At 44.9% G+C, this 72,089-nt stretch overlaps 3 protein-coding genes and 1 long non-coding RNA gene across 7 annotated transcripts in view; 1 reads left to right on the forward strand and 3 right to left on the reverse strand.

Moving 5' to 3' along the window:
- Positions 1-5,596: 5,596 nt before the first annotated feature.
- Positions 5,597-26,300, reverse strand: LOC147030870 (small ribosomal subunit protein eS6). Its single transcript, XM_085875394.1, has 5 exons — positions 26,246-26,300; positions 25,879-26,010; positions 6,263-6,473; positions 6,027-6,173; positions 5,597-5,925 (listed from the first exon to the last, which is right to left on the reverse strand). Exons 1-5 carry the CDS (start codon positions 26,249-26,251, stop codon positions 5,672-5,674), a joined length of 750 nt encoding a protein of 249 aa, XP_085731520.1. The 5' UTR covers positions 26,252-26,300; the 3' UTR covers positions 5,597-5,671.
- On the forward strand, positions 26,010-31,487 carry LOC147030871 (uncharacterized). The gene is made up of 3 exons (XR_015056552.1): positions 26,010-26,169; positions 29,911-30,011; positions 30,947-31,487. It is a non-coding gene; the product is annotated as an uncharacterized LOC147030871 (long non-coding RNA).
- A 4,382-nt stretch (positions 31,488-35,869) lies between these two features.
- Positions 35,870-50,885, reverse strand: LOC147030872 (betaine--homocysteine S-methyltransferase 1-like). Of its 2 annotated transcripts, none has more exons than XM_085875395.1 (8): positions 50,801-50,885; positions 50,458-50,625; positions 39,537-39,649; positions 38,158-38,349; positions 37,810-37,957; positions 37,351-37,533; positions 37,002-37,230; positions 35,870-36,257 (listed from the first exon to the last, which is right to left on the reverse strand). In XM_085875395.1, the coding sequence occupies exons 1-8, from the start codon at positions 50,868-50,870 to the stop codon at positions 36,077-36,079; spliced, it is 1,284 nt and encodes a 427-aa protein (XP_085731521.1). In that variant the 5' UTR covers positions 50,871-50,885; the 3' UTR covers positions 35,870-36,076. The 2 variants fall into 2 exon arrangements, with proteins under 2 accessions (XP_085731521.1, XP_085731522.1); XM_085875396.1 differs by having other exon boundaries at positions 50,458-50,590; positions 50,687-50,809.
- Positions 50,886-62,536: 11,651 nt separating this feature from the next.
- SIN3A (SIN3 transcription regulator family member A) overlaps positions 62,537-72,089 on the reverse strand; it is an 89,196-nt gene continuing 79,643 nt past the window's right edge. For all 3 annotated transcript variants that reach the window (XM_085875399.1, XM_085875397.1, XM_085875398.1), the window contains exon 21: positions 62,537-63,265. In XM_085875399.1, coding sequence (XP_085731525.1) covers positions 63,035-63,265 — 231 coding nt within the window. In that variant the 3' untranslated portion in view covers positions 62,537-63,034. The remainder of the gene's footprint in view (positions 63,266-72,089) is intronic.

Consider the following 72,089-nt stretch of genomic DNA (forward strand, 5'->3'; position numbering starts at 1 on the left):
GTCCAACATACAAGAGTTGAGGAAGAGAGTGAGGGCTGAACCAAGGACGATGGTGGAAGCTGAAGGAGGAAGACTGTTGCGTGGAATTCAGGGAGGAGGCGAGACAGGTGTTGGATGGTGGTAAAGATGGGTGGGATGATTGGGCAACTACAGCAGAAGTGGTGAGCGAGATAGCTCGGAATGTACTTGGTCTGACATCTGGACAGAGGAAGGAAGATAAGGAGACTTGGTGGTAGAAAGAGGAAGTACAGGAAAGTATAAGGAAGAAGGGGTTGGCGAAAAAGAAGTGGGATAGTCAGAGAGATGAAGAAAGTAAGCAGGAGTTCAAGGAGTGGCGGCGAAAGGCAAAGAGAGAGGTGACAAAGGCTAAGAAAGGCATATGACGAGTTGTATGAGAAGTTGGATACAAAGGAAGGGGAAAAGGATTTCTCCCGATTGGCAAGACAGAGGGACCGAGCTGGGAACGATGTGCTGCAGGTTAGGGTGATAAAGGACGCAAATGGGAATGTGCTGACGAGCGAGGAGAGTGTGTTGAGAAGGTGGATGGAGTACTTTGAGGAGCTGATGAATGAAGAAAATGAGAGAGACAGAGACACAGAGACACAGAGACACAGAGAGAGAGACACAGAGAGAGAGAGAGAGAGAGAGAGAGAGAGAGAGAGAGAGAGAGAGAGAGAGAGAGAGAGAGAGAAGGTTGGAAGAGGTGGAGATAGTGAATCAGGAAGTGGGGTGGATCAGTCAGGATGAAGTGAGGACTGCTATGAAGAGGATGAAAAGTGGAAAGGCGGTTGGCCCAGATGACATACCAGTGGAGGCATGGAAGCGTTTCGGAGAGATGGCAGTGGGGTTGTTCACCAGATTGTTTAACAAAATCTTGGAAAGTGAGAGGATGCCGGAGGAATGGAGATCAAGTGTACTGGTCCCGATTTTCAAGAACAAGGGTGATGCGCAGAGCTGTGGAAATTACAGAGGGATAAAGTTGTTTAGCCACACCATGAAGTTGTGGGAAAGAGTAATGGAAGCAAAGTTGAGAAGAGAGGTTGCGATTTGTGAGCAGCAATATGGGTTTATGCCAGGAAAGAGCACCATTGATGTGATGTTTGCTTTGAGAATGTTGATGGAGAAGTATAGGGAAGGCCAGAAGGAGTTACATTGTTTGAGGAAGTCGGGAGTGGTGGAGAAGTATGTGAGGATCGTGCAGGATATGTATGAGGACAGTGTGACAGCGGTGAGGTGTGCGATAGGAATGACGGACCGGTTTAAGGTTAAAGTGGGATTGCAGCAAGGATTGACTCTGAGCCCTTTCCTGTTTGCAATGGTGATGGACAGGTTGACGGATGAGATCAGACTGGAGTCTCCATGGACTATGATGTTCGCGGATGACATCATGATCTGTCGAGAGAGTAGTGACCAGGCTGAGGCGAGCCTCGAGAGGTGGAGGTACGCACTGGAGAAAAGAATGATAGTCAGTCGGAGTAAGACGGAGTACATGTGCGTAAATGAGAGGGAGGGTGGTGGTATGGTGCGGTTGCAAGGAGCTGAGGTCGGGAAGGTGGATGGGTTTAAATACCTGGGATCAACTGTCCAAAGTAACGGAGAGTGTGGTCGAGAAGTGAAAAAGAGAGTGCAGGCAGGATGGAGTGGGTGGAGAAGAGTTGCAGGAGTGATTTGTGACAGAAGGGTAGCTGCAAGAGTGAAGGGGAAAGTATATAAGACGTCATGAGACCAGCTGTATTGTATTGGTTTGGAGGCGGTGGCACCAACAAAAAGACAGGAAGCGGAGCTGGAGGTGGCAGAGTTAAAGATGCTGCGATTCTCGTTGGGAGTGACGAGGATGGAGAGGATAAGGAATGAGTATATTAGAGGGACAGCGCAGGTAGGACGGTTTGGAGACAAAGTGAGAAAGGCGAGATTGAGATGGTTTGGACATGTGCACAGGAGGGAAGCGGAGTATATCGGGAGAAGGATGCTGAGGATGGAGCCGTCAGGCAGGAGAAGAGGAAGGCCAAGGAAGAGGTTCATGGATGCGGTGAGGGCGGACATGCGGGCGGTTGGAGTGTCAATGGAAGATGTGGAGGATTGAGCGAAATGGAGACTGTTGATCCGCTGTGGCTACCCCTAACGGGAGCAGCCGAAAGAAGAAGAAGAATTTTTTTAGCCCCATCTCTCAATGAAGAATAAAGGGATTAATTATATGCAGATCTTCATAATCTAATCAATTTGTCCATTCGGTCGAGCAAGTTTCATCTGAATAAGATCCTGCTCTATATCGTTTTCACCCCATCTCTCAATGGGGAAGAATCGCTTAAAATTGGATCTGGATTCAGATCTACACCAAAATCTAATCATTTCGTCGTCACACACCCAAACTGCCCTCCAAATTTCATCTGAATCTATCAACTTTGAGGTATCCTGTTCGTGCAGTCAATCGTAGAAAAATCGTGCAAATTATGATACAAGCATCAAATTTGGCATTTCTGTTCTGCAGGGCTTTCTGATCAAATCTGCCTGATAGGCCATTTGAAAATCCAATTTTTTTAAAATTTGAAAAAAAAAAACACTTCAAAAAATTTGAAGTCACAGCTGACTGAAATTCTTGAAGCGCAAGTAAACATCCCAGACGGAGAACCAAGGGGGAGATGCAGTCATCATTGATGGCTCAGCACTTATCAATGCCCTACCTCTACAAACTTCAAAGATATTTGATGACTATGCAAAAGAAGACATCACCCCAAAGGTGGAATCCTCTGGTGTCAGGTACGAGAGGGTGGATGTAGTGTTTGATGTGTACAAGAAGTCAAGTCTGAAGTCCGAGGCAAGGTCAAAAAGGGGGCAAGGTTGAAAAGGGGGCAAGGAATCACAAGAAGAGTGACAGGAACCAGTAAGACCCCAAGTAGTTGGAGAAGCTTTCTTCGAGATGACAGCAACAAGACTGAGCTGTTTCACTTCCTTGCGGAAAAGATGCGTGAAGCACAGACAACAAGCACAGTCATTGTCACAAAAGGAGAAGATGCCATTAGCAACACAAGGAAGTCACTGGATGCTGTGTCTCCATGTTGTCATGAAGAAGCTGACACTCAAATATTTGTACACGCCAGGGATGCAACGACGGATGGTAGCAAGTCCATTATCATTAAGGCTAATGACACGGACGTACTAGTCATAGCAATATCTGTACTGCCATCCTTACAGGAACTAGGTCTTGAGAACATGTGGATTGCCTTTGCCCAAGGAGCCAAGGCACGATGGATTCCAGTCCATGAGGTAGTTTCTGCAATAGGGCCTGAGAAAGTTCGAGGGATCCCATACTTCCATGCGTTCACTGGATGTGACGTCGTGCCTGCCTTCCACGGTAAAGGGAAGAAAACTGCATGGCAGACTTGGAACGTCTTTGATGATGTTTCTGAAACATTCACCAATCTCAGCCAGCATCCAACATTGATTCGTGATCTTGACTTTTTTATTTTTTTTCAAATTTTTCAAAATTTGGATTTTCAAATGGCCAATCAGGCAGATTTGATTAGAATCCCCTGGAGAACAAATGTGCCAAATTTGATGCTTGTATCATCATTTGCACGATTCTTCTCAAAATTGCTGTTATCTTCCCCACTATGTACACAAATAGACACAGGGCTGAAAACATAACCTCTTTCAGTGGCAGACATAAAAATGGGATGTCACTTGTCCTTGAAATTACATTTGCATCGAGATTTCTTTCCTGAAAACCTCGGCGTGGTGAGCGACGAGCAGAGGGAAAACTTCCATCAAGACATTCAGGTCATAGAAAATTGCTCCCAATATTTCTGGAACAAAAGTATACTGGATGTTGTATCACAACAATCCCATCAAAGTTTACAAAAGAAAATCATACTGAACATTAAGTTATACATTTCATTTTTTTCCATAAGTCTGTGCTGTATACATTTAACCAAATGTAACGTTTATGGGAATTATACTGAAAAGTAAAAAGTTAACTGGCCTGTGCGATTGGATAAATTATGCTGAAATGAAGTTGTATTTCAATAACTAGACAAGCCTGGTGTTGGCTCAGTGGTTAGGGTGGCGGCTTGGGATCCTAGGGTCCTGAGTTCAAGCCCGTCGGCTGCTGAATTAATACACGAGGGGGTTGACTCAGCCTGTCATCCTTCCGAGGTTGGCGAAATGAGTACCAGTTCCAGTGTGTGTACTGGTAGAGGGGAACTACATCAGCGACACAGTCGCGCTTCAAGAAATGATAGCTAACCCGGCAGCTAAGCTGCCATACGACCACCAATAACTAGACGTGCAAGAAGAAAACCAGAGATTTGGAATCAGTGTGCAAAACTGGTCTTGAAAGCGTTTACATCTGCAAAAAGTTTGATTTTGTCAACCAGTGTAATTAGATCATGACCTTAAACAGGTGAAGGTCACAAAATCAACCCCACACACTTATTCCCACTAATGATGCAAAATTTCATTCCAAAAGTCCCTGACATTAGCAAGAAAAAAAAACCCTCAATGGTTTCATACTCACAGCTTTCAGTACCATTAAAAATGGGGACACTAATTCAAGGAAAACCCTACAATGGCTATAAGCCTTCTATTCTACAAGGAAGGCTTAATGAACTAGTTTTATAATGGTTGAGCCTAAACAAGGCCACTAATGTAAAATGTGCGCCTTGGAATTCCATTAAGCTGAAGAATATCAACCAGGTAAGAACCATCACATGACCACACAAGATTACAGGTAGTTAATCATGTCCTTCGACTTGAGTAAACATCCAAATTTCATTTTTTGATCAACATCCCAAGATTTGAAAATAAACCAATGTCACCCGCAGGGTGACCCGTATCTTGCCAAAAGGTGACCACGTGTGACTTCTTTAAGGTCACACTGAGGTGAACAGAGCTGCTATCCACCAGGAGCGACTCCTTGAGGAATATCTGCCTACGAGAGATTCCGATGAGAATCGTTCTACAGAGTAACCATGAAAAATATGCGTTTGCCTCATAACGTCACCAAATGACGTCATAATGTCTCAAGCTTGACATATCTAGAAAGCACTCAGAGGTGTTCAATTTGAGGTACTACACGATATGGTTCCTAAAACTTGAAAATTTGACCTTGGGGTCAAATATGTTTGACCTCAGGCGCTATCCATGAAGGTCAAGGCCAATCGCCACCAAAAACAAATCAGCTGAGCGCCAGACCATATACTACATTCCCATAAAGTTTGGAGATGATTCGATGAAAATTACTTTAAAAATAAGGGTTTCGTCGACCTCCATGTTTTACCACAAAGTGACCTTGACCTTTATGTGTGCTGAAGGGTATTGTAATAATACTACGATATGTGTACCCACAAGAGTTCCCGATGAGAATTGTGCTCTACAGAGTGATATAAAGGTGAAAAAATCCAGATTACAGACAAAAAAAAACAAAAAAATAAAAAAAAAAACTTACCAAGTAACAGATCTTACAAAAACTTCGTTTTGGCAAGATAATGACACTCAAACCATCAAGGATCAAGACATTGGATCTAAGTAACCAGGTAAGCAGCTGAAGAGGGTGGTAGTGATTTTCTTTGATGAACTTTTTCCAAATATAAAAACAACATTGACATTTATGTGAATTTTAATGAGCAAATGCAATCGGGCAGGACATGCTGCCAGGTACAACATAAAATAACATTCACTTTCCACTCGTCTCAGACTTTGATTTCGAGGCACGGAGAGATGACAGTCGGCGGCGCTTTGCAATTTGCTCGTGACGCTTCTCCCTCGCTTCCTTCATGCGTTTGGCAAGCAAGCGTGCGTATTCTGCCTTCTCCTCCTTGCTCTTAAGGAAGCGGCGTTTCTTGAGTGCGATGCGGCGACGTTTGTGCTGCAGTACCTGAGGAGTGACCAGTCGCTGGATCTTGGGTGCTTTGGAGCGAGGCTTCTTACCTGCAAGGCAAGAATATATGCTCAGAACGACTTTCTACGTCACAAACAAAACGACGACACCGGTGGAGTGCGAGACGCCGCAACACCCACCACCTGCTCACCTTCACGGATGATGGGTCGTCGGACCACATATTGACGCACATCATCTTCCTTCGACAGGTTGAACAGTTTGCGAATCTTGCTCGCTCGTTTCGGGCCAAGGCGCCGTGGGACAGTGGTGTCGGTCAGGCCCGGGATGTCATGCTCACCTTGACGAGGACAAAATAAAACTAACCACACCAAGATGTACAGTTAAAGATAAATAGAAAAAGAAACACTGCAATACAACAACACCTACCCTTGCGTACAATAACCAAGTTGAGGACACTGAGATTGGCATCGACGATGCACCCACGAACAGACTTGCGCCTACGTTCACCCTTGCGCCGTGGCCGATAGCAGGAATGACCCTTGCTGAGGAGGAGGCGGACACGACCATTGGTCAACACCCCCTGCTTCATAGGGAACCCCTGCTTGTCATTTCCTCCGCTGATCCGCACAATGTATCCCTAAAAAGTGCACAACAGATCGTATGATTATTTGCACAACCAACTACATGGAAATAGTCATCTATAGAAACTAGAACGGCATTCTTCCACACCTCGACGTCGACCAATATGCCTCTGCCCGCATTACATCATTATAATACTTGCACTCGGTTCGATTTAAATCCCTTCCGCTGTTCAAGCATCACATTCTACCCGACATGAACTCTGGCCTCTTGATGCTGAAATAGAATCAGTTCCATCTATAAAATCATACATACTTGCTCCAAGTTTGACCTTCTATCCCCTCAGCTGGTGTTGGGTTATCATGGTAACGAAAACTGATCACGGACGGACAACCCGTACATATAATTTATGCCTTTGGCAACTTCGGCGGAGGGATAAGAAAAACAAAACACGAAGCAGTGAGTGAAACCTCGGTCAACCAAGGTGATAATGTCCGAATTACGTACTGTTTGAATGTCAACTGCATCGTGACTATGTCTATAAATTACATACCATTACAATGTACCTCTGAAACCTTTACTGCTGAGACTTCTGGACGCCTTTCGGAAAAAAAACTACGATGGAATATACCCTTTAGCTCTTTTGAGACCCTTTTCGTCCTCTTCACCCTTTAGTTTTGACCTTTAAGCTCCATTACAACACACCAATTAGACATTTTGAACCCTTTGACCACTCAGACCTCGACAGGCGTTAGAAATGTAAGCCTTTAGACCCATTAGAGATATTGTTGTGGGCCGGGGTTCGGTGGCGATAAACGACCACTAGATGGAGCAGTAGAGCAGTCTCCCACTGAACACCCAGAATTTAGGTTGTGACCCTTGGATAACTCCAAAGGTCACGGGTCCCTTAGCGGACCGCGGTCCCCGATATTTCGACGGCGTGGGGTAGGGTTAATTGCCTAATTTCAATTTTCCTAAGTACCCACGTCGCCCAACTACCGGGGAAAACCACACCCTCGACCGACTTTGTCCGAACCGAGTCGCTATCACCGACTCGGATCCAGCGTAACCGAGCGGAAGCTTCCAAAGCCGCACCGGACCAAATGAACAATTTACGGCACGAACGGCCTCACTAATTCTCAATACGCACCATGCTAGGCCAATGGGAGAAAGCACAGAAAACGAGCTAATGCATTGAACAATTGGGGGTTTATTTATAATGGGGCAGGGGGAGCACAAAAAGAGCAGAGTTATCCGAATAAAAGAAATGCAAGCGATGTACAGTTAAGCAAAAGGCACTTAACAGTTTCTACTTACAGGACGGCACCACACACACACACACACACACACACACACACACACACACACACACACACACACACACACACACACACACACACACACACACACACACACCTTGTCCACCAAGTTATATCTGAATCCATCCACAACTTTGAGCTATCTTGCACAGAAAGACAAAAACCTTCGCCCACCTTCGGTGGCAGCAGTAATTGGGGTGCTCCCCACACCCTGAACCCCGGGACTATTGATTTCGAACCACCGAAAACCTTCCTGTGTATAATCACACACTTTCAACTCATTCTGTCTCGGTGTTCAGCATGATCAGCAAAAAAAATGCACAAATATTTCTCAAATTAGATGCAGTGTGGTGCTGGCAGAATGCCCATCAACTGCATGGGTAGTTTTTAGCATTATTTGCTGAAAAAGTGGTCTGTATATTTACTCCTGGCTCTGGGGGGTGTTTGTGTACATGACTCTTTTGGAGTGTTACCCTAATTTATTTAGGGTAACAGACCTAACGTAATAGACCTAACGCCGAGCTCTGAGAGAGCTCGGCATTGTTGTTCTGCTTGTGAAGACAAAACCTTTAGAACTCTGCTCTTTTACATACAGGATCCGGATCTCCTTAAATACTAAACACCTGTACACATCCTCGCATTGAGGGTGCCTTTTGAGAGCGTCTATCATGAACTTTTAAATATATTCGGACATTTGCTTTAAAGTTTCGAAAAGTTCACGTTACTATTGAAAGATTATTCCATTTAATGTGGTTATTTCGTAAATACACTATTTTCTCGTCATGAATGACGATCGTCCAGGACGGGTCTGCTATTGGCTCCGTCAAGGCACGTGACGAAATATCGGAAGTTGTTGTTGTTGCTTTTTTTTTCTTCTTCTTCTTGTTCTTCTTCTGGTGAAGACAAAACCTTTAGGACGCAGCTCTTGGACACATTTGTCCTTGTTGTTCTATATGCCAAGACCTTCAAAAAAAGTTTGGGTAACACCTCCAGATCAAGTACGTTTTCTCTGTGGCGTCCATCTTGGATTTGCAGTTGGCTTCCAGCAAACCATAATTGAACCAAAATACCCGTATTGGGTTTAGATGGAATAAATCATTATTAAGCATCCACAAATTATTAATTTTGATTTACTTCAATTACTTATGCATTGCTCAACACATTTTAGCATGATTTATTCTCTTAAAAACTTGGTTCACAGTAGAAAATGAGCATATTTTACGTAATTTCAGTGAAAAATAGCTTTCACCTTGAAAGTAGCTCAAAGTTTGATGGTCTCTTATTAAGTTCTCTGAGCAATTCAATTTTCATATTCTCACAATGGGGCTATGTGTGATGACCAGAGCTCATTGTAAACCAGTCACCCCTACCCCCAAATGGCCACTTTTGCGGTATTTCATCAAATGATGATATCTCCTTAATTAAATGCCATGGAAAGTGGATTTTTTAATACTAAATATTGGTTATTGACCCCCAATGAATTCATTGGTAACATTTTTGTATTTTTTTAGCTGATCTAATTAGCATAATCCCAAGATTTTCCTCAAAATGACTGACAAAATAATGAAAAGTAGACACGATTTAACATTGAAGCTTCAATTAATGGTGTAAAACAGTGATGTGCACAAGCTTCAATCCTACAGGGACTATATTGAGACACTCATCCTAATTAGATGTAAGGGAACTTGGGGCACAACCACATACAACCACAACCACGGGGCAAGGTCAAGTACCAAAAGATTTCCATATTTTATTTCTAGCCATCACACCATGTTTAGAATGATATGGGCTTTTCCTCGATAAAGGTAATACTGTGATGACAATGCTATTAGGGTCCATTTGACCTTGACCCCATTGTTTGAGGCCAACCACCATGTAACCAAAAGATTCCATATGTTATTTCCCATTTATTTACAACACATCTATCTATAATTCCAGCAATCTCTGTGTGCCTGTGTGCGCGTCTGTGTGACCGCTGTTTCTCGACAACCGCTGGTCCGATCTAATTGAAACTTGCCAGGTATATTTCTGGGAACCTGAGGATGTGCCTTTTCAAGGTTTGATATTAATCGGACGAGTGCTTCCCAAGTTATGGCCATTTACTTACCAAACCAATGATAGACACGTTGCTGCGTGGGCGTGGCCGATGGGAAAGGGAAGCTCAGCTGTGTTTGCCATTACTGGTTACAACGTACGGGCTTCCAGATCCATTACGGGTTACAACGTACGGACTTCCGGATAATGATGACTTCGTGTATTCTAATAATTTCTCGATTTCTTATGCGCATTTATAGATAAACACAATGCCCCAAGTTATGATAGTTTTCATATTAGACGGTGTATAAATTTCGGGAACATCAGAGTGCTGGTATGCTCCGAACCAGGAAGTAATTTTTTTTTCTCTCTTCTCTTTTTGTTTTTCCTTGCCACGACATTGCGAAAAGGTAAAATACTTTGGCGCTAATTGAATAATTGGGTATTAAAACTAAATTGCGAATAATCTTAACTGCGAATAATATTCAAACTTCCGGGCCATGCACGTACGGGCACTCGAGAGCGAAGAAATGGCCTGCGTAGTTGTTGTTTGTTGCTCGCGGTTTGAATATTTATTTATTTTTATTTTTATATATTTATTTTTTACGGGCACGTACGAGTCAATAATTCCAGCAGTGTGTGTGTGTGTGTGTGTGTGTGTGTGTGTGTGTGTGTGTATGTGTGTGTGTGTGTGTGTGTGTGTGTGTGTGTGTGTGTGTGTGTGTGTGTGTGTGTGTGTGTGTATATGTGACCGCAGTTTTTCGACGACCGCCGGTCCGATCGGATTGAAACTTGCCAGAAATATTGCCAGGGCCCCGCGGATGTGCCTTTTCAAGGTTTGATATCAATTGGATTAGCGGTTCCCAAGTTACGGCCATTTATCTGTCGACCAATGACAAGACACGGTGCTATGACATCACGAATGATGTCACAATTAATGTTTTTTTTTTTGCACGATTGACTGGCCGATCTGATTGAAACTTGCCAGGAATATTGCTGGGGACCCGCGGATGTGCCTTTTCAAGGTTTGATATCGTTCTTCATCCATTTCAGCTGTTTTTTCCTGTCGTGCCTGAGTATGTTTTTGGAAGTCTTAAGGAATTCACCTCTTCGCAACATGCTTCCCAACGAAATAAATCTCATTTTGGTAGTATGCTTTGCAAACAATTTTTTTTTAAACTATTTTAAAATAAAACAATTCAAACATGGAATAACTAATGACACTACTTTCAGGTCTCTTACAAATCCTACCCTGTCGCCTCAACGTGGTGTAGGAGTGGCAATGGTCAATGGCAGCGAATGTCATAGCTCGCAAAGACAGGGAGGAAAACTTGATTTTAATTTGCATTTTAAATAACTCTGTGTGTGGAAGTATCACAGCAGTTGTTACTTCAATGCAAGCGATAATTTGTGGATTGCATGTGAACATTCCATATGGGCATGCAGTACTTCCGGATAGTGATGACTAACTGTATTCTAATAATGTCTCGATTTCTTATGCGCATTTAAAAATAAACACAATGCCCCAATCCAGTCGTCATTTACGAGAACGAAGGAACGGCCTGTGTGGTTGTTTTAATTTTTTTGCACATACGGCCACGCACATACAGCCATGCACGTAAGGGCACACGAGAGCGAAGGAACGGCCTGTGTGGTTGTTGTTTCTGGCACACGGTTTAAAAGTTTTTTTTTTTTACGGGCCCGCCCTAGTATATGTAACTGAGCCATCAGACCATTTTTTTTTAGAAAGATAAGGACATTTTTTTTCTTATAAAGGGAACACTGTTGAGGGTCTATTTGACCTTTAATCCTTCACTCAAGGTCAAATATCAGGTGACCAAATGATTTCCCATATGTGATTTCCTATTAGTGTATAATACATACCTAAGCTCTCAGACCATTTTAAAGTAAATTACAGGAATATGAAAGTCTATGATGTCATTTTTGGGGATACCGAAGTGAGGTAAACTATGATGTCACAGTGAGGTTAACTATGATGTCACTTCCTGTTGGCAACTGGATTTTCAAGAAAAAGAAGAGAAAGCAATGCTGCAAACAAAAGGTAAGATTTTAATGGATCACCTTTGATATTAAGTAAATATAATGGTCAAAAGTTGTAAATGAAATATCAAAGAATAATTGTATCTCATAAAACGAAATATTTTAATGAATAATTGTGAAATCTAGATCAAAATATTTAAATTTCAAAGCAAAATGGGGGAATCCCCCAATTCTATCTATAAATAGACAAATTGTCTGTCATAAAATTTGATCAAGAACACATAGAAATATAAATTAAATGTCAAATCATACATTTTTAAGGGTAGGGAATTGAATGGCTTTGGTTTCAAAGACCTTGACTTATGCTTTCAGGGTCAACTATTAGTATTCAGATATTAACGAGGAAATTTGTAAAATATAATAAAACCTGATCAAGAACACACAGAAATATGAATTAAATGTCAAATCATCACATTTTTAAGGGTAAGGAATTGAATGGATTTGGTTTCCAATACCTTGACCTTGGCCTATGTTTTCACAAGGTCAACTATTATTATGCACATATTAAATGTATCAGCTTGTCAAATCATATCTGGGATACATATGAATATGAAGAAAATGATAAATTATACATTATCAGAAGTTGGGGAAGAATGGAAACTATCATCACACGTTTTCTGCCAAAACAATAAAACAAAAACAGACCCCCATTAACATGAACACATGTAACATGGGGCACAACCATACATGTAAATGGATGGGGCACAACCACATACCAGTGTGCGATTGTGCCCCAGGCCTGTGACACAACCACACACTGGTATGTGGTTGTGCCTCATCCAGAATGTGCAGAATAGTTTACATGTATTTTCCTGTTATGTCCCTGAGGAGACGGGGGGGGGGGGGGGTCATATAAAATTGCCAAAATTAAAACTCGCATCGATTCCAAATAGGTAGTTGTCCAATTTACTTTAAGTGTGTGGTTGTGCCTCCAATTCCCTTAGTATGTACAACATGTAGTACTAATAATATCCTATTTTTTTCAGGGTTGTGTAGAGTTGGATAAAGTGCCAATGATGGAGTCTGTAACTCTTGTAAAGTCATCTCAAGACCTCTGTTATGATGCAACAAAATGTATTATCTGCCAAAAAGTAGGCAATAAGACAGCAAGCACAAGCAATGGCTGTTAAAGGATACGGGAAGCCAGCGGCATACACAATGACCGTGTTTCCAAAAGACTGAAGCTTGTTGAAGGAGATGGGTTTTGTTATCATGTGACGAATGAATGTTACAAGAAGTACACTATGAAGACAGTTCTTTACAGAATAACTAAGAAGAATCTAGTTCAAGGCCAAGACTCATCTTTTTCTTAGCAGAACAAAACTGAAGGTGGAAGCTCTCGCTCCCAGGCAGTTCGCCACCGACCTAATGCAGATACTACAGCAACAGGATTGCGAGTTGTGAACTGCATTATCTGTGATAACAAATCCTACAAACAACTGTACACAAAATATTGTATCAGTGAATCCAACCGTGCTACGTCTTTTCTTGCTGCAACTAACTTCTTCCAAGATGCCGTCTTCGACCGAACTTGTGATCTTCAAGATCCACATTCTGTGTTTGGAGCAGATCTGTATTATCACAATGAGTGCATGACTAAGTACATGTATAAGTATGAGTCACGATCAAAGGACTAACAGCTTGTTTGACTATTTTTGACTAAATTACATAAAATATGGTAATTTTCTACTGTGAACCAAGTTTTAAGAGAATAAATCATGCTAAAATGTGTTAACAATGCATAAGTAATTGAAGTAAATCAAAATTAATAATTTATGGGCGTTTACTAATAATTTATTCCATCTAAACCCAATATGGGCATTTTGGTTTAATTAATTATAGTTTGCTGGTAGCCAACTGCGAATCCAAGATGGACCCTACAGAAAAAAAAAATGTACTTGATCTGGAGGAGTTACCCAAACTTTTTTTGAAGGTCTTGGCATATAGAACAAAAAAAAAAATAGGGTGATGCTCTAAAAGAGTCATGTACACAAACACCCCCCCCCCCCCCCAGAGCCTATACTAATTGCATGAATGATATGGATGTCTGTGTGATATTGTGACGAATCTGGAAGCCTTTTGCAAACAAACAGCCAGAGTAGCTTAGTTATTTCAATAAGTATGAGTTTATAGTTAGAATCCCTCCTTCTGTCGAATGGGAATTTCGTGTGTGTGCTGTGAGTTATTTTATAGTCAGGTTTATTACATCTACAACTAGAGGGGGAGCACTCGGTGGAGTGCAAAACCTCCGCCGCCAATACTGCTGGGTCACTTAAGTGAACCTGATATACTATTCATTGTAGGTCAAAACGGATCAGACTCGACTGAACCACGATTGAATAAACTAAACTAGATCGACGTGCATGGAGAAATGCCCCCCCCCCCAAAAAAAAAAAAAAAAAAAAAAAACATTTTTTTGAAAAAACAGTTGCAAAATTTCTTTTTTTCTCTAACAATTTTTTTAGGAGGGGGGGGGGGTTAGAAATCACTTCAAACATGGAGAAATGCAAAAAAAAAAATTCAAATATTTTTCAAATAAAATCGGAATTTTTTTGAAAAAAAGTTGCAAAATTTTCTAAGTTTTTTTTTTGAACAAAATGGACCAAGTCCAAAATCTAATGGCATGATACTTGGACCATACCTAATCCCCCCCCCCCCAAGTTTTGTCGAAATCCGTCCAGGAGTTTTTTTCCGTAATACTGTTCACAAACAAACAAACAAACAAACAAACAGACAGGGGTGAAAACAGTAACCTCCATCCATCTTTGATGGTGGAGGTTAACAAACAACAGCACGGTCCCTGACTCAACTCGGTCACTATTGCCCACGTGTTTTTGGCTGAAGGCATGGGCGGAGCCTCCATCGCCTCAGATCCGACTCCACCCCAGAAAGGTGGGAGTTGCCCTGCCTACCGTGGGCCTGTCCAATGAGGAACGGCCACTGAATCGCGCGATTGAACCGTCCAATCAGGAGGCAAGTGGCGAGGAAAGAAATCGCTCCCACCTCAAGAGAGTAGAGGAGTGATCGTGGCGACTGCCTAGTGCCTGGAGTGATCGTGGCGATTGCTTAGAGTCTGCAGTCTTGGTGGCGATTGCTTAGAGTCTGCAGTCGTGGTGGCTTGGTTTCGTTTGTGGGCCATGGACTTCGGGTTGTGGGTTCAAGTCCCACCATGGTGGTTTGGAGTCGGTGTGACCGCACGAGGCGGGAAGGTACCCCGGCCAGGCTCTGGTCCCCTCGCTCGCCTTTCCCTCCTGGGCTGAGGACGGAAAATAGACCCATGAGGTCCATTGTGTGCGTGTGTGCGTGTGTGCGTGTGTGCGTGTGTGCGTGTGTGCATGTGTGCATGTGTGCGTGTGTGCGTAGGTAGGACAAATTGATTAAATTTTGGTAAAGATCTGAATCCAGATCCGAGAATTGTTTTTTTTCTTTATTTTTTTTAAAAGTGATTCTTCCCTGTCGAGAGATGGAACCAAAACCAATATACAGCACGATATCTGAAAAAAGTTATGAACGGAGTTGGACAAAACATGATTGGTGAGTTGGGTAGGTTGACAAGAACAAGCCAATTAGATTCTGGTGAAGATTCGGATACGGGTGGAGGTATGCGCTCCACCGAGTGCACTTCTAATTACGATTTGTAATACTGGTTTCCATCACCGATGCTATACAACATCCATTTACATGGAGCAGATTGGTCGATTCTTCCACTTGTATGATGCCATTTTACATTGACATCGTACAAGTGGAAGAATCATAACCATACTGTTTGTATGCTTCTTTGACTTCCATACACTCCTACAACACGAGATGGAATGTTTAAAACTGTTGGTTATACTCAGGGTATTGGTTTTAGGGGGTTTAAGAAAACCCCCCCATGGTTTAGGGTGGTGGGAGGATGCCAATCCTCTCCATGTAAATGTGTGTCGTATGGCATCACATGGTGTAAACCAGGAATGACAAATCATAACCAGAAGAGCACTAGGTGGAGCGCATACCTCCGTCCAGACTCGGATCTTCACCAAAATCTAATCAGTTCGTCCTCGTCACACACCCTTCCTGCCCACAAAATTTCATCCAAATCAGTCGATAACTTTTTGATAAATTATGTAAACAGGCACAGACAGATAAGGGTGAAAACATAACCTCCGCCGTCCTTTGGTGGGCGGACGTAATAAAATACGCCATAAATGAAAAAGTTGGGGAACTGACCCATCCACAAAGACGGGGTCTTTTGTCAGTTATGGAAACAGAGGAACGAGATAGAAAATGCAAATTATACAAGCATAATATGTTCTACAGTAATCGTGCGTCGATATCGTACATTGACAGGTTGTTTTACAAGCAATCGGAAAGTTCCACCTTCAGAAGGACTGTAAAAGCATGGTTGGTGACAATTGTACAGTGTGGCAAATACGAGGAAATAAGGAAATATCACACAAGCGTATACAATGGCTGGATACTCGTCCATACGTACAGTTAAGGGGCATAGCGACCCCCCCTTGGAGGGTTGACATTTTTACACTTTGTTTGATTGGGAGTGATCAGGGAAATTAAAAAAAAATTTGGCTCAGGTGCCAGCGATAACTCGACCACTGTTCGTGAAAGATGATGTGGGATCTTTTAACGTCCACCAAGTGATGTAGGCAGACGGGACGTCCAGTTTGTCGTCGATCAAGAGATGGCACACAGCATTGATGAATCGCCCTGCCTGTGGAACACCAGGATGAGAGTTTATAGCTGGGTGGGATTCTCACCCAGGCGAGACAGCTTAGGTGTCAGTGTGCGTACCTCCAGGCTACTCCATACGGTGGATTGCAGCCAGACAAGTTTTCGCAGGAGCCGTATTCAGCAGGTCAGATATTGTGGAAGGAAGTCCAACCGCTCCAAAAAGGGGACGTTAAGTACATTCAAGTCCGTTAAAGGCCGACGTGGGCACCTGAAATGAAACGGTGAAACGACCAAACCTGGAAGAAGGTTCCCATCACAGGTGAGTCCAAGTTTGAACAGTTTGTCAATAACCAACGGCAGTTTATTCAAAGGTAGACGGGAGCATTCCAGCCGTCAGTGTACAACAGCTCGAGTAGGCCATCAGCCATGGCTCAGAAAATGCCTGAAATTCAAGTTTCGTTCCACTCATCAGGGGAGAGGGGGGGGGGGGTAGACAAAACCCTGATAATGATAGTTTATATCCAAATACATCTTCTTCTTCTTTCGGCGAGCTCCCGTGAGGGGTCGCCACAGCGGATCAACCGTTACCATTTCGCTCTATCCTCTACATCTTTCATTGACACTCCAACCACCCGCATGTCCGCCCTCACCGTATCCATGAACCTCTTCTTTGGGCCTTCCTCTTCTCCTCCTGCCTGGCGGCTCCATCTTCCACTGATGACATTCATCATCACCCCTTCAATTTCCAACTTCACACTCATCACTCGGTCAGACAATCTCCTCACCTCCAATACCCTCTTGACATAATCTTCCTTCAGGATGACCCCGACACCATTTCTCCTCCCATCCACACCATGGGAGAACAGTTTGAAACCACCTCCAATGCTCCGAGCCTTACTCCCCATCCACTTGGTCTCTTGTACACACAGTATGTCCACCTTTCTTCTCTCCATCATATCAGCCAACTCTCGCCCTTTGCCAGTCATCGTCCCAACATTCAGAGTTCCAACTCTCACCTGCACACTTCTACCCTTCCCCCTCTCCCACTGCCTCCGGACTCGCCTTCCCCGTCTCCTTCTCCTCCTTCGCCCAGCAGTAGCACAATTTCCACTGGTACCCTGCTGACCACCGGTACCGGTGGCGGTCGTTGGTAACCCGGGCCTCGACCGATCCGGTATGGAAATTCGTTTTGTTGTCCGCATAATGATTTGGCATAGGTTTTTACGCCGGATTCCCTTCCTGACGCAACCCTGGTCGCCTCTTAAGGCCCAGTCACACCTTGACGTTTTAGCCAGCAATGGCAACGTATTAAAATGTATGTAAAACCCTGGCTTACGTTGAACTTTTGATGTTTTTTTTAAAGATTCGGACGTATTCATAACGACTTGTCTTATGCATAACGTATTAGTAACGGACACAGACGTTTCGTCGTGTTATAGATAACTTATACCAACGAATGCTGAACCTGTTGTCGGCCTTCACAACCTATGCCCAACGATAGTCTAACTTATGCATAGCGCGCTGCAGGCATCGCCAACGATGACGTGGCGTAGGTTATGAAAAGGCTGCCACACAACGATTAAAATCACAACCGCCGCAGAAATGGAAGTGTCAACATCGCAGTCACACCTTTGCGATCTTGCCAGCGATTTTGTTCCAGACTCCCGGTATTTTTTTTCTTCGGTATGACGGTGTTCAGTGTACAGTGCGGTTATGATTTAAATCGTTGAGCGGCAGCCTATTAATTATATTATAACCGCACGAGAGATCGAAGTGTCAAAATCACCATCATATCGAAGGAAGGAAGAAAAAAACAAACAAACAAAAAAAAAAACAGGGAGTCTGGAACACTGACGCTAACCATTACCTTGACGTGTTTCGACTTATGAGCACCTTACAAGTAACGTGTGTTGATGTGTGTCGACGATCGCATGACATGCCTACAACTTATGGCCAGTGTTATGCGGAACGTGTGAGTCATACGCTGGCATAAGTCTTAAAATTTCAAGCATGGAAAATTTGAGGACAACCAAAAAGTACAACGTTTAAAGCCAGCGTACAACGACGTATGGCAGCGTTTTTCAGCGTGCTCTCAATGTTATCAACACTTACCCATAACGTATTCGACGTGCACAAGCGTTTTAGACAAATTTTCCAAAAATCGGCATAAGCTGGCTAAAACGTCAAGGGGTGACTGGGCCTTTACGACACACAGGGATATGGTACACCTATTCTAACTGGGGCATACATCGGGCGCAGTACAGCTGGTACTCATTTCGCCGACCTCGGAAGGATGGCAGGCTGAGTCAACCCCCTGGTGTTTTCGACTTGGTATATATATATATATATATATATATATATATATATATATATATATATATATATATATATATATATATATATATATATATATATATATATATATATATATGTATCTATATATATTTGCGAATTCGCGCCCGCCGGCGTGCGGACGGCCACGTCATTCGAATCGCGACCGCGTCGCCCACCGGACGGACAATTCAGTCGTGACCCTCCGGGAACTATCGCCCGGAGCCAGCCACGGGTGGGCCTTTCGACCTCACCACAATCGTGCCAATCGGCCAACCGCGTAGGATAGGGTTGTTCGCCAAACTCGACCTACCGAAGTACCCACGCGGATGGTAAACCGGGCGATCGTACCTCGCCGCAGGTCGACTCCAGACACGAGCCACTTGAGCGGCCCGTTCCGTACTATCGGGATAACCGAGTGGTGTTATCGTCGACCTCGACGGTTCAGATTATTTACCAGGCGTTTTGCACCCACTACGAACCCTTTACGTGAAGCAGGATGGAGGGTCAATAAAGAAAAGACGAAGCGAAACGGGAAAAAAGTTCACACAAAGCACATATATATACAGTCAAACAGTCAAAATGCACATATAGCAAACAAAACAAAAGCAACAACGACGCAGAGTTACTACCGACTACGTGCACACACGGCAACACTTATACAGTTCTACTTTACAGACGGCGCCAACACACATTTACTCAAAAGCAAAGGAAAGAAGCCACCCTCATAGACAAGGGGGCAGATGGGCCTGTTGGCCAATATGTGCGCGTGACCTGATGGAGCGGCCAGGCCCGTGAGACCGGGGGGGGGGGTCCTACCCACGTCCTCGTGACGCGTTGGCGGACGAGCCGCAGATGTGGCCGCGTGGCTGTGCCCCGACTCCGTGCTCTTTGGCGGGTTTCGTTGGCACAACGTTTGGAGTGGGGTGGGAACGGGGCCCCCTTGTTGCACTATCTCAGCAAGGGGGAAAGGGGGAATTGTTGATGCCCTGGGGGAGGGAGAATGGCTGGCTGGCTTGGGTCCCGCGACGAGCGATCCCACGCCGCGACCTCGTCACCGACCGCCGTCCTTCTCGCCTCGGACCCGAGCTCCTTTGCCTCTTCCCGCAACTCTTCTCAGCCGACTCCAGAACCCAACTCGAAGACACACCGATCACTTCGCCACCTGACTCGACTGACTGCATTCGCCTTCTTATAGGCCGGCAGGAGCAGCTAATATGCAAATATCCGGATCAGGATGACCCCGGGGGCGGAGCCACGCTCGCCCACTGGTCGGAGGAAAGGGGGCGTGAATCTCCCCTGATCCCAGAATTTGCATATATCAATTTCACACAGACGCGCCTGGAGGCAGGGCCAAGCCGCTCCGCGCTTGCTAATTGGAGGGAGCAAAAGTGGGCGTGTAGCATTCCTGATCCGAATTCTCCCTCGGAAAGGCCGTTATTTGCGCTCGCGGCTCGGTGCGTTCGGCACCAATCGCCGAACGGGCCCAAGACAGCCCGACGCTCAGTGTTCACAGGTGGTGCGGGAATGGCCGTAGGAGAGAGGTGAAGGTGGTGGAGGGTTTTCGGTGGTGGTTTGATGGTTGTGGTGCCTTTTGGGAATGGCGGTGATGCGATGATGTGGGATCGAGTTGTGAAGGTAAAGGTCATGGCTGTTGGCGTTGTTGTTGTCCGAGGGTTGGAGCGTGGTTGCAGTTGGTGACGATGGCTGGCGTGGTGGTTGTTGTGTGATGGCGGTTGAGACGTGGTTGGTTCAAAATAAAGATAGAACAGAAAAACGGCTATCTCAAAGCATCGCAGCCCGGATGAATCACATAAATTCCCTCTATACAACGGGTTTGGGGCTAACTACACATGTACTTAGAGATATCTCACCTACGGGCCCTGAATGGTGGTTTGCGAATTTCCACAGCCGTAACAATATATACATATATATATATATATATATATATATATATATATATATATATATATATATATATACATACATATATATATACATATACATATATACATACATATATATATACATATACATACATATATATATATATACATACATATATATATATATATACATATATACATATACATACATATACATACATATATACATACATATATATATATATACACATATACATACATATATATATATACATATACATACATATATATATACATATACATACATATACATACATATATATATATATACATATACATACATACATATATATACATATATATATATAGACATATATTAATTCAGTGTCCCAACGGGGCTTGAACTCAGGACCTTTTGGGTCCCAAGCCACTGCCCTAACCACTGCGCCAACACTAGGCTTTTTATATCCAAATACATACGTATCCAAAAGTTTATATCCAAATACATAGGTATCCAAAAGTTCTCAACTCATACAGCTGTAGTTATTATGTATTTTCATATTGAAAATCGATGCATTCGCCACGCTCTTTCATTTGAATTTTCTCCACACGGATCACGTGATGCCTCGACAGTCAATAGACGCTCCCCAGTGTATTATTCACCAGGACAATTATAGCGAACGAAGAAGTCAAACGTTTTATGTCTGTAAGATGGGATAAATGGAGAGAAAGTGTCAACAAATGGCTCGTCTTAGACGGTCACGAACGACGTTTAGCCGAGAGTGCCGGCGTGGGAGGACTAACTTCGATCATGGGCCGATTGTACCCGGGTTGCCGGTGTAAAGACTTCAAGCTACCCCCCCCCCCCCTTTCAAGTTACATCCCGGTAATCTGAAATCGATTTCAAGTTACCCCCGGGGGTAGCTTGAAATCGATTTCATCCTACTCCCTACGATTTCAGATTACCCCCCTCAAAACATTTATTTATGTATGTTTATTTACAAAAAAAATAGTAATTTAATTGGTATTGAAAACTAATTAGGGAAACACCATTGACCACGTGACAGCCTTTCAAGAGTTTGCAATGAATTTTGATTTTAATATGAATGATTTTATTTTAATATTGTTATTAATTGAAATCAGTATTTCTCATACAGTTATAGTTTTTGCTACATTTTTATGAAATCCTTCTTCGATATAGTTGATACAAATAGACATACTGGTATATCTTTTAAACCAACTCAGACTATACTTACAATTATGGAAACAACGCAATAAAATCAATGAATAAGAAAGGCAATGAAAACAGCTTATTTTTAATTTACAATTTCGTTGTGGTCATATGGCAGCTTCGCTGCCGGGTAGCTCTCATTTCTTGAAGCACGACTGTGTCGCTGATGCAGTGCCCCTCTACCAGTACACACACTGGAACCGGTACTCATTTCGCTGACCTCAGAAGGATAACAGGCTGAGTCAAACCCCCGGTGCATTAATTCAGCGGCCGACGGGGCTTGAACTCAGGACCCTAGGATCCCAAGCCACCACGCTAACCACCAATCAGGACCCTAGGATCCCAAACCACCACCCTAACCACTACTCAGGACCCAAGGATCCCAAGCCACCACCCTAACCACAACTCAGGACCCGAAGATCGCAAGTCGCCACCCTAATCACTGAGCCAACACCAGGCTACACACTCAGCCTGTCATCTTTCCGAGGTTGGCGAAATGAGTACCAGTTCCAGTGTGTGTACTGGTAGAGGGGCACTGCATCAACGACACAGTCGTGCTTCAAGAAATGAGAGCTACCCCGGCAGCTAAGCTACCATACGACCACAAAGAAATTGTGAATTAAAAATAAGCTGTTTTCATTTCCTTTCTTATATATTGATTTTATTGCGTTGTTTCCATAATTTTAAGTATAGTCTGAGTTGGTTTAAAAGACATACCAGTATGTCTATTTATATCAACTATATCGAAGAAGGATTTCATAAAAATATGGCAAAAACTATAACTGTATAAGAAATCCTGATTTCAATTAATAACAATATTAAAATAAAATCAATCATTCATAATAAAATCAAAATTCATTGCAAACTCTTTAAAGGCTGTCACGTGGTCAATGGTGTTTCCCTAATTAGTTTTCAATATCAATTAAATTACTATTTTTTTGCAAATAAACATACATAAATAAATGTTTTTAGGGGGGTAATCTGAAATCGTAGGGGGTAGGATGGAATTGATTTCAGATTACCGGGAGGTAACTTGAAAGGGGGGGGGGGGTAGCTTGAAATCTTTACACCGGCACTCCGGGTAATAGGCCCATGATCGAAGTTCGTCCTCCCGCGCCGGCACTCTCGGCTAAACGTCGTTCGTGACCGTCTAAGACGAGCAATTTGTTGACACTTTCTCTCCATTTATCCCATCTTACAGACATAAAACGTTTGTCTTCTTCGTTCGCTACATTGTCCTGGTGAATAATACACTGGGGAGCGTCTATTGGCTGTCGAGGCGTCACGTGATCCGTGTGGAGAAAATTCAAATGAGAGAGCGCGGCGAATGCATCGATTTTCAAGATGAAAATATGCAATAACTGCAGCTATTTGAGTGGAGAACTTTTGGATACGTATGTATTTGGATATATACTATCATATTATCAAGGTTTTGTCTACCCCCCCCCCCACCCCCGATGAGTGGAACGAAATTGCACGATACAGCTTACGGCTGATGTAGGCACAGCAACGAACGGATCATGATCCATAGAGGTTGGACAAAATGTTATCAAAGCTTTTTCACCTGAAATGTCTTCATTGGTGATACGTCTCATCAGAAAAAAAAAACCCCACCCAAATCCACCCATGGGAAACCTCGTTTTGACCTCAAATCCAGGATGGCCGACATTATACAGGTGCAAAACTTAAAATGGACCTAATTTTGGAAAGAAACAACATAGAAACACTTTTAAGGTGTCATTTTTAACTAATTTGAGGACTCCCGTTCACAATGTTGACGAAGAAACTGGATCCTGCCCTCTCAGAAAGTCTACTCTTCCTGCACGCTTTCAGTGGGTGTGATACCACATCAAGGCCATATGGAATCGGCAAAGTGACTGTTTTTATGAAGTATGCAGCACTGAGCAAGTCAGCCACCGTTTTTATGTCTCCGTCTTCATCGAAACAGGACATCGAACAGGCAGGAGAAGATACCATGCTGGAGATATATGGGTGCACTACATCACTAAGCCTCAACGCAGCAAGGGTGACGAAGTTCCTATTGAAGGTAGCTACTTCTACACAATATGCATCTCCAGAAAAGCTTCCACCGATGAGTGACGCAGCCACTTTTCATAGTCATCGGACTTATCACCAAGTGCAGGGATGGCGTGGCAATGATATCGCCTCTGCAGTTTGGGGTTTGGAAAGCCACTCCCGGCGGTCTTGTGCCTATCAGGATGACTCAGCTAGCAGCACCAGAGCGACTCCTCAAGATAATTCGGTGCAATTGTGGTGGCCAGTGTGACAAAAAAAACATGCACCTGCCGCAAGAATGGACTACAGTGCACACCAGATTGTGGCCAATGCAGGGGAGTAACATGCATGAATGTGCCACATGTGGACAATCAGGATGATGATGACCAGGATGTAGATCTCAATAATAATACAATGGATTGACATTGCAATTTGACTTTAAAAAATTATCACTCATACAATATAATTTAAGTGATCAGGCATAGTAAACTTTGTTATTAGACACCTTAACACGGGTTTCAAAATAATGTCACTGCAAGGTCACAAAATCTGTTTGGATTCTTAATTATTTGGTTAAATTTGGCTATGATCATGATCTCGATGCCAATCTCATAAATAAGTGAATGGACATCTTGAAAGAGTCCATTGAAAATGATACATCCAATGTACTTTATTTGAGTCGATTTGCATCATTTTGATCAAATTCAGGGTCAAATTAGGATCAAATTTGACCTTGACCTTGAATTTATCACATGATCGAGATATCCAATCACCTCAAAACTATTACTAAATGAATGAGCATCTTAATAGTATACGTGGCAATAACAACCAATATATTTCATCAATAACTATCATTTTGGCATAACTCTTGATACAATTTTGGTCAAATTTAACGTTGACCTTGACATCTAACGATCTTATAAGTATCACTAAACGAATGGGGGTCCTCAAATTAGTTAAAAATGACACCTTAAAAGTGTTTCTTTCCAAAATTAGGTCCATTTTAAGTTTTGCACCTGTACAATGTTGGCCATCTTGGATTTGAGGTCAAAACGAGGTTTCCCATGGGAGGATCCGGGTGGGGTTTTTTCTGATAAGACATATCGCCAATGAAGTCATTTCAGGTGAGAAAGTTTTGATAACATTTTTGTCCGACCTAAATCGTTCATTGCTTGGACTAATGGCCTAGAGTAAAGCATGGAGGTTGATCAATACAGGCGTCGAGCCGCATCTCATCCTTTGGTGTCAGAGATTTACACAAAATTGAAGGTAGACCGACACTGCCGACAGGTGCAGGTAGGTTCCGAGGCATCGTGCCATTTCTTCAGGAACGCGTCTCATTGGGCGGGCTTTCATCAATCAACATGACAATGACCTCGAGCATGCAGTCAATTTGGTGAAAACCGATGTGGAATGTAAAAATGGCGATGGAATCCTCAAGAAGATGCCTTTACCTGCTCAAAGTCCTGAAATGCACATCATTGACGCTACATGGGATTATATGGAGGGAGAGAAAGTCAAACAACAACCTCAACATGTCAGATGAATTGTGGAATGTGCTTCAGGACATTTTGAACCACATTGCACGGTTCAATATTGATAAACTGTGTGGAAGCACGAAAACAGGGCATCATGCACATGTAGAACGCACGTGTACAGGGTAGGTGGTTTTATTCCCTGTACGTTCCGTTTAAACGTTTCAGATTCAAATCTATTAGGACTGGATCCGTGGCGGTGTAGCCGGCGGTGCTGTACTTGGCGGTTTAACAACAGCAACACGTGTTTTTTTTTTACTCTCGTTTCGACTACCGTCAACTCAGGACGCTACGATCGGTTCAAAAATCACGTCAACCATCAAAACCGAGACTCGGGGGGAGGGACAAGGACAAGGAACAGCAGGACGACAGTTTCTCGAACCTTCCATTCATCCCCCAAACAATCAGCCAACACTTCGGCCGCGATGCGTTTCTCGTAGAAGCTCCGTAGTTTCCGATCATCATCCACCTCGATGAGCTTCTGGCAGCCTGTGGCCGGATACGAGATGTTGAGCTGCACAGAGAGAGGGAGGGAAGCCTCGATTCAACGGAACGAAGGACGCACAGGCCGCGCCATTAAATTACCCACGACTCGTAATCCGCCGCCATCCGCGTCCATCGCAACATCGTTTCATGCAACAACGGCGGCAATAGGGGCCAGAGACTATCGCCGGTACGTATCTTGTGGAATATCATTGTCCGAATGACTGAACGAAACACGTTTCCAAGACAACTCGAACTGTACGAACCTTCATCTCTCCGGATGCTGCTTCGGCCCAGAGCAGAAAAAAAAAGAAAGCAGGAACTGCGCATGCGCACACGATAATAACATCTCGCGATATCTTACGTTCTTTTTGGCTTTTTGGTTTATTTTTTAATCACTTTTTCACAGGATAATTAAATATTAAGTGAGACGTTTTTTTTTTTTAATTTTATTAGTAACTCAATAATGTTTTTTTAAACTGACATGACAGACTCGATAAGTCGGAACCAACCGAGCGTACGCAAACTCATATATACTCCTCGATGCGAAGCACGTGCGGATAGTGACGAAACGCTGTTAGTTTGGGTGTCTCGTTATGCTACCGTTGGTTTGGGGGGACGTTAAAGATTCCATGGTGGGTTTTTTTATTTTGCGGAAAAGAGGCGAGTTATCGCCGGCAAACGAAACAAATTCCAAACTCCTGCTCTCGTCTTCATGGGGGCACTGCATTGGTGGCACAGCAATGCGGCGGTACGGATCAGGACAGTTACTTAATCCGGGCAATGAACGTGTTTTATTCCGTTTATATTACTTGTGCGTGGCCGTACGTACAAAAAAACCAAGAATTGTGACGTCAATCGTGACGTCATAGCACCGTGTCCTGTCATTGGTTTGGTAAATAAATGGCCATAACTTGGGAACCACTTGTCCGATTAATATCAAACCGTGAAAAGGCACATCCTCAGGGCCCGAGCAATATACCTGGCAAGTTTCAATGAGATCGGACCAGTGGTTGTCGAGAAACGGCGATCACAAACAGACAAACAAGCCGGTCGATGGCGATGGGTCGCCGAGCATGGAAACTATAAGATATAGAGCAAAATGGATGTCATATAGCGGATAGGGAATCATCTTAAGATTATGAAAATGAAATCTCATCCAGTTCCATCTACTGATAACTACTCGGTATCCATTTGAATGAAAAGTACCGAAAATGCGGTTTGATATCGGAAATCCCTAAAGTTTGAGGGGGTGCTGTGGGTGAACAAAGGTCTAAATCGAAAATCCGGCTCGATGGTTTGTGCACAATGTATTCCAGATGATTAGTGTGAATTTTTATGACCATCGGACCATAACCCTCGGAGGAGTAGCATTTGGCGCGAAGGCACCTCCAGCTCTCGCATATTATCGATTTTTGCACTAATTGACCTTTGACCCCTGACCTAAGCGAAATCGGTCAATATATCCTGAGGCAAAGTTGTAGTACTCCTTGAGTACCATGAACCTGCAAAGTTTCATTCGTATCGATGCACTCACCTGGTCGCAAGGGGGCCTTCAATTTTCGCCAATTTTCACGCATACGTTAATTGTAGGGGGCGCTGCGGGTAAAGTATTCCATATATCACAAGAACCGGAATATATTTGATAGAGCATCACCTGTAGATCATTCGTGCCAAATTTCAGAACCCTACATAACCATAATGCCTTTCGGAATTGATTTCGTGTGAACGGTACCGATTTTGAAGGTTTTTCGGTTGTTGCTAGGGAACAAAGCGTCCCTAGCAACCATCACAATTTCCAAAGCACGAGGTCATAAGATGTACCTACCACCGGAGTTTGGTCAAAATCCGCCCACGTTTACTACCAATTATGCTGATGACAAACGAACAAACATCCAAACAAACATCCAAACAAACATCCAAACAAACACACAGAATTACTGACAAAAAAGGGTCACCTATTTCGGCGACCCAACAGACAGACGGACAAACAAATGAAAAATCACTCATGGAGTGACAACTTCGCAAAACAGCACAAAGTAGAATGGCACTCGGTAGAGCGCACACCTCTGCCAGGTGGAACAGTTCATGTTTCATATCCCACTGATGGGCTGGATCCGAACCAAAATCCAATCCGCTTGTTCTTGTCACCAATTCAACTCGTCCACCTTGTTTTGTCATAACTCGTCCACAACTTTTTGTGACATAGTGATATATTTAGTTTTTGTCCCTATCAATCAATTTTAGAAATCAGGCCTGTGTTGACTTTTTGACCTTAAAATTTATTGGTCGTTCAATTCAGCGACTTGACATGAAAATGTTTTTCAAATTTCAAGTCAATCGGATGAAAATTGAGCATTTTAGAAACAATTTTAAAAAATTGGCCTATTTTGGATTGGTCTTATGGCCTATGTTGACCTTTTTACCTGTGATAACCTCAAAAGTAATCGGTGGTTGAATTCACTGACGTGATGTGCAAATCCTGTTCAAATTTCAAGTCAATTGGATGGAATTTGAAGATTTTAGAAAACTTGGCTCAAATTTGCCTCTTGGCCAATGTAGACCTTTTCGGTCAACGAATTTTACCGAAACTTCAATGCGGGACCGTCGCAGTGTTGGTGGCATTAATCTCTGAAAGTTTCAGAATGATCAGTTGACAGTTTGGGTTGGAGGCGAGCGGACACGCACACGCACACGCACACGCACACACACACACACACACACACACACACACACACACACACACACACACACACACACACACGCGCTCGCACACACACACACACACACACACACACACACACACACACACACACACACACACACACACACACACACACACACACACACACATACACACACACACACACACACACACACACACACACACACACACACACACACACACACACACACACACACACACACACACACGTGCGCACGCTCGCACGTGCGCGCACACACACACACACACACACACACACACACACACACACACACACACACACACACACACACACACACACACACACACACACACACATACACACACACACACACACACGGAGGCGATCAACATACTTGTCAAAAACAAGTTTTTTTGCCAAGTAACAAACGTTCCCAAATTGCAACACACTCTCCGAATCCTTCGGTGAAGGTAAATATCAGGCTATACATTACTATCTCGATTTTGGTCCTGTCTCTCAATGGAGAAGAATCACTTTAAATATTAATAATTCTCGTATTCAGATCCAGAGTCGGATCTTCACCAAGATTGAACCAATTCGTCCTTGCCACACCCAACCTGTCCACCAAGTTTCATCCGAATCCGTGCACAACTTTCTGAGATATCCTGCACACAGACAGACAGACAGACAGACAGAGAGGGGTGAAAACACAACCTCCTTCACCTTCGGTGGCAGAGGTAATATACAGTGGGGAGAACAAGTATTTGATACACTGCCGATTTTGCAGGTTTTCCCACTTACAAAGCACGTAGAGGTCTGTAATTTTTATCATAGGTACACTTCAACTGTGAAAGACGGAATCGAAAACAAAAATCCTGAAAATCACATTGTATGATTTTTAAATAATTAATTTGCATTTTATTGCATGAAGTATTTGATCACCTCCCAACCAGTAAGAATTCCGGCTCTCACAGACCCGTTAGTTTTGTCTTTCAGAAGCGCTCCCATTCTCCACTCATTACCTGTAATAACTGTACCTGTTTGAACTCGTTTTCTGCACAAAAGACAGCTGTCCACACTCAATCAATCAGACTCCAACCTCTCCACAATGGGCAAGACCAGAGAGCTGTCTCAGGATATCAGGGACAAAATTGTATAGAGAATGTGTTGTTGAAGTGGGGGCATGACTGGCTGGTAACTTTCAATGCGAAGAAAACTAAATTGCTATCCATGTCTCGCTTTAGAAACAGGTCATTCCCTTCTGTGGACATGGAGTTTTCAACCTTAGCAGAATCATCTGATCTTCGGAATCTTGTTATGGGCATCTCTTCAAACCTCCGTTTGGGTAAGTACATTTCTGGTATTGCGAAGAGTGCTTCAGAGCGAGTTGGTTGTCTTTATCGAGCGCAGAGGTATTTACCTCCTGATGCTCTTTTGTACCTTTATAAGACAACTATACGTCCCCCTCATGGAGTACTGTTGCCACATTCAGGCCGGAGTACCGGCCTGACACTTATCTTGACTTGATAGGCTCCAGAGATGCATAATGTACCAAATTCCTTAGTTTGTGAGTTAGTCAAACTGGCAGCCTGTGGCTGTTAGGGTTAGGGTTCCTGCACCCTAACATCGCATTACCCTACCCTTGAGGTTAATTGCCACTCTTGGTTTGTTCTACAAATTTTTTCATGGCAAATGTTCTGCTGGACTTTCTAACTTGGTTCCTCCTGTACGAATGTTTGGACACGAGACTCGGTTTGCCATCTCTGCACACCCATGCACCATGTACGAAAGCTGATCGAATGTGCAGAGCAAAAGGCTTTGTGGATAGTTGATTCCTACTTCTTACATCTTTGAGGTTTCATTGCATTACACCTGACTTCTGCTACTTCCTGTGTCTTGGAGGTTTTCTTGTTATTTTTCTCTTTCTTTTATTTTGTTTGGCTTTATCCTTATCTTTACATAACCTTCCCTTTGCCCCTTACCTGGAGTTCACAGTTAGCAGGGTAGCATAAGCAGCCTTATTCCTTGATTGGAGCAATTTCCATGAAAAAAACCCAAAAACTAAGATGTTGTATGTTGACTAAGAATATACGAGGTAATGCAAGACTATGTAAGAAGCATTGTAGTAGTGCTCTGAGTGATCTGCAAATCTCATTGATCCCTTGTCCTCACAGTCTTGTGGCTTATGTTTGCCATTGACGAATGTACTTTTGTGTAGTCTCGTCAAAAGCAAAGTTCTCTATTTATTAATTAATTAATTAATTAATTATCCACCCCCAGAGCGTGAAGAGTGGGCGATGGCTACGAACCTCAAAAGCACCCTAGTACCGCCCGGGTAAGCCAGCACACCGAGAACACCCGTACGGTAGGTACTAAAACAACAGAGTGGCCTCAGGTGGTAAAGATGGCATGGAGAAGTGATGTAGTTTGGAGAATGTGACATTTAAAAGCAGTGTTTTCCAATTACCTTTCACTTTCCATGTCAAAATGAACACTGTTAAAAGTTGTCAAACCTCCATTCCCCTTATCTCTGAATCCTTCACTGCTTTCATGACAACAGTGTGTTGTCGTGTCTCCGCGTCATTTTTTTTAATGTTAAATTTTTTCATCGTCTTCATTGGCCACATTCATTTGGTTTCATGTATGAAATAATTGCAGCTTTTCTTTTCGTGACCTGCTCGCCCAACTCTGATATTTTGCTCTTGTATTTCTGTGTTTATCGTGATGATGATGCTGTTTTTTGAGCTTATTATTCTATTATTCTCTCTCTCTCTCTCTCTCTCTCTCTCTCTCTCTCTCTCTCTCTCTCTCTCTCTCTCTCTCTCTCTCTCTCTCTCTCTCTCTCTCTCTCTCTCTCTCTCTCTCTCTCTCTCTCTCTCTCTCTCTCTCTCTCTCTCTCTCTCTCTCTCTCTCTCTCTCTCTCTCTCTCTCTCTCTCTCTCTCTCTCTCTCTCTCTCTCTCTCTCTCTCTCTCTCTCTCTCTCTCTCTCTCTCTCTCTCTCTCTCTCTCTCTCTCTCTCTCTCTCCTTTGGTGCATGCTTGTCCAAGCTAGCTTTCGAACACAGACTAGATTGTGTTTGCCCTTATTTTTCCCATATTTTCTATGAAAGTTAATGTGCTTTGATCCTTTGTAACCGTGTGGTTTGTTCACAGATTTCCGCCTGAAAAATGGTCGCGGTCTTGTAGCTGCAGAAATGTGTAAAAGCTGTAGGTTTATTTTTATTCATCTCCTGACGAAGTAGCCGGAGACATTATGTTTTCGAGTTGTCCGTCTGTCAGTGCGTGCGTCCGTCCGTGGTAGATTTTTGTTGCCGAGATAACTTAATAACGGCTGAAGTGATCTTAGTCAAACTTGGTACAGGTATGTATCATGATGCAATGATTGACTGATTAGATTATGGGGTCAAAGGTCAAATGACCCCATGAGGTAAAAATCATGCTACCATGCTAACTTGTGAACCAGTGATGGGATTTTGACCAAACTTGGTATAAGTATATATTAGGGTGGAGGAGTAGTGGCTGAAACCCAAATCCTATCCAGGTTCTTCATGATGACTCCAACTTTGCTCTTTGCTTACTTGGGCTCCTTCTGATGACTCCAATGCAGTATCTGGTTTTCTATTTGATGATGATGCAAAGATGAACTCATTAGATTTTGGCAGTAAAAGGTTAAAGGTCAGAGGTCATGCCAGGTAAAAATGAGATATTTTAGCACAGCTGAAGGGATTTAAATCAAATTTGGTAGAAGTTTGTATAATGATGTAGAAGTGTGGGTGGAGGCATATCGGTCGACGTCAGGACGTCAAAGAGTGTGTTTCTCGTTTCATTTCGATTTTTCTTATTTTGTTTCCAAAAAAGGCAAATGATATGTTTTGATCAAATGTTTCACAGCTGAAATAACCAAGGTTAAAAGTTTCTTCTTATTCTTTTTTTTACAACAAAAATATAATTTCAATCCTTCAATCAAGCTCACTTGTATTGACACCTTGCAAAGTATTGTCCACTTGTTGTATTGCCTTTTTGCAGCAAGCCCTCTTAAGCCGTGTTTGAAAAAAAAAACCCTACAGCTGAAAATAAAACCTTTGCTTTGAAGGGACTCAGTCAACCAGAGAAATGTGTGTTCCTCATTTCTACAGTGAGTCATGATTAACGAGGATTGGTGATGATTGATTTGTAATGCAAACGGTTGCCAAATGTGGAGATTTCCTCCAAAAAGCAACATTTTTAATCTTTCTTTATTTTATTTATTTTTCTTCTTCTTTTTTCTCCTCTTCTTCTTCTTCCACCCGAAAGACCTTTCCTTTTTCTTTAATGTTGAGATATCACTTTAAAAATGCAATGTGGAATGGCAATTAAACCTTCTGGCTGGGGCACCACAGTGTTGGAGGTGTAGGTGTAGGTGTAGTAGATATATATATATATATATATATATATATATATATATATATATATATATATATATATATATATATATATCAGTTGCAATAGCTACTTCCAGGTTTTAGTTCCAATCTGTGAAAGGCACAGAGCCAACTGCTGCAAACAAGCAGTGAGTTAGCTGCTCCATTGACCGCTACCTGCAGTACTGGTCAGCCAACTTGGGTGATTCATAAATGCATGTGCCATCATTCGGATTGATGTTAAACAAGAGTCCCATCTGCTGGCATTAGTTGTTGGATGTTTTTAGCGAAGAGGAAGCGAGCTCTCGCCAGGCACCATGGCCAAATTCCAAATTCCTGCCCGAACTGACGGAGGGCATTGCATCAGCGGTACAGCCGCATCCTCAGCCAATGATGCTACCCTGCAGCCTTGTGCTGCATAAGAAAAAAAATATCAATGCCAGTGCACCCCCTTGGACAGAAAATCAATCCATGGTCAAGTTTCTGCCTCACTGGCCTTCATGAGCATGTAGTGGACAACCTCCAACAGTTGAGCTGGCAAGCTTATGTTGTCTTCAATGCCAAATAATCTCTTCACTGGAATGGTGACCATGAACCCTTGCTGCACACCAGCATTTGCTGCAAAGCTTCTGAGCACAAGGGGGTACCTGCCCCACACATTCAACCAATTTCGGCTGCATTGCAGAGTTTACAAGGATTTTCTTTTTAATCAACACCACAGCAGAAGCATCAAGCCCAAAAATCAAGAGGGGGGTTAACGAAGGTCGACAAGATCATGATTTTGGATGGTGGATGATATCTGAGATGGAGGTGAACAGCTGTTTTGAAAACCTGGAAGGAAGGATGAGATTGAAGAGGATGTAGAAGTTGGTCCCACAGGCAGGAAAAAAGAGGAATAAATAGAGTGGAGGTGAGCAGTTGATCCTGGATTTTGGGAGTTTCACCAGAAGGGAGTTGTTAGTAGTGTATATTGGCAGTTTTCCACCAGCCAGTAGGCAAAAGGTAAAACCACCATGAGGCCAATAATTCCATAACTTTTCAATGTTGGACAAGTCACGAAATCACTGCCAGGAAAAGCTCACCCAGCCCAGCTTGGGTCAGCACCCCCCCCCCCTTTCCAGGTAGCCCTTGCTCATGAATTATATTCCTTCTTTCTCCGAAGAACACCAGAAAACATCACCTTACAACCTTTTTCTTTCAGTCGGCCACCCAATATCCTGTACCTATTTTATTTCAATCCTCTTATTTGTGCAATTATCCCTCTATTTTATCCCTCAACCCTGTTGGTGTCCCCTGTCTCTCTCTCTCTCTCTCTCTCTCTCTCTCTCTCTCTCTCTCTCTCTCTCTCTCTCTCTCTCTCTCTCTCTCTCTCTCTCTCTCTCTCTCTCTCTCTCTCTCTCTCTCTCTCTCTCTCTCTGTCTGTGTCTCTCTGTCTGTGTCTCTCTCTCTCTCTCTCTCTCTCTGTCTCTCTCTCTCTCTCTCTCTCTCTCTCTCTCTCTCTCTCTCTCTCTCTCTCTCTCTCTCTCTCTCTCTCTCTCTCTCTCTCTCTCTCTCTCTCTCTCTCTCTCTCTCTCTCTCTCTCTCTCTCTCTCTCTCTCTCTTTTTCTGCTGTTCCTTTTGTTCTGTGGCGTTCTGATAAATTATGTGTTCTCGCTCTTCCATGAGTCTTGACTTCGTATAAATAACACCACAGTTGGAAGGGGGAGCGGGATCAAAAAATGTTATAGTAATATAATACAAATATAATATAATATAATATAATATAGATTTTTTCCCCATATCTAGTATGTAGATATATCCTCTTGGGGAGTTACAGGACCAGTTCTTAAGTATTTCCTCCTTGATCTATGCTATTTATGGCTCTTGTCTGTCGGGGCTCTTTGGCAAACTTTATTTCTCGAAGACCGCTGAGCGAGAATGTCGTTTGCTATTTCAGACGTGTGTTCTGCTCCATTTCACACCTGTTGTTTTTGCATTTCACTTACACCTGGGCTCACGTCCACGGATCGATTCACACAACAGGACGAAACGAGTCACCCTAAATGCAGGGAATGATCGCTCACCCATTAACTTCGGAACTTCGTCCCGTTATTCCCGAATCATCATACACTTGGCAAACTGCAAGGGCAAGTCGGTTGTTTATTCCATCAGGATACTCACTGGCCACTGGGAAGAACGCGTGACAGAGGCTGGAGATCTGCCAGAAAAGGACAGATATCTTTGCATGGGTTCCACTGGTACAGGACCCCATATCAATTCATGGCTTGGAGCAAATCCTTTTCCCCCTGGAATATTTGTGTAAAGATTGTTTTGATCATGTTGCTGTTGATGATCATGGTTTTGGATGGGGGGGGGGGATGATCTGCTATGGTGGTGAATACCTGTGTTGAAAACCTGCAGGGAAGGATGAGATCGAAGAGAATGTGGAAGTTGATTTGAAGGAGTGGAGGTTAAGCAGTGCTTCTGGATTTTGGGAGTTTCACCAGAAAGGGGTTGTTGGCAGACCTTGTGCCAGCTTGTTATTTCTATCAAAGTCCACAGAGAGGGAAGAGGCTGCCACCTGCCTATCTGAAGGATGAAGGATGTCATCATCGAAGGGATAAAGAGGATTTCCCAGAAAATCAGAAATATCAATAAAATAAGTCTTTAAAAGAATTCCTTAACCCGACCCTTAATTAACTAGCAGCTTAAATAATTTCACTGTACTCAAGACGATGGGAGGATCGACACGTCAATCGGCCATGTCATATAAACACGACACAGGGTTTTGTAATGAAGGTAAGGAAGAAGAACGGCGCATGATGTGCAACCTTGCTTCAAATATTTATTTACAATCTTCATGGTACAGTGACAATGAGCAAAATGGATGCTCTCCAATCAACGTGCAAGAGACTATTTCAATTGCACTTTGGTGAACGTGACACGTCACTTGCAATTGGATTTCATCAATCGAGAGGTTGGGATTCAAATTTGATCCGAAAAGAAGCAAGGAAAGATACAATGGCCAGAATTTATGAGACCATCTGCTGCCGCTGGAAGAGCTGCTTGAGTTGCTCATCCGTGGTGCACTCCTTTTGCTGTGTGAGGTCCTTATGGCCCTGTGTCACACCCCAGGCAGTAGGCTTGGAGCAAGAAGTTGAGTAGGGGCGGCCAGAAGCTGGCTGGAGCTTCTCCCAATATTCCTTCTGTGCCCTACAAAAATTTGTATAAAAAAATAATTGCAATGAAGAATAAAAGTAACAGCAAAATGGAAACCATTCGTGCTCAACGCTTTTTAAGCGAAATGTGCTTTAAACCGCTCTCGTTGCAAGCAGCCAAACGACAGACCCAGTTGCGGAGAGCAAAGTCAGCTTATCGATGTATCCGGTTAAACTTGGAAAAAAAAAAACACACAATTACTGATGGTGTAGGCGTCTTAAAATTTCGGTGAGACGAACCTTTAGTGGCTGAATGGGTTTTTAGCAAGGCTGCGCAAGTCTGTCACACTTCAAAAGGCCTATGGACACACTCCGTACTTTGCGGTGAACATTTCCTTGAAGACCTTTTTTGACCAGCAAACCCATGTAAAGTGTCATCCTTGACAACGAAAGTACAACAAAAACGAAATAAAAATGATAATACGAGTTCCCTTACAAGGAACTTCGACGCAGGAGGAAGCCCTGAGGCCCACCGATGTCTGCACTCGTGTTCCACCTGGATCGGCTAGACAAGCTTTTGGCAGATGCTACACTCTGCTCCTTGGTTCTTTGCTCAAAACCGATGAAAAATTAAACCAGCTTTTATTTTATTATTTGCAACGAGTATATGTTGTTGATCTTTAATATTCTTTATTTCAAAACATCATTGCAATTTTGGATAAGACTTCCTCATGACTATATTTACATAAAAATTTTTTTTTTTTTTTAAACCCACAGGAACCCACTTTTCATGACTTACCTGGCTCGGACCCAAGGCTTGGTGTGCATTGCGAGTCCTGCGCCCCAACTCCCATGTTTTGCCGAGCCATCAGGCAGGAAGCCCCTCTCAACGGCGAGCTCCTCGGCAATGGCACGGATATGATACGCTTCAAAACCACAGCAGCCACCGATGTAACGCACACCGAGCTTGTAGGCCTCACGCGCATAATGCTGGATGTCCCAGCGAGAGGCCAGTCGGGGCTCCAAGGCTACAACCGGTCACAAATGATGCAAGTGGGCACAACTCAAAATGTAGGACTACCACCCCCACAATCAACTATGAGCAACATTATTACATGCAAGTGGAGAATAACATGGCTCGTGCTCACCAAAGGGAAACTCAGGCAAATCGATGAAGCCCTGCTTATTGCAATCAGGTGTATGGTATCCAAGGGGCTGGCACATCAAGTGAGCTTTGAGCCCCGCACTCTCTAGTCCTTCCTTCATCAGCCGTATGGCTGTAAGGCTGGTCTCTGGGTCAAAGTGGCAGTTCACTCCAACCACCTGGGCACCTACAAACAAGACGTGGAAGTACGTACAGCTCGCTAAAGCACATTATATCCTCTTCTGTTGTTAATCTTTCTTACATCATCAAGTTTGATTACTTGACCTGACCACTTTTAAATGGCATAAACAACCTCCAACCTCAAGCATTTTGGATTTTTCAAATTGTTACAACTAATTACAGTACATAAAGGCATACAAATGTCCAAGTGTATAGTTTGCCCATAATGTTGTCACTTTGACAGCGTTTTACACACCTTTATGTGTCAGCTGGAATTACAAACCTGCCCTGACTAGTCGGATGGCACACTCTGCAGCTGACACTCCGTGGAGGTCGCCCTCTGGACCAATACACAAGGTGGCGGCTACTGGCTTATTTGAGGTCTTCAATACCTGTATAGCCCACTCCGCCTCCTGCACATGCTCAAAATACTGCACGTGCACCAGATGCATACATAGAGAGATGAGGAAACTTTACGTAGGTATCATTGAAGGTGGGGATGGAGAGGAAACACGAACTAGCATTTTTCACAATTGCTGACTGTTCACATATTGGAAATGAAAGAACAGCTCTCGGATTAATCCATAGACACCAACGACATCCTTCTACCCTCCGTTATGCTTTCACTGACCTCTGCAATAACGAAGTCCACGTTCATTTTCACAAAGACGTCCAGCTGTTTCTGGAAGATGGCTTTGACATCGGCTTCACTTTTATTGCTGAGGTACGTCGGTGTCTGGGAGACTCCACCAGCCACCAGGGCATCACCTTCAGCTGCGACCTCGTGTGCAATGTCACATGCAGCCTCATTCACCTGCCAGCACTGTGCACACCCAAGTGCATGGAAGTGGTCACGATCACTCTCATGCTTTACCCATGCTGTATGTTGTTACATCTCCAGAGTAGACTCTAAAATAAACAAAGTTGCAGCAGGTTTGGCCTACCAATGTCTCCAAGTACGTGGCAAGACAAAAGGTGATCAAAGAATAAACGATGCTCTGTACAGAGCGCCGGTGCTGCTGAAGCAGTTTATATGGCGAGGGTTGCGATCCTGAATGGGTCACCACTCTGACACAGGAAGTCAGGGCAGGAATTTGTTCATGGTGTCAGCAATAGCTCATCTACTCTTTGCAAAGGCCACCATGGGATATTTGACATCCATCAACCAATGTGAGCAGACAGGACACCAGTTTAATGTCCATCTAACGAATGGCACACACACACACATTAATGAATCACCCTGCCTGTGAAAGAGGAATGATAGTTTAGAGCTGGGCTGAGATGCAAATCCAGGTTAGACTGCTTGGAGACAAGTGTGCACACGTCCGGGCCATCCTGCTAGCCAAAAGATAAAAAAAGACAAGTTTGATTTATGACACACTTACCTAGAGCACCTTGGTTCAAATCTCAACAAACTAGTCACCACATTCCTCCAGTAGACTAGCTCGAAACACAACCAGCCTGGCAATCAGACCAAAGCAGGACTGGTTGAATGAGGTTATCTTTCCTTGAGCAGAAAATGTGACGGAGAGTGCTGTTCCTGAAGCTCAGGGAGAAGAACTACAAGTTGGATGTCCTGTCAAGGTAGATACTCGAAAATGAAGTCCAGAAGGAGGACGTTGCATTTGGAATGAAGAGTCAACCACTGTCCAATGCTCACAGGAACGTACGGATGCCAGAGAATCACCGTACTGCCATGATGGGTCGATCACCTCTTGACCAGCACGTTGAACTTCAAACAATTATTGCCATCTTCTGCTGTTCCTCCAATGGCAATCACACTGCTCATTCTGTTGCTCCCGCAACTGCTCAAGACTTGTACTTCATCACATCGGTCCCATCTTCACCAGTAGTGCCTGTCATGGCATGGTCTTCCTGTTGGTTACCACCATCTTCACAGGAGAATGTTAATTTAATGTAAGTGTCCCATTCTTCAACCATCATTTGATGGACAATCATTAATTATGAATCAAAACACTCTCTATTGCGTGGAAATGTGTATATACTCACCGAAATTGCTGGCTTGTTCCCACGGTTCTCCAACTTATCTTCGCTCGCATAGAAAGTGAAGGCTTGCATTACAGTGGCTCCTGCCCTCAAAAACTCCCTGTGTATCTGCCTCACTGCAAAGAGTACACACAATTATTGGGTTAAGTTTAGGGAACAGCATTGTCGTTTCATTAGGTCAGACGATGCGATCTGAAATGGTGGTCAAAAGAAAGTGAGCTTGTGATCAAGTTATGTAGTCACAGAGAGAAAGGCAGCAAACCTGATGGAACAGTCTAATCGACGGAAACTAGACTGAGCTGATCAGCATTTCCAAAGCCACTGCTGTTACTCCTGATGTTGTAAATGATGTTCAAAAATTGAAAAGAAGAAACAAATTCCATGAAGAGCTTCAAAAGCAAACTGAAAACATTCACAGATGTGAAGAAACAGGAAAAAGACCTAAGTATCCAATGGAGAGATGATCCTCCAAGCACTAGACCACAACTTGTTTGGTCACATGGTACTAATTGCACGGAGCAGAAACTTGCAGATGAGAACGATCCTGGGTCCACCCTACTTTACCAATATCCTGGTTGCTGGGTAAGTGATGAAACGTTGAAAAAGAAACTTTCAAGGTAGCTTTGGCAAGTCACCTAGAGAGGGATGCATCTTCAGCAGATGTCGATTCCTCTGTCGTTCACGTATATCAGAGTGAGTAAGTTTGGTGGACAAAGTGCATGATGAGACATGACCTGTGGAGAACCGTCAGAAGCTACAGTATCTTCCTCGCAGATTTGCATGCTGCTTCAGGAAGTCAGCGCGTGATGTGGTGTTCGATGTCTTTCAACGACAATTCCACTAAAAACTGCAGAGGGTAAACAGTGGGTCAGGAGCTTTATTTTGCATGGCACAGGATAAAGCGGTGGAGGCACCTTCTGTCTTCTGAAATCAAAAACTACTCTCATTAAATTGTTCTCACAAAACTGGGGGGGTGGGGGGGGGGAAACAACCCACAGCTGAGTATCAAGCTTCATCAACAAATCATTGCATTTCATTATGAAACATGGACATTTTTTTTTCATCCACTGTCAGTTCAATTCAAAAGTGATGCATCATTTCCTTTACGCATTATCATTAGACGTGTCAATGAAATTAGGCACAGATGATGGTACAAAACGACAATGCAAGGTAAGTGAAGCATGACAGGTGAATACCTGAACGATTAAAACAAAACAAATATGAAGTGGGTGTGATATGGGTCTTGCATTATCTTGTGAACTTTCAACACACCATGTTTCTCATACAGGGAACAAATGGAAGAAAGGTTTATCAGTATTACACTCTCGACAATCTTTATGGGTCCTTATAATCTCTTAACATTATCTTCTAACTAATTACTAAATGTACATTTTTCAAACTGAGAGTTAGAATACTTTGAAAAGAATGATTGATCGGAAAAAAAACCCCCCAAAATGCTATTATCGACATGAAACTCGATTTCCTTCAAAAGTACAATCTTTGCTTTACCAGCCAAAACTTGGGAATTGTTACTCCATTTCAATTTATTATTGATCTTTGTGTCCAAACACTTATAACCTTCTCAGAAACTTGTTCTATTCTAGGATAATGAAATATTATCAAAGGGCCAAAGAAACCTTGTACGCACACTAAGAAAACTCCAAGGAAGTGCAAGAGTGAAAATTGGGTGTTTGGGTTAATTAAAACACCCCTTTTGGAGAGAATTAACGGCCTTATTTAATTATATCCTTCATCAAGTGGTCCTCGGCCACCTCGCTCTCTGGAGACTTAAGGCGTTTCCTTGATAACCCCTCTGGGGGTCTGAAGCCGCCATGTTTTTTGGCCTGCTCAACCATGCCTTGACTTTGAACAGGCCGCAACAATTTCTTTACGATAAAGTTTTTTTTTCCACTATCCTCACTCATATCGAATGCATGTTCATCGTAGCTACGGATTACTATATACATCACATTTGTAAGTATGATAGTTTTCAAATTAGGAACTTGGAGCGATTTCATACATTGGATGATACGATTTTCAACGATCCACACTCACAGACTAATTAAAGTGTATCCACAAAATATTATTTCGGTTTTGAGGATCGTTTATAGTCCGAACTAAATAATTGTCGAAATCTGTTGTGAAATCTGATAATTTAAAGATACAATGAGTCTTATAACTAAGCTTGAGTATTTACCAAAACCAAGCAAGGCCATGTCCCCTGCTTCTCCTCGATCCAGAGCATGTGCCGGATCTGTGTCTATATTTTTGGAGGTTTCACGAAGTGCTCTACAGGCAATCAAAGGAAATCTGGTGAAAAACAGACGTTTTAAAAAAAAAGGTAGAATGTTTGCGTGGACCTCGAACTGATGTGCCACGTGACGCGTGCACAGACAAGCAGGCAAGAGGGCAGATTATCTGAAATGTTTATTTCATGGCCAATATTGAACTTTGCGATGTCTCCAGGGTTGTTCTGCATTAAGCTGCAACTCTTTTGTGGATAAAGTCATTATTTGAACAAATTCATTTTATTTCATGAACTGCTGCGTGTATGGTGAAGACGAGCTTTAAAGTTAAAGGAATCCGATCTGTTACGGATATGCAGCAACAGCCTGGCCAATCCTTCCTTAAAAAAAACATTTCATTGGAATGCTTGCATGAGTGCATAAGCCACTTGGCGAGCGTCCATTGTTGATTGCGGTACCGTGCTACGTCATTCCGAGCGAATCATTCACTCACTGCGGACACTGTTGCCGCGCCACGTCATTCAGGGTGAGTGGTTCGTGCTCTGTCACCCTGAGGAAGTGGTTCGTGCTCCGTCACCCTGAGCGAGTGGTTCGTGCTCCATCACCCTGAGCGAATGGTTCATGCTCCACCACCCTGAGCGAGTAGATCGTGCTCCATCACCCTGAGCGAGTAGATCGTGCTCCATCGCCCTGAGCGAGTAGATCGTGCTCCATCACCCTGAGCAAATGTTTCGTGCTCCGTCACCCTGAGTGAATGGTTCGTGCTCCGTCGCCCTCATTGAGTGGTTCGTGCTCCGTCACCCTGAGGAAGTGGTTCGTGCTCCGTCACCCTGAGTGAGTGATTCATGCTAGGTCACCCTGAGTGAGTAGTTTGTGCTCCATCACCCTGAGCAAATGTTTCATGCTCCATCACCCTGGGCGAGTGGTTCATGCTCCGTCACCCTGAGCGAGTAGTTTATGCTCCATCACCCTGAGCAAATGTTTCATGCTCCGTCACCCTGAGCGAGTAGTTTGTGCTCCATCACCCTGAGCAAATGTTTCATGCTCCATCACCCTGAGCGAGTAGTTTGTGCTCCATCACCCTGAGCAAATGTTTCATGCTCCATCACCCTGGGCGAGTGGTTCATGCTCCGTCACCCTGAGCGAGTAGTTTGTGCTCCATCACCCTGAGCAAATGTTTCATGCTCCGTCACCCTGAGCGAGTAGTTTGTGCTCCATCACCCTGAGCAAATGTTTCATGCTCCATCACCCTGGGCGAGTGGTTCATGCTCCGTCACCCTGAGCGAGTAGTTTGTGCTCCATCACCCTGAGCAAATGTTTCATGCTCCATCACCCTGGGCGAGTGGTTCATGCTCAGTCACACTGAGCGAGTAGTTTGTGCTCCGTCACCCTGAGCGAGTAGTTCATGCTCCGTCACCTTGAGTGAGTAGTTTGTGCTCCATCACCCTGAGCAAATATTTCATGCTCTGTCTCCCTGAGCGAGTAGTTTGTTCTCCATCACCCTGAGCAAATGTTTCATGCTCCGTCACCTTGAGCAAATGTTTCGTGCCCCACCACCCTAAGTGAGTGGTTCGTGCTCCTTCGCCCTCATTGAGTGGTTTGTGCTCTGTCACCCTGAGGAAGTGGTTCGTGCTCCATCACCCTGAGTGAGTGGTTAGTGTTCTGTCAACCTGAGCGAGTGGTTCGTGCTCCGTCACCCTGAGTGAGTTGGTGATCGGTGGAGCGTTGATCCGGGTGTTGATCAACACTCCACCGCACATCTGCCTTCCCTTCTTCTCACCTCACACTGTCTTCCCTTCCCCCACCCCTCCTCGATACCCATTTCCTCTTTGCTCCTCCTCCCTCCTCTCTCCCCACCCCTCTCTCCTCTTCCCCCCTCTTTTTCTCCCTCCCCCCTTCAGTATTCCCGTCAGCGAAGCGACAGGTCGTATTTGCTTGTCCTTAATATAATTAGTGTTTATGTTGTGTGTGTGTGTATGTGTGTGTTTGTGTGTGTGTGTGTGTGTGTGTGTGTGTGTGTATGTGTGTGTGTGTGTGTGTGTGTGTGTGTGTGTGTGTGTGTGTGTGTGTGTGTGTGTGTGTGTGTGTGTGTGTGTGTGTGTGTGTGTGTGTGTGTGTGTGTGTGTGTGTGTGTGTGTGTGTGTGTGAGTGTGTGTGTGTGTGTGTGTTGCTACTCCTCCAACAGTTCTGGTCCGATTACATCCAGACTTGCTACAGAGGATCAGCCTGACCCCAATTAATGTTTAGGGGTGTTTTTATCTCTGCTGGTAGTACAAACTAGCATCAGCCATGGATACAGCTGAATAACACACACACACACACACACACACACACACACACACACGTCAGTGTGTGTGTGTGTGTGTGTGTGTGTGTGTGTGTGTGTCATACTTTTTGTGTCTATTAATTATGTACATCTATTCATTAATTATATTGGAATGTTTGGAATGTATCTTTTGACCCTTTAGACTGCTGAGACCTCTCGACATTTGAAGGACCCAAAAGACCCAAAACATCCAGAAGACCCTGAAAACCAAAAAGACCCAGATTACCCAAAAGACCCTGATGACCTAAAAGACCCAAAAGACCCAAAAGATCCAGAAAACCACGAGGATCCAAAAGACACAAAATACCCAAAAGACCCAGATGACCCAAAATACTCTCTTGTCACACACCCAACATGTCCACCAAGTTTCGTCCAAATCTCTCCATAACTTTTTGAGATATCGTGCTTACAGCCAGACACGGATGAAAACATAACCAACGTCCACCTTCGGTGGTGGAGTTAAAGATTGATTGATGAATATATGTAAACACAGTGGCAAGTTGTTTATGACACTATTTCAAAACTTTATTATAAATACCATCTGGGCCACTGGCCTTGCTTACCTTAGTCTGAGCAAATACATTACGAACCTCATACACATTCACAAAGAGACTCTTATCCGACTCCTGGATATTGTCCTTCCACATTTCCACAATATAATCATTCTCAAATTTGAAATAATGAACATCGAAACAAAAATCATTCAGATGATCTCCAAAGTGTTTCGTAAACTCCGCTAGCCTCTTTGAATTGTCCTTGTATCCAACTCTTTGAATTGTCCTTGTATCCAACTCTTTGAATTCCCCTTGTATCCAACTCTTTGAATTGTCCTTGTATCCTACTCCTTGAATTGTCCTTGTATCCAACTCTTCGAATTGTCCTTGTATCCAACTCTTTGAATTGCCCTTGTATCCAACTCTTTGAATTGTCCTTGTATCCAACTCTTTGAATTGTCCTTGTATCCAACTCTTTGAATTGTCCTTGTATCCAACTCTTTGAATTGTCCTTGTATCCAACTCTTTGAATTGTCCTTGTATCCAACTCTTTGAATTGTTCTTGTATCCAACTCTTTGAATTGCCTTGTATCCAACTCTTTGAATTGTCCTTGTATCCAACTCTTTGAATTGTCCTTGTATCCAACTCTTTGAATTGTCCTTGTATCCAACTCTTTGAATTGTCCTTGTATCCAACTCTTTGAATTGTCCTTGTATCCAACTGTGGTCTACATTTTCTGGCAAGCATCATGGGAATGATTTCCTTTAAAATCCCGTTCTAACTTTTGTATATAATTTGCTTTCGACTCTGTAACTTGTGTATCAATTTCTTTCTGAATAGGTTTCACTTGCGGTCAATCTCCATCTAAAAAGGCTGACTTCTTTTATTTAAGTTAAGTCCTTAAGTTCCTTGGTAATCCACGTCTAGTTATTACCTCCACCACCGAAGGTGGATGGAGGTTATATTTTCACCCCTATCTGTCTGTCTGTCTGTTTGTGAACAGGATATCTCACAAAGTTGTGGACGGATTTGGATGAAATTTTGTGGACGGGTTGGGTGTGTGGCATGGCCGAATCGATTCGATTTTGATGAAAATCCGGATCTGGATACGAGAATTGTTTAATTTTCAAAAATGATTCTTCACCATTGAGAGATAGGGCCAAAAACGATATATAATATGATATTTCAAAATGTATTGGGCCCGATATGTTCTCGTGGATCAGGCATCATGTCGTGGAGGGAGGCGCTCTCCTGAGTGCCCTTCTAGTTTGGATGTTTTCACAACTTTATAAGGGATGACAGAATCAACACAGAACTTGATTTACCCTGATATAACTGACACGCTCACATCCACTGACTCAGATGAATCCAGGAATACAGTCCAATCTGTACAATCTCAACATGCAAGTCACCCAAGTGACAAATCCTCCTGATTAACTGTTTCCACTGAAGTGTTCTATATGGGAGGAAGTAGACACCCACGTGCAGTCGCATGCAAAATATGCTGCACCCGAGTTTGCCTCTGTGATCATTGCCTCGGAAGGCACAGGCATGTTTATCCTCTCTCTGGCTCTGAGCAGGGACATAGACTGTCATATGTACATCACCAAAACCCATGACATTTGATGATGTGAGCAAAGTGTCTGCATCAGTTGGTCATAATGTCTGTGAAGCATTACTAAGATGGCACTGATTCACTGGATGAGGAAAGGTCAGCTATTCTATAAAGCTACTACAGAAAACCATGGAGTATAAATAGATTCACTCAGTTGGGGAAGGAATAGTCCCAGTGCACTGACTTGCTCAGTATTCTTCAAGACTTAATGTGCCCTTTTGCACTCAACCAGGTCTAAAACCAGGGAAGTTGACGAGCTGCGGTATCAATTGTTCAGGGCAAAGACATGTAGGTAGGTGGAGTCATGTGAGCTACCCCCATGTGAACATTGTCCAAATATAAGCATGCTTTGAGAGGTGGAACATTCTCCCAGGGCAAGAAATCCTGAAAATAGTCATGGGTGGAGTCAAGAGGATGACCACCTTGTTATTTGCTGGATGACAACCCCCCCAGTTTACAGATGTAGTCCTTGCGCTGATGTCCTGCAGATTTTCCAAAGTTTGCAAGCTACCCGATTGCCAGTGTCTTGCAAATGGACTTTTTGGGGGAGGGGGTTCAATTGGAATTCCGGATGTTGAGCAATCACTGAAATTGATCTTTTCGGGATTGGACAGGATTATTCTGCTTATTGTGAAAGAACTTGCGCGAAATTTTCCTTGATGTTTGCTGCTCTTTAATTACTGATAGAGATAAAAGAGAAACAACATTGTTCCGCTGATTAAAACAAGCCAACATACCAAATTTTCAAAGAATCCATGGAAAATGTTTATCTGTAGATCCATGATTGTCAGGACAGGCCAGACCAGATCTGTGACTTGCTAAGTGTAACATGTAAACCCGTACTAACGTGTTCATGGTCGGGTGTCGGCGACTAAACTGGCTCCCCCTCCACCAGATTCCCCTGGTGTTGAGGGTGTATGGACAGGGACACCCAGCAAGATTAAATATAAAACCTGCCAAAGGGTGGAGGAGATCCTTGTGAGCGAACGGCCATCTATATCTGGTGCCACTGCGTCTGCGGACATCCTCCTGTAGTCGGTTCCTTTTTCTAGGAGGTTGGTGGCAGGATTTGCACTCCAGGCCACCACAAAACACTTCATTCCACAAAACACACTCAGGCGTGGTGCTGAGATGTCATTCACCAGACGGCGGTCTCCTCGGGTTAACCTGAGGCGGTCCCTTCGCGTGGGTGCCTGGAATGTCCGATCCTAAAGAGACGGGGCTGGGCCACGCATCTGCCTGAGGATGGCCAGACGGAGGCCCCTGGAGTACCGACTGAAAGTGGATGCAGTGATGCGCTGTGGCGCATGCTCCCCATGTATGCAGGTATGTAGGTCTATTACATCCATTTGTATCGAATCACTTTGTGGCCGTCATATTGGATCGATATACTTTCTGACACCATAAGCTGTCAATCTGGCATAAAGTTCATCAGGGTTGTCTTTGTAATCTGCAGACAGAATGTAATAACAAAAAAAAATCATTACATTTTGCCGCTCCAGATGGTGTTCGTAAGTGTCCATGAACTATAAGAACTCACAAACTTTACTGGAGTGAAACGTGTGTGCAAACAAAAACCTATCAACATATTAAGTAGGCAAAATATAACACTTGTTCCCTTGCAAGGAACTACAATGCAGTCGGCCATGAACCACAACAGAGAAGCAGCCATTATGGAGTCCTGCAGGCGGTGTGGCGGCTCTCACACTGATGTCTTCTCGGCAAAAGTGGCCCCCCTCTTAAACAATAGTGAAGATCACTGCCTTAGTGGATCACTTAGGTAGGTACATTGTCATGAACACCTTTTGTAAAAAAAAATTATAAAATATTCTACAATGATCTGACCACCCATCTTCACTCCACTTCTGCTTTCCTCCTATTTGTGGAACACCACCTTCCTGAAGTCTGCTCTTACCTCCAGGGTTTCAAGGAAGCACTAAACCACCATCTTATATGATCATGTCATCCCCCATTGCTACCTGCAATCTTATCTACCCCATTAACCTCACCTTTCCCAAAACCTCTATCATGCACGTTACTGTGTTCCCTCGCATCCTCTCCCGATTCCCTTACTTGTCGTCATGGTCAACACGCTGCCTTACTACCCTTGATGTCCTTGCTCTTCCATGAGCCAATAATTTGTACCAATTTTCTTTAATGCCGAAGGGAGTCCATACATCAGTGCATATATCCCATATATTAATGCAGACGCCTCATTACCTCCATTATCCTGGATTACTTCCGGTGCCATTGCACTAACCTGTTAACAATTACTGGCTCAGAAGCGAGGAGAGACCGTGGCAATTTTATACCTGAATTTGTACACACATTGGGGGGAGGCAGGAGATGGAGATTGCGACAGCAAATGTTCTGGCAGAGCCTGTGCTTTTAATGTGGCACAGTCGCTTGTTTATCAAGTGGGATTTTAGAAACAGCTGGGCAAAGAAACATTGAACAAACAACAACGAAGCAGCATCTGTTACAAGTAGGGATGAAGGGGAGTGTTGGGGGGGGGGTAAATTTCACAGGAGAGAGTCCCACTACCTTAAAACAGGGGACCAGCAGTCCTTCACTGGAAAATGTTTTGCAATCTAGTCTTTCTGAGTAATTGCTGACATATGCTTGGGCCGACACACATCCCATGAAGGTGGCATCTTGCCAGTTTCAAGGATAATAATGTTTTTTTCTGAGATAATTGGTACATCGACATGAATAATTTTTTTTTAACCATGACCCTTACTTGTTTCTACACAAGTCATATGATCCCTGTGTCAAAATGCCCCCATGTCGACATAGCCCAATGTGAATTACCACGTTCGATCAAAATTGTTGCAAATTTGCTCAGCTGGGTTCTCTCTGAAAATGTAAACAAGTCACAAGGACAGACACTCCAAAGTTCTGCAACGGAATGCTATTTTCACTCAACTTGGATAGTGTCAGAAAGATACACAAGAAGAGGTCACTTGACCGATGCAGCCAGTGCTGCGTCAACACCACATTGATTCAACCGGAGATTTATCAATTTAAAATCGTTGGGTTAGGGGAGAGGGGGAGGGTGTAGGACTAGAGGAGTGGGGATGAGAAAATTGGGGTAGGCAAACATATCACCAGAGTGTTATGTGATATATATATATATATATATATATATATATATATATATATATATATATATATATATTTATATATATATATATATATATATATATATATATATATATATATATACATATCATAAAAACAAATAAATGTAGATGTATATATTTATAGAATAACCGGGCGTAGTGGCGTGCGCCTGTAATCTGGCTACTCGGAGGCTTGGGTTGGAGGATCGCTTGAGGACGGGAGCCCTGCACTGGGCCGCGCTATGAGAGGGTGTAGGGCAGCCCGGAATCATGGTGAAACCCAATCCTTATCCCTGTGTCGTAAGAGGCGACCAGGGTTGCGTCAGGAAGGGCATCCGGCGTAAAACCTGTGCCAAGTCAGTATGCGGATCATAATGGATGATCCGCTGTGGCGACCCCTAACGGGAGCAGCCGAAAGACGAACAACAACAACATATTTATAGAATGTTAAACCTTGTAGCTTGTTAGAGTAGTGGAGCACAGTTCGCATCCCATAACAGCCGAAGCTGCACGATCTGTGAGCAGTAACGTCCGTCAGCCACACGAGCACATTACCTCTGCCTCACTGCCTGACCAACCAGGAGCAACAATTTTGTACAACAGGGCCCTTCTGACCCGATAAATGCAACATGGCATAAAACGCCATGTACGCAGGAACGTTTCCATGTTTCAAGGAGGGACAGACAGACAGACAGACAGACAGACAGACAGACAGACAGACAGCTCTCTTTTGACAGCATCTATATTGTCTATACAATAGTTTCCATGAACTGCGCACATCTCAAAAAGGAAAGGTTGGAATCGGTGTCTGCACTCATTCACCACCATCTCCACTTTGTGAGTGCAGCAATGGACATGCACCCAACATTCCTGCCAATGATAATAATTCAAAGGCCCGAATAGCTTTCATTTCTTTCTTCACTCTGCTTTTTCCTTCATTTTTTTTTTGTTTTCCAAGAAAATATATATTTCCAGATATCATATGCACATATCTTTACATCTCTTCCAGAGACAGACAAATAAAAGGTGCCAGAGACAGGCAAATAATGTTTCAACGTGTCACCAGGTTTCCTGTGCTGATCGATCAAAGTGCTGGAGATCTTTAAGGACCGTGACTTACAAGCCTCCGGATGCTCCACGGAGACCTCCGGGGTCCAGCACCCAGCCTTGGTGTAGCCTCGCTTCTCCAGTGCAAAAACCATCCCTCCATCACCGATGATCACCTCTCCGGCCTCCAACCTCTCCAGGAATCCCTGCCGGTGCACAGAGCGCTCTAAAATGCAGCCACCTGACCCAAGACCATAAGAATGTGGAAAAGTTATGGTTCGAGACATTTCAGAAAGGCTTACCTTTTTCCCCACGTCGGACCCGCTTATTCCAGGTACCATTATGTCAAACAGTTGAACTAATAGCTCACAAGCAAGGAAAGACCGTGGCACTTTTATACCCGAATCTGCACTCACATTGGGGAGGCAGGAGGTGGAGATTGGGGTAGCCAACTTTCTGGCAGAGTCTTTGGTTAGATTGCAGCATGGTCACTTGTTTATCAAATGAGATTTAAGAAACAGCTGTACAAAACAACGTCGAACAAACAAGAGCAAAGCAGCATCGGTTACAAGTAAGGGAACCAAATTCAGAACCAAACCGATATGAGATTAGCCGTCCCATATATGGCAAAGGTGACAGCAACAAACACGCAATGCCTCTTCGTGTTTATCTCAGCTGCGATGGACGAGCAGAGGGTTCTTTCAAAACCATAAATGAAAACCCACACAGTTGATGTCGCAGGATTGATGTTCTTTAAAATTTAAATGCTGATCACAGTCTGGTACGGATGACCTTTGAAAAGGATGTTTACAGAGACCAGAGTGGACCTTAATAACGAGGGGAACTGTAATTTACAGACAAACTTAAGTTACCAAAACCCGCCAAGACATGTCAGATTCATATCCCATTTTATCTAGTGCCACTTACCCTATTTGGCAATGGTAATGCCCATATAGAAGGCTATTCTTGAAATCTGCCCGATGAGCTTTAATGCCTCACAAGGTTGCCCTTCGAGTATCGGTGCTGCAACGGAGCAGCTCCAGGCGGCGTCGTTCCATAGCCGATCCAACACCGCACCATCAGATCAAAAGCAGATCACGCCATCAAGGCAGCTCGCTGAAAGAGAGAGGGTAACTCAAAACCTGGCCTGAAAGGTCATGGTCCAAAACGTCTATATAATTATGATGACAATTTGTGCTGCTCGTCCAAAGACCATACCGAAGTCTGGCTAGGTTCTGTTGACGTACAAACTTTCTTGGTTTGTCCAAACTCGAATTCACACTTTAAAACTGGCATCCTTAATTGGCTTCCCTCCACCGTGATAGAAAACATGGATGAGATAGAAAATAATAATCCTTTGCTTTGACCTACGCGGAGAAGCTAGAATCCGACCAATTGATTTGCAAGTTTGCCACCAAAACAATTTTTTTTTAATTATGGACCCTTATGAATCAAACAGCTACGTATAATCGAACAAACATTTTCAAATGGAGTCACTCACTGCTTTTAGAGCATTTAAATTGCATCAGATGTGGAAATAAATTGGAATTGTTGCTCCCAGCTTGCCAGCTCGATGACTGAAGATGCTATTTGCATTTTTGCCTCCTCCATCCCTACACCCGTTTATAATCGGGTGTGGGCACGGACAACTTGCTAGTCACTTTAACAAGTAACAAGAAGGGAATTTAATGCAGGAGGAGGCCATTCGGCCCATCGTGCCTGCGCTACACCAAACACCAGATGAAAACTGGAAGGGCAATCACTCTTCGACATCACCAGGATATGCCTCCTCCCACATTATTACATCAATATTATAATGTTTGTACCAAGTTTAATTGAAATCCCTGAACCAAGATACAAAATATGTAATAATTCTGGCTGCCAGACCACGCATCCGATTGAAATTTAAAACATATATTCCCCATGACTAGATCATAACTGTGACATTTCACGTCGATTGATAACATGGTTCAAGAGAAATATATATATATATATATATATATATATATATATATATATATATATATATATATATATATATATATATATATATGACAGATGTTTGTTCAATCCAATATGGCTGCCAGACCATGTGACCTCTTAATTATTTGTGAGCACGATGGTATACCCAAGGCTTGAGGAACATTTGATTTGGGTGAAGCACTGAAGCGACCCAGCACCCTTGACGAGACCTTCTCACAGACATCCCACTCAATACATGTACACAATCACCTATCCACACTCAGGTTACCTAAAAATCCTGTCGACATCCCCGATACCCCTCCATCTCCATAACTTCCAGGTACCTATCTAATTCTAATTTAAACCCATCTCCTGTTTCTGCTGCCACTATCTTTCCAGGGAGGCCATTCCATGCATTAACTACTCTCTGAGTGAAAGTCCCCTTCCTGACTACCGTCTTCACTCTCCTCTTCTTTACTCTCAAGCCATGGCTCCTGGTCCGATCACTGTCTACTCTGTTGAATAATTCTTCAGCATTTATATCATCTATACTTTTTGTTATGCTAAACATCTCCATCATATCTCCTCGTAACAGCCTCCTTTCGAATATTTAAAGCATTTAATATCGGGGATTATGTAATATTATCTTTGACATCGCTACAAAGGTCGTCCATTTGGCGCGACAGAGCGATAAAAACAAAAAATTGGAATTTTTTTCAGGGTTTTTTTGTTGTTGTTGCCAAAAACACTGTCCGGCACTCACTGATGAACCTCTTAAAGTTTGACGAAGATTCATTCCGCCATCTCTGAGAAAAATGGCGACAGACACATGGCTCTCATCACACAGCTCGGTACCCCGCCACTACTTACATCCTCCCAGTCACAAGCACTCTTTGCTTCCCATTACTAATCCAGTTAGCTACCCAACCAGCCACTCCACAAGCTTTCATCTGAGCTTTAAACATCCTCCCCGGTACCTTATGAAATGCCACTCCAGAAGAACTCACCTGAACTTAGAACATCCTCCTTGGTACCTTATGAAAATCAAGATATGCATGCACTTCCCTCACACACACAATCAGAAACTGCTTCGCATAACTCTCATAGATTTGTTAAACATAACCTCCATTTGTTAAATCATTGCTGACTGCCTTTAATTAACTTATATTTATTTCAATGGTTCCCATCTCATCCCCAACTATTACAGACACTCTGTGGAGCGCATACCTCCACCAGGCTGAACAGTTTACGTTTTGTATCCCACTAATGTCGCATCAGCATCTGGAGCTGAACCAAATCGAATGGGATTGTTGTTGCCGACCAAGTTTTGTCATAACCCATCCATACCTGTTTGTGATATCCTATATCGTTCAGTGTATCATTTTTGGTCCTATCTCTCAACGTTGAAGAATCACTGAAAACATTCTCGTATCCGAATCCGGGTCTTCACCAAATTCGAAACAATTGTTCTTTGTGAGATAACCAACCTGTTCACCAAGTTTCGTCAGAATCCGTCCATAACATTTTAAGATATCCTGCTCGCAGACAGACAGAGACGTGAAAACATAACCTCCGTCTACCTTCGGTGGTGGAGGTAATTAACGTCTCCAACACGAAAGTCAAACTAACAGGCCTATAGTTTCCCAATTCTTCTCTGGATCCTTTCTTAAATAATGGTGTTACATTTGCTACTCTCCATTATGAGCCTGGTGTGGCGCAGTGGATAAGGTGGTGGCTTGGGATCCTTGGGGTCCTGAGTTCGAGCCCCACTTGCTGTTGAGTTAGCATCATGGGGGTTGACTCATCCTGTCATCCTTCCAAAGGTTGGCGAAATGAGCACCAGTATACTGGTAATTATCCCTGCATGTCGAAGGCGACTAAAGGGTTGGCGTCAGGAAGGGCATCCGGCCGTAAAAACATTGCCACAAGATAGGGTACCATGATTGGAGCCTACAAAAAGCTGACCCCTGCTCAGGGATAAAGGCTTTCAAATGGTGTGATGATGATTTACTACTCTCCATTCCTCCGGCACCTGTCCTGACTCCAGTGAACTACTGAAAATATCCGTTAATATCTCACTTACCTACTCCAGCCACCTCCATCAATAATCTCGGTTGCATATTTTCTGGACTCGGAGCCTTATCTTCTCTCAGATTACCTAGCTGTTCCTTTATGTCCTCCACTCCAACCTGGATCTTCTGTAAAAGCTCTTCCTCACCTCCTTGATAGATACTCTCAGCTATTGGCAATTCTCCTGACTGTTCTTGTGTCAAAGTTGAAGAAAAATACCTGTTTAATAAGCCTGCCATCTCACTTTCATCACTAACCACTCTCCCTGTGCTATTCCTCAATGGTCCCACACTTGTCCTAATCTGTTTTGTTTTACCCCTTACATACTTAATGCCTTGCTATTATCAATAACAATAAATGTGTATGTACGTGTGTGTGTGTGTGTGTGTGTGTGTGTGTGTGTGTGTGTGTGTGTGTGTGTGTGTATATCAGTCAGTGTGTGTGGCCTCCATAACTCCAAAACCATGAAACCTTGCGGCCTGAAACTTTGCAAGCATATGAAGGGAACTCCAAGGTAGTGCGTGAATGGAAATTGGATGTTTGGGTTAATTTAAACACCCTTTTGAGGATAATTAACAGCCGAACATAATTATCCTTGATCAAGGCTCATCCCTGGTCACCTCACTGGGGCCTTAATTCACCTGTTTTTTGACATCCTCAACAATGCCTCGACTTGGAACAGGCCGCAACGGTTTCTTCATGATAGTTTTATTTTTTTCACTTTCCTGACTCATCACCGAATGCCTGATCATCATAGCTACAAATTTCTGGATACATTGCAATGCTTATAAACTTCTGGAGACAGCATTTGTGACTATTTAATTTCCACACATGCCGTAACCTGCAGAAGCTCTTACTCTCAGCCAAATTTCAAAATTTAAACTCCTTTATTGACTTCAGCAGTAGTTCCGAAGACTAACAAAAAAGTGTTAATTGTCAAATTCGGACATCACCTGACATTTCAGGCATCTCCAGCTGCATTGGATGTATATGACCAATGAGTGATCATGAATCACTTGCCAAGCCACCCTTTCCTAATCAAAAATTTTGGTGGAGAGCTTGATTGAATGATTAAGCCACTTTAGTGGGGCAACTTAGCATAACAATTGTGCATTTTGTGAGGAAAGGACCAAATTTGCACATTAGTAGCCTATCATATTATGAACAGATTTGGATATCGGGCCATCTCAAATTCAGCGGCTGATGGCTGTGGCAGCCATTTTCCACTGCCATCAAAAATTTTGCGATGGCCCGATATCCAAATCTGTTCATAATATGATAGGCTACTCGTGTGCCAAATTTGGTGCTTTCCTCACAAAATGCACAATTGTTATGCTATATTTAGCTAAGTTTCCCCACTACTTGGGAAGTGTTCTAAAAGCATCGATGTTCTCTATGGGTATATTTCCAGGGTGAAGAACGTAAAATAAATTAGATGATTACAAAGAGTAAAAAATGTTTTCAATAATTCAATGATAATAAAACAATGAATCGCCACATTATGGAAGGATAGCCAAGATGTAAGCACACTCGTTCTAAGCTGTCAAATCTGGGTTGAATCCCAACCGAGCAAGAAAAACTGGAATCCAAGTGTTTTACGGGTTGGGTGATTCATCACTGTGCTTGCCATCTATTGGATAGGCATTAAAAGGGACATCAGATCTGCAAGAATCCCTCCTCCTCCACACTGTCCCCTCCCTCACACCACTCTCGCCCACCCCCATCCCTCTCCACTCTCGCCCACCCCATCCCTCTCTCCCACCCCCATCTCATCCCTCTCGCCCACCCCTGTCCCTCTCCCCTCCTCTCTCTCCCACCCCTGTCCCTCTCCCTTCCTCTCTCTCCTACCCCTATCCCCTCCTCTCTCTCCCACCCCTATCCCCTCCTCTCTCTCTCTCCCCACCCCTATCCCCTCCTCTCGCTCTCTCCCCACCCCTATCCCCTCCTCTCTCTCTCCCACCCCTATCCCCTCCTCTCTCTCTCTCTCTCCCACCCCTATCCCCTCCTCTCTCTCTCTCTCCCACCCCTATCCCCTCCTCTCTCTCTCTCTCTCCCACCCCTATCCCCTCCTCTCTCTCTCTCTCTCTCCCACCCCTATCCCCTCCTCTCTCTCTCTCTCTCCCACCCCTATCCCCTCCTCTCTCTCTCTCTCTCCCACCCCTATCCCCTCCTCTCTCTCTCTCTCCCACCCCTATCCCCTCCTCTCTCTCTCTCTCTCCCACCCCTATCCCCTCCTCTCTCTCTCTCTCCCACCCCTATCCCCTCCTCTCTCTCTCTCTCCCACCCCTATCCCCTCCTCTCTCTCTCTCTCCCACCCCTATCCCCTCCTCTCTCTCTCTCCCACCCCTATCCCCTCCTCTCTCTCTCTCCCACCCCTATCCCCTCCTCTCTCTCTCTCTCCCACCCCTATCCCTCCTCTCTCTCTCTCCCACCCCTATCCCTCCTCTCTCTCTCTCTCCCACCCCTATCCCCTCCTCTCTCTCTCTCCCACCCCTATCCCCTCCTCTCTCTCTCTCCCACCCCTATCCCCTCCTCTCTCTCTCTCTCCCACCCCTATCCCCTCTCTCTCTCTCTCTCTCCCACCCCTATCCCCTCCTCTCTCTCTCTCTCCCACCCCTATCCCCTCCTCTCTCTCTCTCTCTCTCCCACCCCTATCCCCTCCTCTCTCTCTCTCTCCCACCCCTATCCCCTCCTCTCTCTCTCTCTCTCTCTCCCACCCCTATCCCCTCCTCTCTCTCTCCCACCCCTATCCCCTCCTCTCTCTCTCCCACCCCTATCCCCTCCTCTCTCTCTCTCTCCCCACCCCTATCCCCTCCTCTCTCTCTCTCTCTCCCACCCCTATCCCCTCCTCTCTCTCTCTCTCCCACCCCTATCCCCTCCTCTCTCTCTCTCTCTCCCACCCCTATCCCCTCCTCTCTCTCTCTCTCTCTCTCCCACCCCTATCCCTCCTCTCTCTCTCTCCCACCCCTATCCCCTCCTCTCTCCCTCTCTCTCCCCACCCCTATCCCCTCCTCTCTCCCTCTCTCTCCCCACCCCTATCCCCTCCTCTCTCCCTCTCTCTCCCCACCCCTATCCCCTCCTCTCTCCCTCTCTCTCCCCACCCCTATCCCCTCCTCTCTCCCTCTCTCCCCACCCCTATCCCCTCCTCTCTCCCTCTCTCTCCCCACCCCTATCCCCTCCTCTCTCTCTCCCCACCCCTATCCCCTCCTCTCTCTCTCTCCCCACCCCTATCCCCTCCTCTCTCTCTCTCTCCCCACCCCTATCCCCTCCTCTCTCTCTCTCCCCACCCCAATCCCCTCCTCTCTCTCTCTCCCCACCCCAATCCCCTCCTCTCTCTCTCCCCACCCCTATCCCCTCCTCTCTCTCTCCCACCCCTATCCCCTCCTCTCTCTCTCCCACCCCTATCCCCTCCTCTCTCTCTCCCACCCCTATCCCCTCCTCTCTCTCTCCCCCCACCCCTATCCCCTCCTCTCTCTCTCCCCACCCCTATCCCCTCCTCTCTCTCTCTCCCCACCCCTATCCCCTCCTCTCTCTCTCCCCACCCCTATCCCCTCCTCTCTCTCTCCCACTCCTATCCCCTCCTCTCTCTCTCTCTCTCTCCCACCCTATCCCCTCCTCTCTCTCTCCCACCCTATCCCCTCCTCTCTCTCTCCCACCCATATCCCCTCCTCTCTCTCTCTCCCACCCATATCCCCTCCTCTCTGTCTCCCACCCCTATCCCCTCCTCTCTCCCACCCCTATCCCTCTCCTCTCTCTCCCACCCCTATCCCTCTCCTCTCTCTCCCACCCCGATCCCTCTCCCCTCCTCTCTCTCCCACCCCGATCCCTCTCCCCTCCTCTCTCTCCCACCCCGATCCCTCTCCCCTCCTCTCTCTCCCACCCCGATCCCTCTCCCCTCCTCTCTCTCCCACCCCGATCCCTCTCCCCTCCTCTCTCTCCCACCCCGATCCCTCTCCCCTCCTCTCTCTCCCACCCCTATCCCCTCCTCTCTCTCCCACCCCGATCCCTCTCCCCTCCTCTCTCTCCCACCCCTATCCCCTCCTCTCTCTCCCACCCCTATCCCCTCCTCTCTCTCCCACCCCTATCCCCTCCTCTCTCTCCCACCCCTATCCCCTCCTCTCTCTCCCACCCCTATCCCCTCCTCTCTCTCCCACCCCTATCCCCTCCTCTCTCTCCCCTACACCTATCCCTCTCCCCTCCTCTCTCTCACCCACCCCTATCCCTCTCCTCTCTCTCCCCCCACATCTACCCCTCCCTCTCTCCCACCCCTATCCCTCTCCTCTCTCTCCCACACCTATCCCTCTCCTCTCTTTCCCACCCCGATCCCTCTCCTCTCTCCCACCCCTATCCCTCTCCCCTCCTCTCTCTCTCCCACCCCTATCCCTCTCCTCTCTCTCCCACACCTATCCCTCTCCTCTCTTTCCCACCCCGATCCCTCTCCTCTCTCCCACCCCGATCCCTCTCCCCTCCTCTCTCTCGCACCCCGATCCCTCTCCCTCCTCCTCTCTCTCCCACCCCTATCCCTCTCCCCTCCTTTCTCTCCCACCCCTATCCCTCTCCCCTCCTCTCTGTCCCACCCCTATCCCTCTCCTCCCTCTCCAACCCCGATCCCTCTCCTCTCTCTCCCACCCCTATCCCTCTCCTCTCTCTCCCACCCCGATCCCTCTCCCCTCCTCTCTCTCCCACCCCGATCCCTCTCCCCTCCTCTCTCTCCCACCCCGATCCCTCTCCCCTCCTCTCTCTCCCACCCCTATCCCCTCCTCTCTCTCCCACCCCTATCCCCTCCTCTCTCTCCCACCCCTATCCCCTCCTCTCTCTCCCACCCCTATCCCCTCCTCTCTCTCCCACCCCTATCCCCTCCTCTCTCTCCCACCCCTATCCCCTCCTCTCTCTCCCCTACACCTATCCCTCTCCCCTCCTCTCTCTCACCCACCCCTATCCCTCTCCTCTCTCTCCCCCACATCTACCCCTCCCCTATCCCTCTCCTCTCTCCCACACCTATCCCTCTCCTCTCTTTCCCACCCCGATCCCTCTCCTCTCTCCCACCCCTCTCCCCTCCTCTCTCTCCCACCCCGATCCCTCTCCTCTCTCCCACCCCTATCCCTCTCCCCTCCTCTCTCTCCCACCCCTATCCCTCTCCTCTCTCTCCCACACCTATCCCTCTCCTCTCTTTCCCACACCTATCCCTCTCCTCTCTTTCCCACCCCGATCCCTCTCCTCTCTCGCACCCCGATCCCTCTCTCCTCCTCTCTCTCCCACCCCTATCCCTCTCCCATCCCTATCCCTCTCCCATCCCTATCCCTCTCCCCTCCTTTCTCTCCCACCCCTATCCCTCTCTGTCCCACCCCTATCCCTCTCCAATCCCGATCCCTCTCCTCTCTCTCCAACCCCGATCCCTCTCCTCTCTCTCCAACCCCGATCCCTCTCCTCTCTCTCCAACCCCGATCCCTCTCCTCTCTCTCCAACCCCGATCCCTCTCCTCTCTCTCCAACCCCGATCCCTCTCCTCTCTCACCAACCCCGATCCCCGTCCTCTCCCTCCAACGCCGATCCCTCTCCTCTGTCTCCAACCCCGATCCCTCTCCTCTCTCTCCAACCCCGATCCCTCTCCTCTCTCTCCAACCCCGATCCCTCTCCTCTCTCTCCAACCCCGATCCCTCTCCTCTCTCTCCCACCCCGATCCCTCTCCTCTCTCTCCCACCCCGATCCCTCTCCTCTCTCCCCCACCCCTATCCCTCTCCTCTCTCCCCCACCCCTATCCCTCTCCTCTCTCCCCCACCCCTATCCCTCTCCTCTCCCCCCACCTCTATCCTCTGTCCCCCAGCCCTATCCCTCTCTCTCCCAGCCCTATCCCTCTCTCTCCCAGCCCTATCCCTCTCCTCTGTCCCCCACCCTCTCTCTCTCTCTCACCACACTCCCCTCCCCTCCATCCCCTCTGTTAAGGACTGACAGATATTCGTTTTGAATTTAACACTGCTTCTCCATCGTGTAGCATGGACGAATCAGAATGAGTGAACTGACTGGAGGGTGCAAAGGTCGCTGCAGGTGCGAGCAAAGAAAATGTTGCCGTTTGGGTGCATTTTATCGCTCCACCCTCCAACTCAAACTGCCTTCCCTTCCCCTCATGCTGCCTTTCCTCCCCCTTACCTCCTCCCAAACCCCTTCCTGCCTGCTTTCAACCCACCATGGATATTTCCTGAGCATGTGCCGTTTTAACGTACCCAATTTTGTTCAATCATGTATTATCCCCACCCCCCACCTTTTCTCCGTAAGTCCTATGACCAAACGCAAGTCAGGAACCCCTCCTTTCCCCCTCATGCTTTCCTCCTCCAAAACCCCCTCCACACTTCCCCCCTTCCTCTCTCCCCCCCCCCCCCATACACTTTCCTCACTGCCTCCGAGCTCCTCTCCCTTCCAACCATCCTCACGTCCCTCTTCTCTCTCCCTCCATCCTACCTCTCTCTCCTTCATCCTCTCTTGCCCCCCCCCCCAATTAATATCCCCATCAGCGAAGTTGTATTTTCTTGTACTGAATAAATGCCCTGTTTCACCTTAAGAGCATTCCTTATCTCACTACCCAACCACCTGGCTTGTTTCTGCTTCTAATTTTACACCTCATTGGAATATATTTCCTCTGCACTCCACACATTTGCTCCTTGAAGGTTTTCAAAATCTCCGATACTGATCGCCCTGTTGTTGGAGTCTCCCAATCTACATCACCCAACTCTCTCCTCATACCCTCAGGGTTTGCCTTCCTAAAAATCTAAATGCCTTACTCTACTATCCTGAACTCTAACTCCAAACAAAATCGTTGCACATGATGTTATGGTCACTTGATCCGAAATGCTCCCCTACCTCCACCATATTTGGATCGTTACTTAAAAGGAGGTCGAACATTGCATTCCCTCTCGTGGACTTATCCACAAACTGGGTTAACAAGCAATCCGAGACAATCTCAGAAATCCTCATCTGCTCTGCCCTTTCCGTTTCTGGATCCAATCTATTCCTGACAAATTAAAATCCCCCAAAGTCAATGTCAAAACACAAATATCCATTAGCTCAGAATGCTTAGCAATACTTCATAAAACTGGAACAGCACTTGAAAGAGCAAGTACAGTACCTCCACGAGGATGAACAGTTTATGTTTTGTATGCCACTGATGGACTGGATCTGAACCAAAATCTAATTGGCCAATTGTTGTCACCTACCCCACTCATCCATCTCATTTTGTCATAATCCCTCCACAACTTCTTGAGATATGCTATATATTGTTTTTGGCTCAAATCTCTCAATAGTTTAGAATCACTTAAAAATTATATTATCCAGATCCAGATCTTCATCAAAATCTAATTAATTCGTTCGTCCTAGTCACACACCCAACCTGTCCACCATGTTTCTTCCGAATCCGTCCATAACTTGAGATATTCTGCTCACAGACAAAGAAACAAACAGGGGTGAAAAGATAATCTCCATGGTGATGACCACCTTCAGTGGTGGAGGTAATCAAAGGGGTTTGACCAATGGGTTAGCAGAGGGAATGGTTGGAAGAGGGGGTTGACATTTTTACATGACACCAACCGTTATTGGACCAGACTTGAACATTGAATGATGAGAAAGAAGAGATATTTAAACGAGCCTTCTGGAATAAAATGGTGAAAATGAACAGAAGGCAGACTGTTTGCTTTAGTAGGTTACATTGTAATGTTTTCTGCATTTGTTAGTTGAAGTATCTGCACTGTTTTCCATATTTGACAATTTGAGGTCCAGATTCATAAAAAAAAAAGACTACAGTTGGAGGAAACAAAGTAAGAAAGGAAAATTATCTAGCCAAAACCCAGAACCGAAGCTTTGCCTTTTGGGTAGCTACACACCAACTATCGTTATTCTTTCTTCCTTTGTTTCCTCCAACAAATCATGTTTAGCTCCCAAAAAACTGAGATTTGCCTTTTGGGCAGCAAAACACCAACTGCAGTTGCAACTGAACCTGAACTCTCCCCCCCCCCCCCCCCTGCGCGAGGGAGTTAGACTCCAGTTGGTGGTGCTTTCATTTTCAAAACGTCAAGCCTTGTATCAAAATCAGTGCAAACAGCATTCAACAGGTAAACAACACAACAATGCATATTTTGATGGAGTACCGTATATATTTATATCGATATTAAAGCTATGTTTCACAAAATACATGGCAAAAACAGCATGGGTGAAATCCAAAAACCAAAGCCGTAGAGGCTTTGTCAAACATTAGTTGAACAAACGGCAACTCTGAGAAAGTGTCATGCACACAGGGCTTTCAAAATATCCACAATGATTCACTCATCGAGACTCGAGAACTAACATACCTGAACATAACTCAAAAGGCAACAAATTCCAAACTCGAAAGGAATAAACTTGCATTCGTAAAAGGTTTTCTCCCCCCAAAATTTATTAATCTACCAATGCTTTCAAATATGACAAATACAATACTTGCTATAGTAGAAAGAGAAGAAAAATACATTTTTCATGCTGACGTGGAGGCCACAGGGAAGGGTTTACAATGCAGTTATACAGGCTGGCAGGGTTCTGAGTAGTTGTGGAAGTGAACACAGTGACCTTGCTCTGTTGGCTCGCGTGATAGTCACAATGCTACTCTGCTGCTGCCTCGGCCTCCAGTTGCACGTGGTATTTTTGCAGCACCATTGAGTGCAGCGTCTCGGTTTCACGAATGGTCTTGCATGGCCGCAGGTCTTCCTGGCCCTGACCGAGCAGCCAGGCGGATGTGGCCATCTCCATTTCTGCGGTAACGTGCTCACATGCCCAGCCTGCCCACCACGTGTGGAACCGCTGGTGCAAGCGCCACGAAACCCGTTGGTGTGCCTTGAGGACAGGAACCAAGGAAGTTAGTGGATAAAGTTGAACAATACACAACCAGAAAGACAATGTGCATTCAGCAAATTATTACAAGGCATTACAAGGAAATTTTGCGCAGGAGGAGGCCATTCAGCCCATTATGCCTGCTCCACACCAATACCAGATTTAATTAATCCGTTGATACCCCTTCCCTTTGTGTGCAGCCTTTTGGCTGCAACACTGGTACTCATTTCACCGACCTAGGAAGGATGACAGGCTGAGTCAACCCCCTGGTGTTACTTCAGCGGCCAACGGGGCTTGAACTCAGGCCCCTAAGATCCCAAGCCACCACCCTCATCGCAAAGCCAACACCAGGTGACTTATCCTCTCCCTTCTCTCAGCAAAACTAAAAATACATCAGAATCTCCTTCTTTCGAATGCAGCACAAGGCTGTGGGGCAGCATCATTAGCTGAAGGCAGGACTGTACCGCTGATACAATGCCCTCTGTAACTTAAAGCAGGAATTAAGAAGTTGTTCAGGGTGCCGAGCATGAAGGACAACATGGGATCTTTAACATCCACCAAATAATGCCGGTAGACAGGACGCCTGTTTAACGTCCACCTGAGGAATGGCACACACATTGATGAATCACCCTGCCTATGAAACACTGGGATGACAGTTTATAGCTGGGTCAGGATTTTAACCAAGGCTAGACAGCTTGGAGGCGAGTGTGCGCAACTCTAGGCCATCCTGCCAGCGAAATAGATCAGAATAGCAAATGTTCTTGGGAAGAGTTATCTTCTGGGATGAGTTAAAAACAAAAAACAAAGTGTGGGGTGTTTTTGATTAACAAGATAAATTGGACAAAGTGCCAATGGCAATCTCATAAGCATTTTAAAGAAATTTTGAGGAGGGGGTAAAGGCAGAGGAGGGGTGGCAAATGAGGAAATGTTCATTCCCATTTTGAGAGCTCCCATAAACTTATGCTTTAGCACAAAGCTACCAGAATATTTTGCCTCAGCCAAAGTTCTTCCTCTTGAGGAAGTTCAGTCATTCAAACTCCTGGTTCTCACGATCAGCCATGATCTTTGATGGAGTACTGCTCTCCCCTCTGGGTTGGATCTCCTGCCTCACACCTTACACCTTGCTCAGCTTGTTGCCATGGAGACAAATTATTGGAACCTCTCACGATGAAGCTGAGTCTATGGGCCTATCACTTTGCCATTGCAGAGAGGTCGGTGGTCTCTCTATCTTCTCCCATCTCCTTTCTCATCTTACACCCTCTGCTCTTTCCGTGCTTTGTCCCCCCCCCCCCCACCACGTTTCTGCAGGGCACACACAGTCCACTATCAACTCCAACCCCCTTCTGGTAAACTACACAAATCCAGGATCATTGTTCACCTCCACTCATTCATTCCTCTTTTCTCCTGCCTGTGGAAACAACTTCCACATTCTCTTCAATCTCAATCCTCCCTCCAAGTCTGCAAGACAGCTCTTCGCCATCATCTCAGATTGTACCCAATCCAAAACCATGATCTTTTCTGCCTTTGTTAACCCCCCTCCCCCATCTCAACCTCCAACCACCCACATCCCTCCTCCTAAGTTTCCCTCCTGAGAGTTTCCTTCTGCATCCAATTTGTCCACCCGATGCATCCTCTTCTGCCCCTCATTCCTCCCCACACCCATTGTTTGTCCAAGTTTGTCTCAGTCTTGGCCATCAACTCTGCTGTTGTTGGCCATCAACATCAACTCGGCCATCAACTCTAAATAACCCCGAATGTGCCCAGGAATACCATGCTAAGGTCAGGTCAGGTATGGGAGCATGTGCCAGAGCAGCACGTCGCTGCGTCCACTTTCCGCCAGAACTCCAGGGGCCTCAGTCTGGCCATCCCCCAGGAAGATGCCTGGCCCATCCCCATCTCCTTGAGATGCTGATCAACCTGCTGCAACCAGGAGGCACATGGTCGGCCCATTGCCCTCCTCTTCTCACAAGGCTCCCTCACCGAGAGAATCTTGTGAGCAAGATCTGCGTCAGGAAAATGAGCCACATGTCTATACAGCCACAGCTGACACTCACGGACTATACAGGTAAAAAATATCATTTGAGTCTCAGCAACCGCTCCTTGGACATAAAGTCTGACCGGCGATAGCCAAGGATTCTCGGAAGAAACCTGGTACCAAAGGAATTAAGTCCCCGTCTCAGATCCTTGGTCAGAGTCCAAGTCTCACATCTGTAGAGCCAGACTGGAAGCACCAAGGCCCTGAAGACTCGAACTTTCGTCCTCCCGCACAGGTACCGGCAGCGCTACACCCCATGATCCAGTGAATCCATGACTCCCCAGGCCCGAATCGAACGTTTACTGACCTCTGAGTCACAGCCAGCAGAGATGTGAATATCACTGCCAAGGTAAGTGATTCTCTCATGACCTCAACAACCACACCACAAACAGGTACAGACAAGAAAGCAGCATCCAAGATATCATTGAAAGCCTGGATCTGAGTTTTGACCGAGGAAACCCGTAATCCCAGTGGCTCCAACTCCTCATTCAGCATCTTCAGGGCCCCAAAAGGATATCCAGTCTCCGCAAAGACGACTGCATCATCTGCGAAATCAAGGTCAGAGATCTTGACGTTCCCAAACGATGCACCGCAGCTTGATCTCTCAGACATCCTCCTCAGAATTCAATCCATACAAGCGCTGAAAAGTGTGGGGGCCAGTACACACCCCGGATGAACTCCAGTAACAAATGGAAATAAGTCAGAGATAGTACCACCACATCTCACAGCACTCTCAGTTCCAGAGTATAGTTCAGACATCACATTGATCAATTTTGGTGGTACCCCATAAAGACCAAGAATCCTCCAGAAGGCATCCTGATTCACTGAATCAAATGCTTTGCAGAGATCAACAAAGGCTGCAAGCAACCACTGCCGAAACTCTCATCTGCATTCAGTAAGGACCCAAAGCGCAAGGATACGGTCAATTGTTGACCTCTTTGGTGTAAAGCCTGACTGCTCTGGACGCTGGTGCTCAAGCAGATGGTGGCGAACCCTATCAAGAATTATCCGATCAAAGACCTTGCCTGGCAGAGAGAGAGCAGCGTCAACCCTCGGTATTTGCTGCAGTCCTGGCGATCACTCTTCCCTTTCCAGAGAGAGACAACAAGGCCCCTCTTCCAGTCAATTGGGATGATGCCTGTGTTCCAGGCAGACCACAGAATTGCATGCAATGACATAAGTACAGCATTTCCACCAGCCTTGAGAAGTTCAGCATGGATGCCACAAATCCCAGGAGCTTTACCCCCATTTCAACTGGTTCACCGCAGTCTGTGTTTCCACAGAGGAAGGTGAAAGTCTTTCAATCCAGACAAATCTCACACTCTCACTATGTCTCTTCGAAAGGACCGTTTACAAAACCCCCCCATCCACTTTCTCAACAAACCTCTGAAAGAAGTCTTTTCTTTCAAGCTTCTGGGTCTCACTATCTGCCATGACCTTTCCTGGGAAAGTCACATTTCCAACCTCTCCTCAAAAGCCAGTCACCGACTGGGAATCCTCCGTCGTGCAAAGTCCTTCCTCGGCCCTCGAGCTCCTGACCACTTACAAAGCTTTTGTCCGTAGCCTGATGGAGTACTGCTCTCCCCTCTGGGCTGGTGCTCCTGCCTCCCACCTTTCTCGGCTTCACGCTGTCGAAACCAGGGCATTTAAGATCATCGGCATCTCCCGCAATGAAGCTGAGTCTTTGGGCCTCTCACTCAATCACCGCAGGTTGGTCGGTGGTCTTTCTGTCTTCTACAGACTCCTCTCCAGCCTTGCCCCCCCTGCTCTCTCTGAGATTTGTCCCCACCACATTTCCACAGGGCGCTCAAGGTCCGCCAACAACCCCCTTCTGGTAAAACTACCAAAATCACGAATCACTGCTCATCTTCACTCTTTCATTCCTCTTTTTTCCCGCCTTTGGAATAAACTTCCTCACTCTATTCTTTCCCATTCTTCCCTCCAGGCTTTCAAAACAGCTGTTCACCACCACCTCTTATCTTCCCCCATCCAAATCCTCGATCTTTTCTACCCCCGATAATCCACCCAAGCCCACTTCCTTCAATTCTCCTGCTATCCTTCCTGAAAGTCCCTGTAATGTCCATCTTCTCTTCGCCATGTTCCCCGTCCCATCCCCATCCCTCTCCCTTCCACAGTTCACCTAACGTGTCTGTTCCCCAGTTTTGTCCCTTCCACTCCCGCCCCTCTTGTCTCATGCCTCCTTGCTGTGAGTTGTGTGTTAGCTCTCATACGAGCCTCGACCAAGGTATAAAAAAAAAAAAAAAAAAAAGAATCACAGTTGATTGGAGGGTCAGCAATAGGGATAGTAACACCCCTGAAATCCAAATTAACAGCTGGTAGATCAGCATGGTACAGCCGCTCAAAGGAACCGGCCCAGCGGGCCTTCACTTCGGACTCCTTTGTCAAGAGCCCACCACCCTCCGCTCTCACTACAGTACACCGAGGGACGGGCTTGGAGGAACACAATGCGTGAATTCCCCTGTAAGCAGGACGAGAAACACTTGACCACTGTTGATGCTCTACCCCTTCACAGATTCCTTGCAGATCAACCTCCTTGTCCACCCTTAGCGCACGTACAGTTTTACGCCTCAACTCCCTGAACAGCTCAGCTCTGCCATTAAGCCTGGCCCTGCGACTCTGGTCAATGGCATCCAGTGTCCCTTGAGAGACAAAATTCTTCTTCACCCTCCGGTGAGTTACAAGACATCCAACAGCAACATCAAGGATGGTGGTCTTGAAGGCACGACACAACTCTTCAGAATTCCCCAAAGCACCCAGACCCCCCAAAGTCCCACTCAGCCTGTTCGCAAACTCCTCAGCTACCCTCTCAGCCTTGAGCTTGCCAACATCCAGCCTAGGCTGGGACGGTACCATTCTCCCAGATTTTAGCTGCAACTTCAGAGTTGCTGCAACAAGCCTGTGGTCAGTATTGAGGAATTGAGCACTCTGGTAGACCCTGCAGTTCTGGATCATCCTCCAGCGACCATCATTGAGCACATGGTCAATCTCCTTTGTCACACCACCCGCGTTGGAAAACGAAGTCTAGGGATGAGCCTGCAGGCTTTGAAACCATGAACCAGCCACCCTAGGTCCATGACTTCTTGCAAAGTCAAGGAACTTGGTGCTTTTCTGGTTCACAGTTCCAGACCCATGGGGACTAACACATGTCTCATAACCATCCCTATCAGTTCCAGTCGATGTGTTGAAATCCCCCAAGGCGAGAAGATTATCTCGCTTGGGGCACTAATAAACTAGACTGGAGCATGGCATATAATGCGTCCTTCACGGTGAGATCACTTTCTTCAGTCGGAGCATATATTGAGACCATGGAAACGACACCTAAGGAGTGACGAATCCTTAGTCTCATAATACGCTCGTTGACCGGTGTTGCCTCAATTATCATTGGAGTCAGCTTATTGGACACAGCTACAGCAACTCCTTGGACAGACCAATATTAGTTGTAACCACACGCCATAATCTTGCCACAATCCGGTCACTGAACCTAAGAGTGTTGCAATAAAGATGTTCAAATGCTTGAGCTCAGATGATAATAAAGATAGGTGATCATCCTTTCTTCAGGATAGGACACTCCAAGCACCCACCTGAAGGGACCGCCTCAGTTTAACCCAAGGAGATCGCCATCTGGTGGATGACACCTCAGCACCACCCCGACACACACTACCACAATCTGACCCTAAATGTTTACCCCATGGTTTTCCTCCTATCATCAAGGAATGGGGGTCCTGAAGGCTTTGCTCCGATACCATCATCCGGTGGGCTGCCCTGTGAAGTGCAGCAGCACAGGAAGTACTCCCACATCGTGGGTTTTCAGTTTTCTTTGCATTCATGTATTCTGCGGAACGAAGATTTTTTTTACAGTGGCCGGAGTGCAAATCCTGCCACCAACCTCCTAAAAAAAACGTAGCCCAACTGCAGGAGGATATCCAGAGACACAGTTGGTCACTAGATATGGATGGCCATTGGTTCACAAGGAGCTCCTCCGCCCTTTGCCAGGTTTTGTTTTTATTCCAGCTGGGTGTTCGTATTCTGCTAACAAACAGATAAGCTGACAGACAGACAGACGGGTGAAAACATAACCTCCCTCCACCTAAGGGGACACAGGTAAAAAAATTCCAGTGTCCAGATCCGGATCTTCACCAAACTCAAATCAATTCGTCCTTGGCAGACACCCAACCTTTCTACTGATAGTGCCTTCAGAAAGTATTCACACCCCTAGACTTTTTCATATTTTGTTGTGTTACAGCCTGAACTTAAAATGGATTAAATAATAAAAAAGAAATTGTCATTGATCTACACACAAAAAAAACCCATTATGACAAAGTGAAGACTTGTTTTTAGACATTTTTACAAATTAACTAAAAATGAAAAGCTGAAATTTCTTGAATCAATAGGTATTCAACCCCCCCCCCCCCCCACACACGAGTCCATACTTTGTAGAAGCGCCTTTGGCAGCAATTACAGCTTCGAGTCTTCTTGGGTATGTCTATCAGCTTTACACATCTGTATTTGGGGAGTTTCTCCCATTCTTCAATGCATATTTGTTCAAACTATGTCAAGTTGGATGAGGAGCATCAGTGAACAGCAATCTTGAAGTCTTTCCAGAGATGCTCAATGGGATTCAAGTCTGGGCTTTGGCCGGGCCAATCAAGGACTTTCACGTTCTTGTCCTGCGCCATCCCAGTGTTGCTTTGGCTGTATGCTTGGGGTGTTTGTCCTGTTGGAACATAAATCTTCACCACAGTCTTGAGTCTTTTGCACTCTGAAGTAGGTTCTCCTCAAGGATTTGACTGTATTTGACTCCATTCATTGTTCTTCTCTATCCTTACAAGTCTCCTAATCCCTGCCGCTGAAAAGCATCCCCATCGAATGATGCTGCCACCACCATGCTTCATGGTCGGGTTGGTGTTAGATGGGTGATGAGCTGTGCTCAGTTTCCGCTAGATGTAGCGCTTTGCATTCAGGCCAAAGAGTTCAATTATCATCTCTTCAGACCACAGAATCTTTGACTCATGCTCTCAGTCTTTCACGTGCCTTTTTGCAAATTCCAGGCATGCTGTCATGTGCCTTTTTCTCAGGAGTGGCTTCCATCTGGCCACTCTCCCATCAAGCCAAGATTTGTGAAGTGACGGATTTAATAAAAAAAAAGAGACGGATTGCACAAAGACGCATGTTGCACTTCACAAACATATTGCCCATCGATCTGTGACTCTCAATGAAAATGTAAAATGAAGTCAAGCACACAAAGAAAGGATCTTTTACAGCACGTAGTTGTTACCTCTGCCACGGAAGGTAGATGGAGGTTATGTTTTCACCCCTGGCTGTTTGTCTGTGAGCAGGTTATCTCAAAAAGTTGTGGATGGATTGGGACGAAATTTGATGGACAGGTTGGGTGTGTAACAAGAACAAATTTATTTGATTTTGATGATGATCCGGATCTGAGAGTTTTAGTGATTCTTCACCATTGAGTGATCGGCCTAAAAACAATGTACAACACGATATCTCAAAAAGTTAAGGATGGAATTGGACGAAACTTGGTGGACAGGTTGGATGTTGGTGGAGAACCACCTGGTGGACAAGGAGTAATCAATTTGATGTTGTTGAAGACCCAAATCCGGATGCAGATACAAGAATTAAAATTTTTTTGAAGTTAGGGTTGGGGTTAGGGTTAGCTAACAGCTAACAAACCCTAACAGCTAACAAACAAATAGTCTTCACCATTGAGAGAATTCCAAGAACGATATATAGCATGACATTTCAAAAAGATGTGGATGATGAATTATGACAAAACTAGGTTTTGGATATGGATCCTGTGGAGTACTTCACATGTGCCAAGGAAGAAAACAAAAAAGACGAGTTGGTTAAGTGACGAGAACAAGTCAATAAGATTTTAGTTCAGGTCTGGATCCATATCCAGCCTATCAGTGGGATACAAAATGTAAACAGTTCAGCCTGGCGGAGCTATGCACCCAATTGAGTGCCATTCAAGTTGTTGCTGCTGCTGCTGATGTCGTCGTCATGGCTGAGTTTCTTTTTTTTAATACAATGCTGAGGCTGCTGGAGGAGCGAGAACACAAAATGGATCAGGATGTAACAGAACAAAAGGAGCAGAAGAAAGAGTGAGGACATGTTGTATACTTGCTGCTTCTGCTGCTGTTATGTATTTTTCTATTCCTTCATGAAATATTACGATACAGAATATAGTTTTGTGTGCTCCTTTCATGTCCCTCGAAACTCTCAAGGGTTCCTGCTATCATAGAACAATAAATGTTACTGTTTGAACCGCATAGTTGTTACCTCTGCCATGGAAGGTAGATGGAGGTTATGTTTTCACCCCTGGCTGTTTGTCTGTGAGCAGGTTATCTCAAAAAGTTGTGGATGGATTGGGACGAAATTTGATGGACAGGTTGGGTGTGAAAGAAGGACAAATTTATTTGATTTTGGTGATTATCCGGATCCGAGAGTTCTTCACCATTGAGTGATTGGCCGAAAAACAAATGTTCTACTCCTGATAAAAAAAACATTTAGCTCTTCTTTAATGGCAGAAAGAGGGCTTTTATAAAAGGAAACTTTAAGATGAAACAGATACAAATTTTTGGTCCAACTAAATCAAAACACACACACACACACACACACACACACACACACACACACACACACACACACACACACACACACACACACACACACACACACACACACACACACACACACACACACGTCCATTTCAAAATAAATAATAAAGGAAGAAAACAAAACAAAACAAGGAACTCA

Source organism: Eptatretus burgeri, chromosome 3 (genome assembly GCF_056783735.1).
Source record: "Eptatretus burgeri isolate ZD-2024b chromosome 3, Ebu_testis_v1, whole genome shotgun sequence".
In the NCBI taxonomy this organism is placed as follows: domain Eukaryota; kingdom Metazoa; phylum Chordata; class Myxini; order Myxiniformes; family Myxinidae; genus Eptatretus; species Eptatretus burgeri.

Bases quoted from the DNA above. Each gene is read 5' to 3' on its own strand.
- LOC147030870 (XM_085875394.1), bottom strand. The intron at 6,174-6,262 runs GTAGGTGTTGTT...GTCCTCGTCAAG, and splicing joins CTTGGTTATTGTACGCAAGG to GTGAGCATGACATCCCGGGC. The intron at 5,926-6,026 runs GTGAGCAGGTGG...CTTGCCTTGCAG, and splicing joins ACGACCCATCATCCGTGAAG to GTAAGAAGCCTCGCTCCAAA.
- LOC147030872 (XM_085875395.1), bottom strand. From the start codon at position 50,870: ATGCTGCAATCTAACCAAAGACTCTGCCAGAAAGTTGGCTACCCCAAT. The intron at 39,650-50,457 runs GTAAGTCACGGT...TACTCTTTGCAG, and splicing joins CGTGGAGCATCCGGAGGCTT to TGAGGCAGATACACAGGGAG. The intron at 37,958-38,157 runs GTCAGTGAAAGC...GTGCACGTGCAG, and splicing joins TGGACTTCGTTATTGCAGAG to TATTTTGAGCATGTGCAGGA.